Consider the following 60,948-nt stretch of genomic DNA (forward strand, 5'->3'; position numbering starts at 1 on the left):
AGCAAAGATGCATTAATTAAAGAAATAGGTGGTGGGCTATGCCGGCCATACAATGAAAAGTAAAGACTTTTTTACATGATAAAAAAAGTAAAATAAAGCAGCAAACGTGGAGTCGGAGACTGATAGTTTGTTAATGCTGATCATGATTGTTGAGAGAGAGCTCCTCTATTTATAGATGATCCTAGCTCGGTGCCTAAGTCCCATAATTGCCACTTTCCTTAAATTTAGGAAGCACTTTCTCCATCATGTTCACTTATCATGGGTGATAGTCTTGACTTAATGGCTAAGACTTCATAAATATTCTTTTTTTTTCATATAATTATTTTAAAGCCAATTAAGTTAAGTTAGGTCAGGGCTTCCATATTCACAATTTGGGTGCGAACAATGCCCCCCACATATAAATTAGCCAGAGTCTTTGTAGGCCAATTTTGTATGGATATATCTTGAAGGACCGGCTCATTCTTGTTCTGATTAATGGTTGATCCAATACTTTTCTTGAAGGGCACCCTTGTGATTGAGGATTAAGGACCATATGATCTAGTTTAGGATCAAGTTTCTCAAAGTTTATGACCTCAAGAGCTGGTTTTAGAATTGGCCCTTTGAGTTTTGGACTTTAAGGACTGATTTTATAAATTTTAGCTATTGCAAGGCGCCTGTGAAGAGAGCCTTTATGGTTGCGGCCCTTGTGATGCTAGCCCCTTGGTTGCGGCCCCTATGACTTTGGCCCTAATGGTGCTGGCCTCGATAACTTCAGCTCTTATGACTCCAGCCCCTCGGGTGTTGGCTCCAATGGCTTCAGCCCCGATGGTGCTGTCCCGGATGACTTTGGCCCTTGTGACTTCGGCCCCTCTAGTGCTGGCCCAATGGCTCCGGCCTCGATAGTGCTGGCCTCGATGACTTCATCCCTTGTGGCTCCGGCCCCTTTAGTGCTGGATCCAATGGCTTCAGCCTCGATAGTGCTGGCCTCGATGACTTCGGCCCTTATGGCTCCAGCCCCTCTGGTGCTGACCCTAATGGCTTCGGCCCCGATGACTTCAGCCCTTATGGCTCCAATCCTTCTAGTATTGGCCTCAATGGCTTTGGCCTTCTTGACTTCAGCCCTTGTGACTCCGGCCCCTCTGGTGCTGGCCCTAATGGCTTCGGCCCCAATGGTGCTAGCTTCAATAACTTCAGCCCTAATGGCTCCGGCCCCTCTGATGCTGGCCCCAATGGCTTTAGCCTCAATGATTTCGGCCTTTGTGATCGAACGAGCCTGCTATTGAATTAGACCTACCATTTATCTTTTGAGGGATGTTATAGCAATCCTCGTTATTGATATTTTGGTCGAATGGCACTTTGGGAGACTGCCCCCTGAGTTCATCTGTTCTTTGAAGATGTTAGCCAATCGGAGCTTGCTCCCACGATGGTCTAGCTAGCATAGCAGAGACGTTCCTTAGGCCCTCCTTCAGAGTTTGCAACAAAGCTCTTTATCACTCATTGACTCATACTTCACGTTCTTCATGTGCAGCCACGTTCTCTGAGTTGTAAGATTCAGGTCTATTCTTTCCAACAACATATTGATCTTTATGTGTCCTAGGCATTTCTTTTACACGAGTCCCACTGGACGTGCCAAAAATTGTTTGTAAAAAACAAACAATTAAGGCGTAGTGTTGCGAGGCATGCCAGAGATGCTAGGTCTCAAAAGGATGGAAGAACTTGATTTCTAATCAAACACGAAAAACTCAGGCTCCCTTACCACAGTTCATCCGGATGTGAGAATGTAAAGTGAAGAACACTAATGGAGATGTAGAAAAGCAAAGATGCATTAATTAAAGAAATAGGTGGCGAGCTATGCCGATCGTATAACGAAAAGTAAAGACTAAACTACATGATAAAAAATTAAAATAAAGTAGCAAACACGGAATCTAAGACTGATAGTTTGTTGATGCTGATCATGATTATTGAGAGAGAGCTCCTCTATTTATAGATGATCTTGGCTTGGTGCCCAAGCCCCATGATCGCTATTTTCCTTAAATTTAGGAAGCACTTCCTTTATTATGTTCACTTATTATGGGTGATAATCTTGACTTAATGGCTAAGACTTCATAAATATTCTTTTTTTCATATAATTATTTTAATGTCAATTAAGTTGAGTTAGATCAGGGCCTCCATATTCACAATTTGGGTGCAAACACCGTATGTATCCTTGACTCATGATTATCTCACTATGAATTGCCTTCTATTTTGCTTTTTTTTTTTTTCCTTCTTGAAAAATGTGTGAGAACTCCAGGCTTTAGGGGCAACTTTTTTTTTTTAATAACCTCCAGCTACAAATTCAACTAATATGTTATATATTTATACTAAAGAAAAAATATTAAATATATATTATTTATATATATATATTTTTACATACATTAAATTATTAATATTAATATAATTTAAATTTACATAACAAATCAGATATTAAGTTGAATAGTATATTTTACTTGTTAAATAAAATCAAACAAATTTAATAATACATACAACTTTATTAATATTTTAATTTTTAAAAGAAATGTTCTTTATGGTATTTTATACATCTAAAATTAATTTTGATTAAATTATCTAAATATTTATAATTCTTTAAAATTAATTTTAAAAAAATAATATTCAAACATGATCATGTTATAACATACTCCAACTGAAATTTTTTATAATCAAAATAAATTATATTAATTAATTTTTTTATAATTAATTATATTAATTGAAATTTAAATGGGCACATAAATGTTGGTGAGAATCGAACTTCACGGTGCAATAGATAGCAAGTCTCTGTGTGTTTGTCGAGTACATGCATGTGGGGCACATGACAATTAAACTGTCACAATTTTTTGTGATGATTGGAAGGGCCTAACAATTCAATATGTTTACTATAACTTTTTGTAACTTTTGGAAAACCAAAAGTACAACTTTAATTATTATTTTCGGCCAACAAATTAATTTGGGTTACTGCTTCATTATACATAAAATACTAATTTATGTGTGTGAAGGACAATAGAATTTTTTTTTTGGGCCAAAAACCATAGAATAGTTTGCTTATTGGAAAGTGATCTTTTAATAGTTATTTTAAGTTACCCAAAATTTTGACTACGAAAAAATTCAGGTGAATTAGTCCTAAAAGTTCAACAAGATTATTAGTTATGCAAAATTTTATTAATTGAAGAAAATAGTGTTACTTTCTTTAAATAAAAAATAAAAAAAGATATTAAATAATACTTACTAAGAAGGTCTTACATTTCCTACATGGCTCAAAGTTCAAATTAGGTATAAAGTATAAACCACAAGCTTATTATATTATACTGCAAGTTTAATTCATTGTTCTTTGCTTTGGCTACAATATTCTCTTCCATTATTCTAATAATTTTAAGCCACTGCTTCATTACTATTATTGTTATTTTTGGTTTTGTTATTATTATTACTGCATTGATTATTGATTATTGCTGTTGAAAGAGTGATTATTATATAAAGTCTAAAACCCTAGATTCCTTCCCCATTGGACAAAGCAACAATCTAAAAAGCCTCATTAAGTGGAGCCAAAATCCCTTTGATTAAGGAAAGAGTCCCACTTTTCCTCTTTCCGCCAAAGGAGGAAAAAAAAAACACAAGACATTGTCCAAAATTTAAGATAAAAAGACTTAATGATGTTGTTAATGATTAAAATAACTTCATGAGTTCCAATGGTCCCAACTCCCGACAATAATATAATACAACCAAGCATTATCACAAATTTGGGGGTCAACTGCCAAGTTTGGTGGTGTCAATAGAAACTACTTGCAATTGAATATTTAGTTGGACTAGTGAGGAGATTATACCAATTTATGAGGAATAGCGAGCTTGAGCTTTGATAATGCAATATTATTGATGGAAGAGCTTCCACCCAAAAGAACATGCCCAAGATACTCATTGGGTTTTTTTTTTTTTTTGGTTGCCACAAAATACCAAATGCTTCGTTAAAAAACAAAGATAGAAACCTCTTCAACTAACTTGGTTTATATTTTGGTGGATGTGAAATAATATTTTTTTCAATGATTCAATCGTTTAATATACATAATTTTTAATTAAAACATTAATATATTATACAAAAATGAAATAAGTGGATAGTTATATTTTATTTTTTGGGTTAAGAGTCATTTTTATCTTTGAATTATATGCAAAAGTTCACAAATGATTCTAGATTCAACTAAGGGTCAATTTTATCCCTCAAACTCAGAATTTTGTTTCCTCCGTACCCCTCCTATTAATTATCCGTTAATGAGACCCATATGAATTTTTTAATAATATAAAATATAACAATGGGATTCGCTCTTTATATTTTTTTTTACCTCACTCCTCTCTCCTCCCTTGGTCTCTTCACTCCTCCGTCTTGTCTCCTTCTCTCTTCCCTCTCTCCTCCTCCACTCTCTTCTTCCTTTTTGTCATAGCCACAACTCTCTCAAGCTTCCTTACGTCCTCTTGCAACGCCACAGCTTACCCTCCATCATAAAGATGGTCCAAACCACCCTCTCCCTCAACCAATCTATCCATCCTCCCTCTCTCCCTCCCCCTCCTCTTTCTTCACATGAATGGCAAGTCAAGAACAATGCTACTACTGCAAGTATCGAGGAAGGCGTAGGGTTGGTTCTAAGAGAAAGATACCTACCAAGAACATGTCGTCTTTATTCGTGCCCTAAGTAGTGGAACATCAACAAGTCCCTTGCGTGCTTCGTTGTTGAGCTCACATCCTTGGCGAAGAAGTGAAGTATCTTGAGTTAGCAGTTGGTGTTCCCATAATCCTCAAAATCAAACATGTAGCAATGAACTATCGAGTACGACAGATGACATTCCCAAAATCTTCACCAATACCTAGAGTTGGGAATACGGGCGGGCCCGGCCCTTATGGGCTCGGCCCTTTAGGGCCTGAGTCCTAAAGCTTGGTTTTCCATTTTAACCCCCATTTTTCAAGCCCGGCCCTTATACTCAGGGCTCAGGGCCAGGCCCGTAAGCCCTTTTTTAAAAAATAAAAAAATTAAAATAAAATTAAACATTATAAATAAATTAAAAATTTTAAAATTAAAAAAAATAAAATCATCATAATTTTTTAGAAATTAAATAACATACATTAGAAGTCTAGTAATAAAATTTAAATCTTCATTTAAAAAATAGTTCATTTTTTTATAAAATACAAACATAATAATTATAGAAAAATAAAAAATATCGTAAATTTTATACTATACACTGATATTTATTAAATTATATTAAATTAATTTTAGAATAAATTAAAATTAATAATAATATAATGTGTGTAGGATCAGGTGAGCAGGTCATTGATTTCAAACACGTGTTTTACTAAAAAATAATAATAATAAAAAATAATATAACAGGGCTTGAAGGGCAGCCCGGGCCCGAGCCCTATTTTACAGAGCTTATCAGGGCCAAGCCCTCAAGCCTGATTACTTTAAAAAAAATTATTTTCAAAGCCCGAACCCTTATTTAAACAGGACTTTCAGGCCCGGCCCTCCAGGCCCGACCCTTATTCCCGGCTCTACTAATATCCTCTCCTTCTTGTTTCTCTCACCCTCTCCTCTCTTTCTCAAATCTTCAACCTTGTCAACATCATGACGATGAGGTTGGTATTAGAAGCGATGGATTGCTTTGCAACCTTGGCTATGGTAGCGTTGGCAGTGGTGATGATGGCTTTAAGGTAGGAAGCTCCGAGGAAGGCTGCATAAATTTATTCGCTTAATTCCATCGAGCATTCTTCGTCAAAACACCATCATTTACTTCAATCATAGTTGTTTTTTATTAGAGGGTCCTGTCACATTTAAATTTTTTAATATTTGTATTTATAAAATATGATATAAATAATTATAAAAATAGGCTTAAACGGGCGGCTCTCTAAATCCGATCCTTATTCTTGACTCTACATAACACCTGTACATAGATATATTTTTTATTTAATTATACATAAGATAATTTTGTTGACACTACTAGAACCAAAGCAATATCTTTTTATGTGATATTAAGGGACCTACTAATAGACTCACACCGTCATTATAAATTATAAATTAAGTAATTAACTGACTAGTATGTAAGAACGAAATGGAAATGTGACCTTTTGCTTACACTCAAATAAACTAAAAAAAAAAATAATAAATAATGATACCTCTGCAATGAAGCATTTATCAATTAAGGTCTGTTTGTTTAAGATTAAAAAGTAAGTAATTTTTAGGTAATTTAGAGATTTTATAAAAAGATTTTACGTTTGGTTGCAATAGTAATAAAAAAAGTGATTATTAATTAATTATTTTTAAATTTTATAATATTTTCTTGATTTTTATTTTACAAAAATAATTTATTATTATATTATTTTAAAATTTTATGACATCTTTACATACGCGGCTCTTCACACTTTCTCTCATTTATCATATTAGATTATTTTAAAAGGTTACTCAGAAATTTGCTTTTTTCAAATTTTGATTATTTTCAAAAATTTAAACACATATCATTTACAAAATAAAAAAAAAATAAATAATTTTTGATAAAATAAGTTAAAATAAATGGGTCAATTCACTCGCAAAAAGCCCCCAGACTCGTTAGGATTCAATTTAATATAATTTAAAGTTATTTTAATTTTACAGCTTTTTTCCCAGGCATTGTAATTTTTTAATTACATCTTACAGGATGTAAAAACTTAGTTCAAACGGTTGAGAGTCAACTTATCTTTCAGGTTTTTTAGGTTTTCTTTAAATATACCGTCACGTTAAATAACCGACCAAACGATTAAATAAAAAGATAAAATGTATAACTGCTACCAAAATTACTTTCAAGGTGATCTGAAGCCAGGGGCCATAAGCCCCTGAATTAAATAAACTAGCTAACTATTAACTAGATTTAAAAGCTGTGATTCAATGAATTGTTTAATTCTTGATAAATATTGAACTTGACATATATAAATATATATATATATATATATATATAAATATATACATACATACATACATATATATATATATATATATGTATGTATGTATATATGTATAGAGTCGGGAATAAGGGCCGGGCCTGGAGGGCCGGGCCTGAAAGCCCTGTTTAAATAAAGGTTCGAGTTTTGAAAATAATTTTTTTTAAAGTAATCGGGCTTGAGGGCTTGGCCCTGATAAGCCCTGTAAAATAGGGCTCGGGCCCGGGCTGCCCTTCAAGCCCTGTTATATTATTTTTATTATTATTATTTTTAGTAAAACACGTGTTTGAAATCAATGACCTGCTCACCTGATCCTACACACGTTATATTATTATTAATTTTAATTTATTTTAAAATTAATTTAATATAATTTAATAAATATCAGTGTATAGTATAAAATTTACGATATTTTTTATTTTTCTATAATTATTATGTTTGTATATTTATAAAAAATGAACTATTTTTTAAATGAAGATTTAAATTTTATTACTAGACTTTTAATGTATGTTATTTAATTTCTAAAAAATTATGATGATTTTAATTTTTTTAATTTTAAAATATTTTAATTTATTTATAATGTTTAATTTTATTTTAATTTTTTTATTTTTTAAAAAAAGGCTTACGGGCCTGGTCCTGAGCCCTGAGTATAAAGGCCGGGCTTGAAAAATGGGGGTTAAAATGAAAAATCGGGCTTTAGGGCTCAGGCCCTAAAGGGCCGAGCCCATAAGGGTCAAGCCCTTAAGGGTCGGGCCCGCCCGTATTCTCAGTTCTATATATGTATGTATATATCTCTAAATTAATATTGATAATTTTTTATTAAATAATATATTTTTTAATCTCAACACTGCCAAGGATTTTCAGCTTAGTCAATGATTAATATATTAAAATTATTAATTAATAATTAAATTTCTCAAAATAAAATATTTTTAAAATTGCATACAAAAACACTTTAAAATTTATAGAAATTTTGATTTAATACTTTAAGTCAAAATGAAAAAAATTGATTTAATAAGATGTTTACACTTTTATTAAATCATTATAAAAATTGTATACAGATAAAATTATTTAGGAGACATAACTTAATTGTATAAATTTTGAATTAATTCTAAAATTATACAATCTTTCAATGTAAATATAAATATTTTAATTTTATTTTTTAAAATAAAAATTCAAGTATTCTAACCTTCAATGATTACTATATTCAATTGATTAAAATTATAAGGTTTTAATAAAAACAAAATAAATTATAGATATCAAAGTTAAAATTAAGAAAAATTATAAAGACCTCCAAATTAATTTTCTCTTAAATTTTTATTAAAAAAACTATGCTAGTAATATCTGAATAAGGAAAACAATCCCCATATAAGAAAATCCTGAAAATAACCCCAACAGCGATGAGAGCTTCCCCAAATCATTATCCATAATTAAAGACTAAAATGATTGGGGAAAAAAAAAAAAAAGTGGAATTGTCAACTATAAACCCAAATGGAATTAAATGAAAAGCGGAACGGCAGAATTGCCAATAGATTTGTCCTCGCAGCGGATGTGCAGCCATCATGGCCGCGTGGAGCAAAAGCTAAGTGCGAGATCGGAGAGTATTATGCTTAAATACCCCATTTTTAATCAAAATATATCTTTGATCCAATAATTTTAAAGTAGTTTCATATAATCCTCTTTCTTCTTCTTTTTTAAACACTTCAAAAAACCACGATCAACCTTCACCCACCGACACACCCCTCTTTTATTATATGTTTACTGTCACCACTTTTAAAAAGTTTGACAAAAATAGAAAGCAAGAAGAAAGTAGTATGCCAGTTTTTTTAATATAAAGTTTTTGAGAAATTTTTAGATGAATTTAGTATATTTGTAACATTTCAAATTTTAATTCCCTAATTAATTAAGTTTAATTAGGATAATTAAGTACATTGTAGTGGTGTGTGGCCAGGGACGTCTAATGATCATATTTGATTGTGTTTTAAACCTAATTATGGGTCCGAAGTGAAGTTGGGCCACCGAGGTATGAAAAGGAGAAGAACATGAAGTTGTAGTATTGTTGTGCCACATACTCTGACACAAATCACATTCGCCATAGCATATAGACACAACAGATGCAAGAAGGGGGCTTCTCTGTGCCATGCACCGCGGTGCATTGTGCGTTTGCTACAGCATATAGCCCCTTTTTTGTAGAAATAAATCGCAATATTGAGATAGAAAATAAAGAGAAAGGAGAGAACAAGAACCAGCAATCAAGCTCGGCTAGGGTTCATATTGGAGAGTATTTGGGACGTTTTAGAACTTATAAACACCCACGATAAGTATCATGCCTCTTAATCTCTCATTTTTTCCACATTATGAGATTTTTGGTTAAGATTTGATAGTAGAAGATAATTTTCAATTTATATAGGTTATGAGTATAAGTTCATTAACTCAAATAGAGTTAATGGGAATAGATTTGAGTATCTAAAGATAGAGCTAATAAATTTTGGTATTTTTGGTTATCGGGCTTCATAAATATCCATGGTATTTATGAGAGTTGTTGGAAGAGTGTGATTAAGTAAATTGTAACATTTTGAATTTTAATCCCCTGATTAACTAACCTTAATTAGGATAATTAAGTAAATTGTAGTGGTGTGTGGCTAGGCAGACCCAATGATCATATTTGATTGTATTTTAGCCCTAGTTATGGGTCCAGAGTGAAGCCGAGCCATTGGGATATCGAAAGGAGAAGAACATGAAGATATAGTGTTGTTGAGCCACATGCCGTGATGCGAATCATGGCAGCTGCAGTGTACATACACAACTAATGTGAGAAAGAGGCCTCTCCGTGTCATGCGCTGCAGCATATTATGTGTTCGTCATGGTGTGTAGCTCCTTTTTTATAGAAATAAGCCGTGATACTAAAACAGAAAATATAGAAAAAGAAGGAAAGAATGAGAACTAGCAACCAAGCTTTGCTAAGGTTCATATTGGGAGAGTATTTGGGATATTTTGGAAGCTATAAACACCCAAGGTGAGCATTATGCCTCTTAATATCCTATTTTCTTTCACACTATGTGGTTTTTTTGTTAGGGTTTAATAGTGAAAGATAATTTTGAATCTATATAAGTTATGGGTCCGAATCTATTGACTCAAATAGAGTTAATGGGAATAGATTTGAGTGTCTAAAGCTATAGCTAATGAATTGTGGTATCTTTAATTGTTGAGTTTTATAAATATCCAAACATAATATTTATGAGGGTTGTTGGAAGACTGTAATACCATTAATGAGAATTTAATGACTCATTAATGTTATTGGGAACTAGAAAGAGTTAATAAACCCAATAGGTAGGCTTAAATTCATACAAAGTGGGCATTGAGCAATTTAGAAGTAGAGAAATGAGAGTTGAATGCTTGTGTTTGGCAATCTTAGTGGAGATTAACTTGGTTAATTGTAAATTAAACTCTTGGACACCAATTTTGGCTTCGAAATTCAAGCTTGAAAACTATAATATTGAGGAGTAAACCTTTAATCTCTTAAAGGCTTGAGGTAACTAAGGGAACTCTATTTTGAATAGTTATATGTAAATTGCTATATAATGTAATTTATGTGTTTAGTTTGTGAATTTTGACTTGTGATGAGTTTGACATGCAATGAAATCTTGTATTTGCATGATTGCTTAATGTGTATTAAGCATGCAAAGGCGATAGTGAAATGAGTTTTACAATATCATAAGTAATGTTCAAAATGAAAGTCACTTCATATTGTGTTTTAAATGAGTAGGTGGTGATGAACATGAGAAAGAGGAGTATAAGAGGTTAAAAATAATGTGTCTATGTGTTATGAGTAAAAATAAAACTTGATGTCCACTTGGGTAGCGAAGGATCATGAACCCAACGTGTGATTGTGATGATCAATAAATGAAAACGTGAAAATGAGTGAGTATCGTCTATGGCATGATTAGTAGGCAGGAGTTTACCTATAATATTTAAGTTATCCTCAAGTGCACGGGGGCATAGCCTCATCTCACAGTTTATCGAGAGACTATAACCTAGCTTTCTCCTCTAGTTTATTGAGGAGAATAGCCTAAGGAATGCGACACTCTAAAGATAGGGGGAGCCATGATCCGAAAGTAGGTCATGTGATTTTTGGCCGGGTTACACCTCACGATTAATGAGCTTTGATAGTCTAGTCACACAAACAGAGCCCTATTCAATGTTATAGCCCACAATTTTAGTTGGAGAAAAAAAGGAGGATATAAGATTGGTTGATCATTGCTTAAGTAAACTTATAACATGTTACATGATTGTGGTGTGGTAAGTTACGTGGATAACAGGTCACAGTCACAAATCTAAATGTATTGTGACAATGCACCTAATGTATGTGATATAGAAATAGGTTAAAGGTGTGATGATAAGTTTTGATATACGATTAATTATATTTTAAATACTTAGTTTCATATGCATGTATTTGATTGACAATTGATATATAATTACATAAGATAGGTTTTACCTTAGTTATTGAGTGGTTAGATTTACCCCTCTTTTTTAACACTTTACAGGTTTTAGCTCTAGTGTAAAGAGGGAGAAGGCTCAAGAGGTTAGGAATTAGTTATTCCTACTGTATGCCTATATAATTATGTTTGATTTTGTGTAATATAATATTTTTCCAATTATAGTTTGCATATTGTTGCACTTGCACTATTTTGTTGCAAATATTTGAATTGTATTTTGGGCCTTGAGTATTTGTATATGATGAGATGTATGTGTGTGTGTGTGTGTTATTAGGACCAAAATACTAGTGTAAGTGTAGAAATGATGTTTCAAACATGTCATCATTGATTTATGAGTTAATGCAATGAAATTACCTCCCCTTTATGTTTTTGGTGAAAAAAGGATTGTGGAATGATTTTGTGTTTTATTAGTAATTAAGTGCATGTGACATGTATCAATAATCCTAGATCCAATAGACATGGTTCAGGTGTTAGGAAATACTTTTGGTACTTGTTTTGGATTTTGGACCCCCTTTGTTTGTGAAAAGTTATGAAAAGTGGTAAAATTATATTTGGGTGTCTAACTTCCTGATATAACTTATTTTGAAAGTGAAACCTATACTATTAGTTAGTTCATGAGAAGAGCTTTTGATAGACACTTAAATCATGTTATTCGGATGTCGGACGGAGAATCAGGGTGTGTTAGAAGTTCCTTAATCCTGCTATCATTTGCGTGCAACATGCTGCGGTGTATAGGCACTTAAGCCGCATTGGATTGTGCACAAGTCGTGGCACCTTACCTTGTTTCACAACAAACACGTGTTTTTGAAGTATTTTTATTCTTTTTCACTCCTCTAAGGTATCTCATACTTTTGTAACTTATTTTCACTCTGATATACGAGTTGATGATTGATTTAAACTCATTTTGATTAAGAAAACTTGGGATCCCTTGATTTTGAATTAAAACTTGGTAATCTCCTTTATGAGTTAATCCTTTGATTACCATGAGTTTGTTTGGTTAATTGTGTTTAATAGTGAGGGATTTTACAGTACCCATTCATGAAAAATTCTTAAGATAAATTAGGTGACCCATGTCATTTGTGGGTCCGTTCAATAAAAATATGACGTTTATATGACATTAAATATAAATTAATTTTAATATTAATGATAACAAAGAGAGAAAATGTAAGAAATTAAATATATATTTTGTTATAAAAATAAAATAAATTAAAATAATATCATATAAGATTTTGGGAAAATAGCAATCAAGGGCCTCTGTATAAAATTTTTATCATTCAACAATTAGTTATTGTTAAAATTTGAATGGATATTCATCAATTCAAATTATTTTTTTATTAATAAGTATCCATTTAGGTTTTAACAATTTATTCTAAATTAACCATAGTCTATTTAGGCTTATTTTCCATTCGGGTTTTGACAACAACTAATCCTTAATTGATTTAAATTTCATATAAAGATCCTTAATTGCTATTTTTTCTAAGATTTTATTTAGATGACTTGAAACTTTCTAATTGGACAAACCATAAATGACATGTCTACCTAATAATTTCTCATCATCCATAGTTCATCTAACAAAATTGCGTCAATTCAATCAAATGAAATTTTATGTATAATTATTTTTAATGAATTTATTTATAATAGAATGCCCATTTAATTTTTTATATTTTTTTACTATTATTAATGTTATCTAAATATTATGTTTTTATTAGATGGATCATGGATGATATGGTATAGTAGGTTTATTCAAGTTTAGATAAGCTAGGTTTAAAAGTTGATAAGTATTGAAATTGAAGCAAATATGTAGATTTAAAGAGCATTTATAAATATTAACTAATTGCGTCATTAGCAAGTCCTTATATTAATAGTAATGTTTGAACCTATAATCTTATACATTATGAATCAAATTATTATTAATTGGATTAATCTTCATTAGCTAATAAATTTTTAATTTATACACGCATCACATTACATTCGGCCAAATTTTAAGCTTGTTGTATGGGTGGGGACAAAAATTTTTAAACATCACTAAATAATTTAAGGAAATAGAAGTTTTAACTTGTATTTATTCATTATGAATCAAATTTATAAAATTTTTATTTATAATCTATGAACACAGTGATCATCTAAGACTTCCCTTGAATCTGATCATCTAAGCTATAGTACCCAACTGACCACACCCCACACACACACACATATACCTAGCTGCCATTTTAGAAATTCAAATTAACTTTTGCAAAATCCAATTTTGATAATATTTTTTAGGTGACTTAAAAGTTAAAACTAATTTCTCCAAAATAAAATATTTAATTTTAAGAAATAAAAAAAACACCTATAAATTTTAAGATTACAAACGGAAAAATTAAAAAATTTGGGACCCAAGACGTAATACTTTCAAAAAGAAGACAGTGGGGACTGGGGAGAGCGTGTGTGTACTATGGATAAGGGTATCCTCTCACGGACTCACATTCGTGCATCTATATTCACGCTCGCACTCTCTCTAACTCTCTTTTTCTCTCTTTATTATGTTCTTAATTTTTTCAAGTTGCAATTATAAATAATGTTATTCTACGACGTGACGCGCTTCCTTCGTCCACGTGTCCTCCCAACCTCTCCGTCTTCGCTCTCAAGAACAGAATAGAAGCGACGCGAAGCACTCCTCAATGCCCACTGTGTCTGACAGGGAAAGACCACTACTGTTAGAGGGAGGGCGAGAGAGAGGCTAGAGAGAGAAAGCAAGGAGTCTTCCGTAACCCGGATGAATTTTTCTTCTGGGTTTTTGTGGGTGGGCGATTCTGGTGCGTGAGTGACATCATTTCTGCGCGATTCTTTTGATTTCTACCCCCGGGACTTCGTTGATTTTTGATTGGGAAAAAAAAAAATTTCCTGCTTTTCGGGTTTTCTGGGAGATGTACATAGCTTCCATGCGAAAATCTTTCAAGGACTCCTTGAAAGTGCTTGAAGCTGATATCCAGCATGCGAATACCCTGTAAGGATTTTGTTTTTATTTTTTTTAAAATTTTTTATCCTTGAGATTCATGTGATAACTTGTTTATCCTGTTTCGATGGTAAAGGTGATTAATATTCTTACAAGCTTATAAACGCTCGAAAATTCCCCCCATTTTTTTCAGTTGATGATCGATGATGATTGGCTGAGTAAGGTATTTTTTTGTGGGTTTTTTTCTGGGTGCTTGTATTTGCTTTTCCTTTCGGTCATCTGTAAGCATTCAGTACCAAAAAACAGAATATGCAATTTTAACTCTTCTGTCAGCTGTCTTTCTCTTACTGGTTGGAAAAATTCAATACTTGAGAATGCTAAAGCCAAACCCATTGTAAGCTCGTTCTGGAAGTTTCCTTTAGGAACCCCTGTTCAGGCTGTTTGATCATTACCTTGGCCTACTGGATCGTGAATATTATCGACCCAATCACTGACCTTTCGCTCCCTTGTGACTTGGTATTCCCACTTGTCAGAAGTGCCCTTTTGAAGATTCAAAGCCTGGAGCTCTTCGCCCATGGAGCCCCATCTTCTTTTGGGGCAATGGCTGTGGGTGAGGTCTTGGCATGTTTCCCCTCTCACCTTGCAGCGGTGAGGAGTGGAGGCCTGTAAACTAGATACTATGCCAATTGTTCCTTCTAATGGATTGTATGCTGTTTAATTGTGTCAGTGATCGTTCATCTATTTAGTGCACCACTGTTCTCATTGCTGATGGGATTGTGTGATTATGTCTTGAGACACTGTTTTCAATTGCATTATCTCAGAATTCTGCTTTGTAGTTTTTACTTTATTTTGTGTCACATTGTCTCCATTGCCGCGGGATGCATCGTTCTCTGAATAATTTAGCTGGCTTTACAAATGTAATCTTTGAAAGGTGTCTTCTAATTACGTGTAATCCTAGTCTTTCAAAGGCCTTTTCCCTTCCATCTCACAATATTTATATCAGCATAGAGATTATTGTTTGACCATGCAAATGGACGTGCAGGGCATCAGATTTTCCGAGGGAGTATGATGGTGCGTGCCTTCAGATGAGAATGTCATACAGTCCAGCTGCACACCTCTTTCTTTTTTTAGTGCAATGGACAGACTGTAATCTTGCAGGAGCTCTTGGGCTGCTAAGAATCCTAATTTACAAGGTACCTATTATTTGTTTTTTCATATTGAAACTAGAGGTTTGGAATTTGGACAATGTCGAAATTTTCTGTCACGCTGAAGGTTTACGTGGATGGCACAACCACCATGTCTACGCATGAAAGAAAAGCAAGTATCAGAGAATTCTATGGTATCTCTATCTCTTTCTATCGTGATCTGAAAACTTGTTTTCTTTTAGCCTCTTCTAGTTGCTGATCTGTGGAATTTCAACTTTGATCAGCGGTCATATATCCATCTTTATTGCAACTTCAGAAAGGTGTCACTGACACCGAGGATAAAAAACAAAAGGCTGTTTGCATGGAGCGGTATCGAAGGAGAGATGATGAGGAGCATAAGCAATCTTCAGATGTAGACATTGAAAGAGATGAAGAATGTGGTATATGCATGGAGATGAATAGTAAGATTGTGTTGCCCAACTGCAACCATGCCATGTGCTCGAAATGCTACCGTGAATGGTAACTCCCTCCTCCCTTTCTGTATGTATTTCTGTTTTTTCAAGTCATGACATCAAGAAATGAGAATTATGGTGCAAGTAAGATGTAATCTGCCCGGACAGTTTACAAGCATTATAATGTTAGAGTTCTTTGATAAGTAAACTGATTATGGATTCTGTGCATGGTTGTGGGTCATTATGTATACAAAGCTACGGGCAGTCCTTATTTATTTTACTCTGGTGATCACAGGTTTGTTCATTTTATAATGTTACGATGGCTGTGCGGACATACACGTAAAGATAAAATTCGAAATGAGCACGTACGCGAAAAAGTGAGGGTAACACCTATTGAGGAAAAAATGGTAGAAAATCGGTTGAGATGGTTTGGGCATGTACAAAGAAGACCAAGGGAGGCACCAGTGAGAAGAGTGGAGCATATAACTTTGAGTCCGACTAAGAGGGGTAGAGGAAGGCCTAAGAGAACACTTTTGATAGTTGTTGAACGCGATCTCTTAATTAATAATATTCCTAAAAGCTTGATAAATGATAGAGCACAATGGCGTCTTGCAATCCATGTAGCCGACCCCACCTAGTGGGATAAAGGCTTGTTGTTGTTGTTGTTGTTGTATAATTCCTCTTAGGCTCTTACTTCTGCTTGACTGTGAATTTTTTGAACAATAATAACTAGATAATGAGATTGAGGAAGTACTGCAGAAAGTGATCACGGCTGATAAGGACAACATAAGTAGTTGCATTACTTTTGTTTATTCTAAATGTATTCTGACTAATTAGCACATTAGTCCTGCATATTGTGATTTCAGTTGTTATGGCTAGCATTAATAATTGTAAAATGGGTGTTATCTGTATGTTTCAATATTATCCTCTTGGCTGATTGGCGCTTGAATAGAGTAAATTTTGAATCTAATAATGCTAATTATGAAGCTGAGGTCTTGAAGGTGGGATCAACAGGTGTTTTTTGAAGTAAAGCTTGGGCATGAAATCTGAGCAGTTAAGGGGCTTGAATTCAGTCTTTGGGGGAGGATGCATTTTGCATCTGCTAAATCTTCTTGGGGGTTTGGGGGGGGGGGGGGTGAAGTTTTAGTTGTTTATGGATGGTTGATTGATCTGTATTGTGACTTTTTCATGGCCTGATTGTGTTTTTTCCCTGGAGACCTTGGGTGACTTGCCCTGTCATCAGGCATTTAAACTTTTTTAATGCTCAAGGAAATCGATTAGATTCTCTGGATCAGGGATGTTTTCACATCCCATGTGTTTAGATTATTTGTTTTTAGAAAACTAGCCTAATGGTGATTATAGCTTTGCCTAGTATGAAATTTAGTGTTTTGGATGCATTGAAGGTACAATCATTTTTGGGGTTTCTTAACTTTCTGAAATGAATAAGGTTTTATCACTGCATTGTTGAAATAAATAGCAAGATTTTTTGCCCTATTCATGTTTGGAGCTATTGTGGTGTCTTCAATCCGATAATATTTGAATGGTTTCTTGACCAAAGAAACTAGAAGAGAAAACAGTGAAGTACAAGTTCCCTGAGCTTGGCTTATGCATAAAACTACTTCTTGGGCAACTTTTAGCCATTTCTATTGGATTCTGTGATCTTGTCAACTGTCAAGCAAGCATGCCCCATGCCGCATACTTTGGGTTGTAGGGTGTTGCTTCAATTGTAAGTATATGTGTGGACTAGATGACTATGCTAATGCCACAGTTTTTTTGGAGTTTTCTAAGTTCATCTTATAATATTAATTAATAATTTTGAAGGGATGATAATGAACAGTGTAATTGAGATTACTTGTTGCCAATTAGTCAAAGCATGGCTTGTGCGCCGAGACAAATGCATGTGGTGTTGGCCCCATTTTGACCCTTAACTGTTTCACATGTGAGCCATGCGTTTCTTGATAATTTTTTGTGCTTAAACTTGTGGAGTTTTCAGTGAGTCAACTGTTTATTACGCAGGCTATTGGTGATTCAGCTGTTATATTGCATGGGTTATTATACGCATCTTAACATATTATAAGAAACAGTTTTTTGTACATGTATCCTTGTTTGTGTTTGTGCGTATCCCAAATATGACTTGTAAGAGTCAGCTGTTATGTTGCATGGGTTATTATATGCATCGTACAGTATTACAGGAAACAGCATTTTCTACTTGTTTCTATGTATCCCGAATTTAATGCACAGATCTGAACATTATGTATATTAATGTGCTAAAACTCAATGAGAAATTTATCTCAATCTGTCTGAGATGAATGACTATGCTTCAGGGACTGCACTTATGTAACTGAGTCTCAATGCATGTGATTTTAACTTGGAAGTGGCTGAAAAATGTGAGCAATGTGGTATGGTTTTGCAGGAGAACAAGGTCACAGTCATGCCCCTTCTGCAGGGACAGCCTGAAGAGGGTGAACTCGTGCGATCTCTGGGTGTTCACCGACAGTAGAGACATTGTAGATATGGCGACGGTGATGAGGGAGAATCTTAGAAGGCTTTTCCTGTACATAGACAAGTTGCCTCTGGTTGTTCCAGACTCCCTTTTGACCCTTATGACTCTCACCTCAGATAAGTGACTGCAGCCAACACACGTTATTGCTCTGGATTAGTAGTAGTTTCCTACATGAAAGTCTGAAGTTGATCCAACTCCGGCTAAATTTAGTTTATATATATATATATATGATATGATATGATATAGAATTGCAGTACTACTTGCTTCCCGCCTCTACTATGAGAAGCACCTGGCCCGATTTGTTATTGGGGGTCGGTGGTGAAGTCTGAGAATGGTAAAATTGTATGTAGCTCATTTGTATATCCCTCTGTACAGACTGGACGAATCACTTGTTGATTTGAGATTGGCACATTCTCTGTTATGCTCAGTAAATTTAATTGTGAATCTCTTGACAAACACATCTGTTCCTCACACTTGACTGTCTTCAGCACCGCTAGCACATTTCCTTTAGTGTCTTTGGTTGGTTTGTGGACGGATCCTTTTGTTTTGTCCCCCTTAACCTTCTTTCTTTTGGGCCGGGGCCTGTGGGGTTTGAGGGGGGTGGGTTTACCTTCGTCAATGTTTTTCAGGCCTTGTCCGGGATGGAAAGAAAAAGGGGGGAGAGAATATTTGGAGAGAAAATTAGAGAAAAAAGCTATTTTTAGTGAAAATTAGAGATAAAAGATATTTTTGGTTCTTGTTTCTCTTTTAATTTTTCGAAAGAGAGGGGAAGATAAAGGGAAAAAAAAACTTTGTTAGAAAGGAAAAATATATTTTTTCCTTCTAATTTTTTTCTCTTATTCCAAATGGAGGGTTGGAGATGGGAAATGAGATTGGAGGATGTGGAATTTTGTTGAATTATGAAATTATATGTATACGTTGTTGTATAATATAAAAAGACAATTACAACTTGCAAAGTAGGAATAAGTGGAAGAAGAAATGGCAATAATAGAGGAAGTACATGAAGGTTCAAAATAATTGCATTTGCATGATATTAAGAAGTTAAAAAATTTGCATGCAACCCAAAATTTATAAATAAAAAGCAGCAACAAAGAATTAAAGTTTTTTAAATTAAATATTAACTTTTATTACTATTGATGATATTTTATAAAAAATCAAAAAATAGATTAAAAGGAAACCATATTCATGCTGGGACAAAGCTAGAACCCATCATTTAATTATGATGAAAGGTAATATTAAAAAATATATATACTACAAATTTAAATTTTAAAAAGTTAAAATACATACTCTCAACACTATAAATTCTAAGATAATTTTAAATGAATTTTATTTTTTAAAAAATATGAGGTAATATCTAGATGGATGAATTTGAATTTGTATTTTAGATTTAAAATTTTATTTTCAAATATCACGTTTGAAATTCATGTATTTAAAATATTTTCTTTGAATAGTTTAAAATATTTTAAATGAAGAAAGATTTGAAATGAAAAAGAAAAATTAAAAATAATGAGTTTGTTTTTATTTTTTAATCAATAAAAGATAGAAAAGTAGAGAGTTATAGATATATTAATAATAAAAAAAGAAAACAAAATATTTGAAGTAATTAAAAATTTTAAATGACTTAGATATAGAGAAAAATTTGACATTACAAAATAATTATAATTTAAAAAGAATTGGATTTGAATTATAATTCTAAATTCATAAATTTTATGTATCCAAATGATGGATTTAATTCAAATTTAAATCCTTATTAATTTAAACAAACTATAAGAGAATTGACAAAAATTATTGTTCAAGTGGAGAGAGAATTAAAATAATTATAATTTTAAAAGTATATCAATTGAAGGGTAATTTTAAAATTTTATATTTTTATTTTAAAAAAGTAAGTTTGTAAAGTGTCATTATTAAATTTTATTTATAATCGTTGACATCTTTTCAATTTAAATTATTTACAAATTAGGTATGAATAAAGTCAAAACTATATGCATTTTTATTTATAGCTGTTAACATCTTTTCGAAAATAAGGCCATTAAATCATATTATATGTGTGAAGGGTTCAAAAATAAAGTTAGCTTTTAATAAGGACTAGTATTTTAAATTTCTAAACTATTTTTAATGTTATGTTTATAACCGTCTAATTTTTTGAAAACTATTTTGATTTTTAACTTACTAGTAACTTAACTCCAATCTAACTAGGCTTAACTTTGAAAATGATTTTTTGGTCCAACTTGGTCTATATAAGATTTCTCTTACTAAATCACAATTCACTCTAAAATTGAGATAATCAAGAGACTAAACTCTCAAAATTACCCAGTTTGTAAAGATTACAAAAATGGAAAATTCTCAAATCAATTACAATGGGATCTCAAAAATCATTTAAAATATCTATCAAACACGTATTATGCTCAACTTAGAGTTTAAAAAAAAATGCGGAAGTTTGAAAATCACATGGAACCCAAAACGTTAAGTTTCTAAACTCAAAATTGTATTTGTGTTAAAAAAAAGTGTGTCATGTGTTGCAGCTCATCCTTCTCTGTGCCATGTACTGCAGCTTGAGGCACCCTGTGCCACTGTACATTGCGCGAATTTGACAGATATCAGTTGTCAAAATGACAGCATAGGGAGTGAACTTCAAAACGCATCTCAAATCTCTGTCGGACATTCGATTGAGGTGGTTTTAGTGTCTACATAAAACTTTCTCCTAACTCTAGCTAATGGCACAGGTTTCACACTCAATTCATTTTCTATAAAAAAGTTAAACCACCAAACTCATTTTATCACTTTTTCACACAAACACATCACATTGGTGTCCCAACTCAACCTTAAATGCCAAAAGCCTACACCAAGTTTCTGACCATACTCAATGAACTCTAGCGGATTTGTGTAATGCACTATACACAACCAAAAATACATATATCCCAAATTCACCACTTTATCCCATTTTCACAAAATAGAAGGGGGAGGAAATTCATGCACAAAAATTATTATTTCATTTCAAATCATGCAAAATATGCATTTTCTACTTATCCAAGTATTTTGACCCTATCTCGATGTTTACAATACACAAGTTGTATACTATAATAATAAAAGTAGTACAAAAATGAATCATGTGGAGCCTAGTTGGCAATTTAACAAAGTTTATACACATAAACAACAAATTGAGGTATACAAAAAGGATCACTTTATAATCCTATGCCTCAGCATGCTTTTCCCAATCCTTATCTGATGAAGTAGGCCCTAAAATATTGAAAATTGAAGGGTGAGTACAACTACTCAGTAATCAAGTTTTACTTAATTTATACAATTGTTATATCAATTGTAAACAGATGTAAAAAAGCAAAAAAATACACAAACACAACACATATGATGGCTAGGCTACGGTTTATAATGCTAACAACATGTAACCGGGCTCAAGGCATATATACATATCCATAAAATGTTAATGCATATCATGGGGTCACAATAATACCAACCACATGTCCTTACACATATTGGACCACATACTAACAACCATGTGGCCGAATTTATATGCATGATTAAATGCCAACTTTATACCCTCTTATTACCTTCGATATGAAATCAGTAGCTATTCAATGACTACGTCCTTCACGAACTAACCCAGCCTTTCACTTGTAACGAGCTACCGGGCTAGGGTTAACTCACTCATTTATATAATTTGATTTCTCTCAATATTAATAACTATGAGGTATTGTAACCTTAATCTAGCCTCCTTATAAACCAGTGGAAACTAATTAAATTTGAGTCTCTCACAGAACAAGTGGGACAGTTTCAGATCATCCATAGAATAAGGGCTACCTCCCTATTCTAATAGTCAGTGTCAAGGTGAGTTCCTTATTCTAATGGTCACTGCCAATATCACATGCATTTTTCAACTCCCTCTAATGCTCATGCTATGTACGTATATCATATATTTATGCATTCTAATCCACAATGCATCTCACATGAAATCACATGTCCAAACTCATAAGCTCAACATACTTCACAAGTCAAACATCACATTTTAATTGTTTTCACAACATACTAACAATCAAAAACCATCAATCGCAAATGGATGGCAAGCATAAGGTTTCCCTATTTTCAAAACCTTTTTCCAAAATCATCACATTATCAAATTGTATCAAAATTATACATACTAGTATCAAATCATAAGTTCAATAATTTTGAAATTAACATACAATTATATGGAATAAGTTTTTATCAATTACTTCAAACCTTGAAAGGTCCAAGGTTCACCCTTCACAATACTAACTTTCAAAGCTTCACACAAGTTTGAATGGTATCAACATAATTCACACTATAATTATAAGCAAGAATATCATCGTATTCTCGCTTTTTAGGGATTATATTAACAATAATTTCACATTTCTTTATTCTATCAATATCATAAATTTCTACTGATTCATACCTAATAGGTTTATTAGGTTTCATTAACGTACCTTATCATTAATAGATTTTTAAACCACCATTATGGACCATCAACACGCCCAACAACCCCATTTATTATAATTTTCACATATTAATGGCTCTTACCCAACAAACTCTTGATAAATCATCAATGTAAGTTTTATTTATCATAAACAACTCCTATTATATCTATTTTAACAAATAGAATCAGATCCATAACTCCTATGAACCAAAAATCAACCTTCCAGGTCAAACCCTAACTCAAATCTTCATAAACATGAGAAAGAAAGGAAGATGAGAGCATATATTACTTAATTTGGATGTTTGGGAACTTCAAACTATCACCAATGTGGTCTAATGTTATGCCCTAGTAGAGCCTTTAATGTGCTCTTCATGTTTCTCCTTCTCCTTCCTCCTCTCTGTTTTTCATATGTAAAGACGAACTGATTAAATCAAATTTTTAACCGTGTGCCGCAGTGCACGTAATCCTCTGCTGTGGTGCATGACACATAAAGGCTCGTTGCATTTAAATCTACCTCTCTATAATGGGGTGGATTGAGCACACGTGGCGACATGTGGCATAGAGAGTATTCCTTTACTTTTTTTTTCTTTTTTGTTAGAGTAGTCCACCATTGATTTGAATATATTTTTAGGATTGAAATCATAATTTAAGATTAAGGGGATGTTTGTATATGATACAAAGCTTAGGAGTGTTATGTGTAATTTAGCCAAAACAAAATTGTGAGGCAATTAGGCGACCATCTCCTCCATCCGTCCCTGGCTCCCTGCATGCATGAGTATGATAAGAAAGATGCAAAATGATACATGGTTAGGTCGTTGTCTATTGAAATATATCAAATCAATGACTTAATTTACCTATGAACGGTTCTTATGGCAATAATTATCATCTCATCTCACACACTTATCTTTTGACCCAATCACGTGATATGATGCTATGTTACAAAAAAAAAAAAAAACTCGTTATCATGTAGTAATTTCATTTTTTTTTTCATATGTTATACTCACTTTATTTAAAAATATAAGATTTTTTAAATAAATTTTACTCTAATAAAAGTAGTTATTTGTTTTCAAATTAACCATATCTTTTCATATTTACCCTTATTTAATATAATATTTCACTTTAAAATAAATATAAAGTGATTTATTCAATAAGGATACCTAAAAAAAAAAGAATAATGATTGCATTTTGAAAGACTGAAAATATCTTACATTTTTTAATATCTAACTCTTCAAAAAAATATTTTACATTTTCAAACAGAGAAAGTATATGATATAAAAAGTAAGTTGTGTTCTACATGATTCATAAACAACGCTGTTCATTATAAATTTCATAATGTGTTTTGATATAATGATAAAATTTATAATAAGCTATACTATAGTTTTTCAAGTATAGTTTTTCTTAAAATTTCATATGATGCACAAAAATATATTTAGTTAAACGATGATGAAAACTTGTCATCTTAGTTGGACTAAAATCGCCTTGGTTACAACAAATGGCCCGCTTTTAAACCATTTTGAATGTCACAATATTAATATAAATACTCCCTTGATTTTAAATTATAAGATAATATTAAAGATGTTTTTACTGTTTTAAAATATAAAATAATTCATAAAAATAATATTTTAATAATAATACTTTTTTAATACCATCTTTAATAGAGAGAGAATTAAAATGATTATAGATTTAAGATTATATTTAATAAAGGATGTTTTTAGATATTTATATTTTTATTTTTAAAAATTATAAAGTATCATTATTAAATTTTATTAATGTGTGTAATCTTTATATCAAATTATTTTATAATTTGAGAAGAAAAGGTGCTTAGCAAACGAACTATGCATTAAATCAAATATTGCACCTTAATGTAATCTTTATATCAAATTATTTTATAATTTGAGAAGAAAAGGTGCTTAGCAAACGAACTATGCATTAAATCAACACGTATTGATAAAAAAAAAATCACCCAAAAAAAGGGGGGGTTGCCAATACCTTGTCATTGGATTTTAGGGGTGCTAAAAATTTAAGGTGCTATTTTGTTATATATTCCCAAAACGTATCAAATTCTTATTCTAAATAGTGCTCTTAATTGTGATTCAATTTGTTTTCTTTTTTTGATACAAAGAATTTTCATGTAAATTGTCGCAAAAGTGGCATTGCTTTATTTTGAATTAAATAAAACCATATTGGAATTCATCAGATTCTCTTAAAAAAAGGGTAAAAAAAAAGAGTCACACCACCCAAAACACTGCCACCACACGTCCACGCCAACGCCGTTGGGAGTGCGTGTGAGTGACTGTTGATGAACGTGAGGAGCAATTTTGAACGCAGAGAAAGAGGAGGAGGAGGGAGAAGAAGCTGACCTTAGAATCTAAATTTAGATTTCTTATTTTTGTTTTTGTTTTGTTCCTTTTTGTGTGTTTAGAAAGTAGAGAGAGAGAGAGAGAGAGAGAGAGAGGGTAAGGCAGAGAAGGCAGAGAGTGGTGCACATGGGGATGGGCGAACGAAGAGAGGAGGAAGAAGGGGTCGTCATGTCCACCGACTTCTTCTGGTCCTACACCGACGAGCCCCATGCATCGCGGCGGCGGGAGATCCTCTCTAAGTACCCTCAGATCAAGGAGCTATTTGGCCCAGATCATTGGGCTTTCCACAAGGTTTGCTCTCTTCGAGTTGTTTCCGTTCGTTTATGCGTTTTTTAATGGCTGCTGTACCGAGCATGTCGTTAGTTAGAGATTTGGAGACAATGCAGAGGTTTTGAAGAATCGGATTTGAGTGGTTTATGGTTATATTTCAAATGTGAGTCCTTGTGGATTGTTGGTGTGCTGGATATTTGTGGTTTTTGGTACTGATTTGAATTTTGGGTATGGATTCTGATGTCAGTTTTATCCGTTATGGTCGTTTCTTTTTCTTTTTTGTGGGGTTTATTGGATTTGTTCGATGGATCTTGAGAGGTTAATGTGGTTTCTTTTACTGGATAAATGGATTTCTTCTTCCTATTCAATGTAAACTGGCTGAGATTTAGCTTTCTTATCTGTTTTCTTTTCCTTTTCCTTCCATTCGTTTATCTTTCTTTTCCGCATTAGATTTGAGTGGTTTATGATTGTATTTATTTCGATTTGTTTGCATTGAGTTGGTGTTTTCTTTTCTGGCCCCCTCCTCCCCTCTTTTGCCTGAAGAGTTGGTGTTTTCCAATATCACGTCCGGATTGGGACTTTTTGTTTGCTGTGAAAAATCAATGCATATTATTCTAGATTATTTGGGATTTGAAATGGATTGCTATTTATCTTGTTTAAATCTTACTTGTTGGATTCGGTCCCTGTTCTTTGTTCTTGGATTTCACATTCAGCGTATCTGCACATCTTGTATATCCTGAGCCTTTTCTTTGGTCTTTAAATTGCCTTCGTTGCAAAGATAAGTTTCTTTACAGTTCTTCTGTGCTGTCTAACTCAACATGTCGTTCGTTTGACTCAGTGAGAGAAAGAGAGAGGGGTTCGTTTGCTTAGTATTCCATTTTATTTCTTTACCAAAAATTCATGGATAAAATTGTGTCAAAAGGACAAGGTCAGGCTTATCTACTCTTTATTCCATTTTATTTCTTGATCAGCAATTCATGTTACCTTGCGTTGGGAGTGAGGCATTGATATGGCCACAATAAGTCTTTTCTTGTTTTCCTTGGATATCTCCCTAGAAATTTCAAGTTGCATAAATCTCTATCAAAATTATAATTGCCAAGTTTGAGTATTATTGAAGTCTTGCTTTCTTTAAACTGGCCCTTCATTGTATCGTCAAAAGTGGTTCAAGAAAATTCACAATTGATGCTGGCATGATATATTATGCTCATATTTATTGACCGGTGTTGCTTCAAATTTATGACGCTATGGCCAAATATTGGTATCAAGATAATGATTTGACACATGATTTATTTGGATGTATAACCTTTTAGCCTTTTAACAAACCTTTAATATTGTAGTTGTTGTTACAACGAGAATATTTCGTCATTTGCTTGAAATTGTGATTCTGCAGATTACAGTAGTAGTTTTGCTTCAGCTTGGTACTGCTGCCTTGCTACAAAATGCTGCCTGGCTGGAGATACTCCTGATATCCTACTTTTTTGGTTCATTTCTCAACCACAATCTCTTCTTGGCCATCCATGAGCTCAGCCACAATCTTGCCTTCTCAACTCCCGTGTACAACCGGTGGCTGGGAATTTTCGCTAACCTCCCTATTGGTGTGCCAATGTCTGTGACTTTCCAAAAGTATCACTTGGAGCACCATAGATTTCAAGGAGTAGACGGCATTGATATGGATGTCCCTAGCCTCATTGAAGGGCGTGTTGTGACCAATATTTTTGCAAAAGCCATATGGGTTATCTTGCAGCTCTTCTTTTATGCCCTTCGCCCTCTGTTTCTTAAACCAAAACCTCCTGGTTGCTGGGAGTTCATTAACTTTGCCGTTCAAATTGCCCTTGACGCCGCGATGGTTCATTATTTTGGCTGGAAATCATTTGCCTATCTTATCCTCTCAACGTTTGTTGGTGGCGGGATGCATCCAATGGCAGGGCACTTCATTTCCGAGCATTATGTCTTCAAACCTGACCAAGAGACATATTCTTACTATGGTCCTCTTAATTTTCTCACCTGGCATGTGGGCTACCACAATGAGCACCATGATTTCCCTAGGATTCCTGGGAACAAGCTTCACAAAGTGAAGGAGATAGCTCCAGAGTATTATGAGGGCTTAGCATCATATAAATCTTGGAGCCAGGTCATTTACATGTATATTATGGACAGATCAGTTGGACCTTTTAGCCGAATGAAGAGGAAGCTTCAGAAAACTGAATAGGTGCTCCTCCTATACACATTATCGTTCTTTTTATATCCTTACCTGTATCCCCTTCTTTTCTCTCTTGAATTTTTCAATGTAGACTGTGTTTTGATGGTGTGATAATTATATGTAACATTCTGAAGCCATCAGGCTGTACTCAGTTTTCAGCCTAATAGCAAGTCATTTTTTTCTCAATGCATTCCTCAATCCTTACCTGTTTTGAATTTCAATTTATTCTGAATTCTCTATCTCTCAAGATCATCTTTTAACTTCTGTTCTCAATGTAGATAGCATAACAGTTAAGTCCTGTTTGATTGCTAGAAAAAATGTAAGAAGAATGGATTAAATAAACAAAGGCAAAACCAAAATGATCAAAATGTAAAGGGATGATAGGTCAATCATATTCATGAGGAGGAAGGGTAATTTAATTCATAAGGTTAATAGTTATTATAGTTCATGAGGTTTGTGGAGTGTAGGGTGGTTTTCACATTTGTAGCATGTAATATTGGATTTTATCATTCTTATTAGAAGGGGAGGATAATTTAATTCATTTTTATTTCAATTTCTTTAATCTATTTTCTTATCATCCTTTATAGCAATTAAACTTCTCTTAAGTTTTGATTTTGTAACTTTTTTTGACTTATCATCATGCTGACCGGATTTTTGTTTGTTGCTTTCTGGACAAGTTTCTTATACTCAACATATATTATGCAATGTATTAATCACCCCCTAAATACCCCAAGTTTTTACTCTACAGTTCTTAACCCAAAACCTAAATTAAAATTGGATTGAGCCGGTTCAATTCCTCTGCATCTTTGTCATATTCCAGTAAGAAACTAGTCAATGTTCCCACGAATTATATGAATTTGGGGGGAAAAAAAGAAGTAAAGATTTTATGTTGATACTTGATACATGATATGAAAATAAGTGAAATAGAAAATGAAATGAAAAAGGTGGTTACGAAGATAAAATAGCTCTCACATAAGTCTTATTCCATTAAGTGAGGTCAGTTATATGAATTTTTTATGCTATTGTGATTTATGATATAACAAGCTTTTAAAAGTTAACTAAGAGATTTCAGTTAATAATTTTTAAAAGTGTTCTCTTTGACCTTCCCTTTACTTCTCTTAATAGAGTTCAAACTTATCCACTGCACTTTCCTCACTGGCACCTCTTGCCGTCTTCTTTATATATGGTCAAACTATTTTAAATGAATTTCTACCATTTTCCTCTCAATGGGCGCTACGTTCACTTTTTCACATATGCACTCATTTTGAATTTTATTTTTTTGTGTATGTTTGCACATCTATCTCAATATTCTCATTTCTGTTACTTTTCAACTTTATCTTTTTGTTGTCATATTAAAGGTCAACATTTACTGCCATATGATATAATTAGTCTTATAATGATTAATCATCATTATTACTTAGTAGTAGTGCATCATAAATAGGAAATATTCCAAAACATGTCCACAAACATTTTCACTTACAAAGATTGGGAATGTAGCTATAAAGAACCTTTTTTTGTACAAGGCTACTTTTTGCACTAAGAATAACTAATTTTTTTTTTAACTAGATAAATTTTAAACTATACTTCTCTGATCCTATTTATAAGTCACTTTTAGCATATTTCACCAATATCAAGGAAAATATTAAAACTTATTAACTGTCTTAAAATTTAATAAATTTTTAACTTTGCTCTTATTAAATATACATACTTCAATAATACATTTTCTCTCTCCAACATTCAATAAAAGATAAAAAAAGAAATTTGTGATGAAAACTTAATGGCATGACTTATATATAGGATTAAAAAAATTCTTCATTCTCTGCTTTATAAATAGGACTAGAGGGAGTATTTGTGTAGTCTATCTATTTTTTTCCCCTTAGAATAAGTGATGATAAAATCTGAAGACAAACCAGAAACACTAATAATAATTTAACGTGATCACTCTTTTCTAAATCTAATTGGCTCGTTGTTTCTGCAACTTAGCAACTAATAGGAATGCTTTATAAGTAACACACTTTGTATCCCTTCACACCAGTTTCCTGAAGTACCACTCATAGAATTCAGAATCTCTTGCTTTTGCCTACCAAGTGTTAAGATGGTATATTATGATTAGGAAAAAGAAGATGGGGAAAAAAATAGGTCTTTTAGAATAAGAAAAAAGTTATAAGTAATTAATTCCAGCTGTTTCTTTAGGTGGATGCAATCTGGGGTCTACCACAAACAGCATATTGTGGGGTCTGAGAAATTTGCTTCAACTTCAACAGGTGAAGCCTTGGCATAGTGTGGTCCAACATTAGGATTGGCGGTCCCAACAGGTCATGATTGGAGCATATTCATGCCATAAATATTAAACAATATTTAATATTGACCGTTCAGGGTTTAACATAATATGCTCCTTTTGTTTGGCTTGGGACCAACTATGAAAGAAATAAAGGTAGAGACATTGAATTAGCTGTTGATAGAACCTACGTGTGTGGCGGATTATTTAGTGTGTGATAAGGCTTGTTCTTCTCCTTCTTCTTGTTTTTTTATTTTCGCTGTTGACTGGAAGAGAAGAGGAGGTTTGTATGAAAGGAGATGAGAAAACACAAAGGTAACATGATTAAATAAAAATTAGATGTACATTTATCCTCTCACTTAATGTCCCAACATTTCATTTTTGCTTCAAAAGCTCCCCTCGAGCTCGTTGGCCCAATCCACTTGCTATTGCTTTTTTAATTTTATTTTATTTTTGAAAAGTTAGCTTGCACATTTGTAAAGTACCAAACAACATCTCACATCTGAAAAGGGAAAAAACAGTTTCCAAATACTAAAAGTGTCAAATTTAAACGGACCCTAAATCTTACATTGTTTACTCTTTTCTTTTTCTTTTTATCTCATATTTGATGGTTAGTGAGGAACATTAGCGTTGGAAAAGAGTAAAGTGAGATCATGTGCCCTTAGATAAGATGATCACTGGCCCTATCCACTGACAGATTTCCAAGTTTAAAATCATAAAATTTTTAAAGATATTATTTTAAAAGGGTTAAGTTTCAATTTTGTTCCTATATTTTTTTTAGGAGTGTTGGATATCTTATACTCTTAAGTGGAGTAAGTTTTCTTCTAAAGTATTTTTGAGGTCCAAAAATGCCCTTATGTTAACAGGCCATTAATTATGCCATTTTCTACTGACGTGACATGTGTATACGGCCTATAGATAATGGCAGGTAAGAAACTAACCATATCCTTTAGTGTTAATTTATCTCTAAATTCTTATTTAGGAGCATTGGGCACCATAAAATCTTTTTTTAAAAGCAATGGATATGTTGAAGTCTTATTAAAATAAATTTGAATAAATATTGCCAAAATATTAAATATTTTCATATTTAATAATTTAAATATTATTATGCATAAATATTCATTTAAAATTTATCAATTACTTTTTAAATTTTAACAATTCAAACTAACATTTTATAAATTTATATATGACTTCTTATTTTTTATATATCGATATTTGATTTTCTCTCTGAGGTAATTTTCAAATCGTTTACTTTTTTTGTGTGTTGGAATTTCTATGTCATTTTAAATTTTTACATCATTTTTTGTAATTTTTTTGACCAACTAACGATCGTCCTTTAAAATATTACACTATATAAATTTAATACTTTTTATACATTGTAATATTAGGAGTAAAATTAAAAACATATGACAAATCAAGACTAATAGTATGTCAACAAAAATATTTATTTAAAATATATCACTTATTCCATTAATGTGCTACTAAAAAAGTTACTTAACAAGAGAAAAATGAATAAATGAGAAGAAAAAAATCCCCCATTAATTTGGAGGTTCATTCCTTTCGTTTTTAATACCAAATTGCAACATATCAAAAATATTAAAATATTAAATTGAGTGGTGTAATATTTTAAATAATAATATTTAAATTATTAAATATTAAAATACTTAATATTTTAATAATATTTATTAAATTTTATTTTAACAAAATCTTAGAATACCTAGCACTCTTAGAAAAAGAATTTAGGGTGCTTAGCCACTTAAAAATATGGTTAAAGTTTTACATGTCACTATACGTGGACCTCAAGCATATGCCATGTTAATAAAAAATGAAAAAAAAAATTTAACGATTGACTAATAGAAGGAGTTTTTTGTTTCTTGAAAAAAATAATTTAAGGATAAAATTAATTACCTCACTTAAGAGTATAGAATATCTAACGCTCCTAAAAAATAAGTATGAGAGTAAAATTAGATCTTAATCCTTCTTAAAACATAAGGAGTTGGCAAACTTTATTGGAGTTTAAGGATTAATGTTCAAGGATTATGAAGTGCTCACAAATTGGCAAAATCAAAACAGATTTTGAATGTCAACTGTCATTGTAGCCACCAATTGAAGAAGCAAAACCATAGTCATCATCTACTTTCTTTGATTTAAGAACTGTCAGTTTAGAAGTTTATGATTAACTTGAAAGATTAGCAATTAGAGAATGGCAACCATCCATTCTTGAATATTAGGAATGGTTGAAGTAAAATAGCCTTGGAAGCAATCCTTGTTTATGATGCTTACTGCCAATTCACGATGATTGCAAAATCTTTTAATGTTGTGTTTTGAGTCACTTTGCCACAAAATTTAGGGGATACCATAAATGAAAGTATCTGTAATGGTTGGGTTCAATTTATGAATATGAGACTTATATGTCAAATAGTGAAACTAAATCTTGACCATCAAATAATCAATTTGTATGATTGTTTAATGAAATTATTTACATAGTATTAATTTAAAAATATGAATTGAAATAATCTCAGGTGCAATATCAGAATCTGTGACCAAGTAATTAGGTATTTGAATCCATGTAACTTATGCTTAACTACTTGAACTAAAGACCAAAGTCTGAAAAGCCATTCACATTTATCCTATCATAGAACTATTGGGCAATGAATTTCTGCAAGCTGGTGGAGCTTCCAACAACTTTAATCTAACCTTGATTAGTGATTGTTAAATAATTATCGACATCCGCGTTGCTGTGGTGTAGTGGTCATCACGTCAGTCTTACACACTGAAGGTCCCCAGTTCGATCCTGGGCAGCAACACATTGGTGAATTTTATTTGATTTTCTTTTCCTTTTTGTTTTTTGTTTTCCCTGAAATTAGTTTCAACTCTCAACTCAGAACGTGCCTTGATGTGTGTGGCCTTGACGTTACTGCAGTTTTATTATTATCGAGGATTCAACAAAAATACTATTCACTACGTATTTAAAGATAGTATAATGAATAGTTATTTAAAAAAAAAGGATAGCATAATGAATTTTGTTTAAAAAAAAAACAAAGAAAAAGTGAACTTGTACGTACATTTATATGTAACTTTTTGTCACTGTATGCTCCAATAAAAATTATCAGCATTTTAGCATACGATTAGTGCTTCGTAAGCTCTCCATTAAATCAACCATATCTCATTTTGTATTCATATTTCCATGACATTTTTCATTTTCCCCAGATCATCCTCCATTTGTCTTTATTCTCAGTCCCAGGATAGAACTTGAAAGATTCAAATTTGAAAATTGTCCTAGCAAAAACTTGATTCGAAATGATGCTATGCTTCAATGACATCAAAAAAGATTCGATTACACTTTTATCATTATTACTTTATTATCACGGGTTTTAAAAACCAAACCGAACCGGCCAGTTCAATCAGTTGAACCGAAAACCGGCTCTTGGTCCGATTCGGTTGACCCCTAAAACCGATCAGTAGAGAACTAATCAACAACCGGTTGAATCGGTCAAAAATCGGTAAAACCAAACAAATACCGGACCAGTTCTCATGAAAAAATCGGATAAAATTTAAAAAAATAAAAAAAATAAATTAAAATTAAAATTAAAATACATCTTTCTTGATATTTAAATGAAAAGCTTCACTTATAGTTAATATTAATTATATATTTATTAATAACAAATTATATTATCAAGCATCTATAATATATTTTTAAAAAATATGCATATTTAAATGTATTTTTTATTTAATTATGATACATAAATTAAAATATATTAATTTAATATCAACCGGTTCGACTCCGATTAGACCATAGTTCGACTAATGAACCGTGAACCAATGCCTTGTCCGGTTCAATGACCGATTCGATTTTAAAACCTTGATTATCACCCACAACTACATTTATCCTTTTGTTTTAATCAAGACTTAAAAAGTTTAAAATTTTCACTTCTACACAAGCACATGCATCTTTGGTTTTGTCCCTGTACATACGTTTTTCTTATCTACTATGTAAGTCTCACAGAGACAATAAAACAAACAATCATATAGTAAAAATGTCAAGCATTGCATCAACAATACAAGCCTTTAAAATTACAAGATCATTTCACACAATAAAAATAAATCAAAATCAATATTCAGCCTTCAATTTTTCTTTCTTTCTTTCTTTTTAACATCAAGAAGGATTGTACTTTTGATCATTTTGCCCAAACCTCATCTCATCTTTGCTACTTGAACTATCTCCACTGGTGCCATCAGCTGATTTTTCAGACTCCTTCGGGCTGGCCTTTTTTATCAGATTTTTTTTTTTCTGACCTCACCTTTTTAATCAGAATTGAAGCATTCTGATTACAATTGCTTCAATTCTAAGCGACCAACGAAGATTGGTCCGAGTAATAAACAGTTTGGTTTCACTTAAGTAAAGTCTTAGGTTTGAACTTTATGTATGTAGAAAACACCTGATGGGAGACTCATCCACCATAGCCAGGTGTGCACACGGGTCAAATCCAGATTGGTCAAGGTGAAGCTTTGGATACCAGGTGAGCAACTAAAAAAAAAAAAATTGAAGCAGCGACTAATTCATCAGTATCATGATTGAGTTGGGCATTTCAGTCAGTTTATTACTCGGTGGCGAACTAGAGCCTAAATTTATATGATGATACGTCTACTCAGAGTGAACAACTGCCGGCAAGTCCTGGTGTCCCTGGCCTATTTCAGACTCTCCCTTAAATATTTGATGAGGTTCTAGGGCTGATTTGTCAACATTCGTATAATTTCTAAGGCAACGATCATCAAAATTGCAATTCTTGAAATTTGGCAAAGCTTTTCAACCCCATCAATTTTCTCTTCTTCGTAATACTTCAGAAACGCACTTATAACTTCCGGTGAAGGACTCCATCCACCATCATCCTTTTCTTCTGAAAGAGCTGCCTCTAGGTGATGCACTGCAAGGTCTTCCTTTCGTTTCTCCAAGTAGAAGAGTACAAACCTTTCATGAGTCTTCCAAAAAGGTCCTTTGCCCTGCCTCCCCTCAATGGCCTCTTCAAACACTGACAAGGCTTCTTCACAGAGGCCCTGACTCAAATAGGCACTTATAACTGTACTCATTAATCTCATATCATAAGATCTACAACTTGATTTCCACTCCTTAAAGCATTTTGTTATACCTTCAATATCATTAAGCCTACGGAGGGATTGAAGCATTGTAAGATAGCTCACGTTGATCACTGGAGGGACTGATTTGATGCAATCCCATACCCTATATACTTCACCTTGATTACCAGTCCCTGCATAGAGAGTTAGTAGAAAATGGTAAGCTTCACGCTCCTTTGGTCTCGCTATCTTTTCTAACATCTTAAGTGCAGATTCAGCTTTCTCAAAATGTTTAGCCTTTACATAGATAGCAGCAAGATTGCTATAAGTCAGCCAACTGATGTTGTCTTCGCTTTCCCTTTTCATTTCCTCAAAGACTCTTTCTGCTCCTTCAATATCATTTAAGGAGGCATAGCTATTCATCCAGATATGATATATAGGACCATTCATTGGAATTTTCCTCTGCTTCATATTATCTATTATTGGAGGCACCTTCTCAGGTTTGCCCAGTCTCATATTTAAACACATGAGATTACTAAAGGGCAGATTTCCAGTGACATAACCGAGTTCATCCATCTTTTCAAAATGAGCCAATGCCTTGTCTTCCATTGATTGCCTGCAGTAGCAATTCAAAAGAGTTCCATATGTAACTTTGTTCTTTGCTCGAGGAGGAAGACCACTGAAATAGCTCTCAGCAGCAGCCACCCCCTTAGTTAGGGACACTAGATCTAAATATAGTGCAAAGTCTGTTATGGAGAAGTTAATTCCCCTAAATTCTATCCATTCCATTATCTGCATTGAAAGAACAAACAAAAGATTCATTATCTGCATATCCAAGATATACACAACAATCAATTCAGAGAAGGGGAAAATAATTTATCTTTGAACCCGGTTAGTTATGTTTCCATGAGATCTCATTTGCAATTATCAAAATTACATTTTTCGTTATTCATTCAGTGAGAGACATTTACTTTCAATTTTCAGGGTTCAATATGGTCAGGTCACAACCTCCTTCACTTCAACCTTGTCGTGAAACACTCAGTCTCACAGGTAAATACACAAGAATTCAGCTGAACATTTTTACAAGGGCTATCAGAGAGATGGGAAAAAAAAAAGGCAGAAGCAGAAACCTCGAGTGCATGCTGGAATTTACGATACTTTCGGAGCTCCTTAACACAAGTTTGGAGTTGGTCTTTCCTGAGGACTCTGCCCTCCATAATAAACTGGTTTAACGTCTGCGACACGGTCCTTCCTGTCATATCCAGTGACGATAATTTTCGATAAAGGGTAGCTCCAAACGCCGAATGCTTGGCCTCCGATTCGCTGGCTTCGTCGCGGCCGTACACATCTGCCTGAGCAGCCACCCTCCGCCGGAAATCAAACGGCCAAAATTCATCTTCAATGGAGTTAGTTAGGGTTTATCGTAGCTGTCCAAAAACTAAACCCCTCGGCTTGCAAAACCCTGCACGAAAAGCGGAATGACACTCCGCCACTTCTACGGTTCTACCCCATCACTCCCTTTTTTTTGTTTTTTGTTTGTGTACTCGCTCTGTTTTCATATATATATTACCAATTTGAGATGTTAAGTGGAAGTACTCGCTCTGTTTTCATTTATAATGTAAATTATAAGAATGATTAAAAAATAAAAAATATTTATTAAAATAAATAATTTTATTTATATAAAAAATAAATAAAAAGTAATAATTTTTTATAAATAAAAACCGATAGAGTAAATGGAGTGAAATCGTACATAACATTAGCTAAAACATACTTTAAATTTTTTAATTTTATATAAAATTTTAATTTAATCTGTTAAATTTATAAATTATTTTTTTAATTCTTTAATTTTAATATTATTAGTTTTAAATAATTATTTTTTATCAATTATTGTCATTTAAAAAAATTAAACTTAATATGTTAATATTTAAAAATGTTTTGTTAATTTTTAAAAATTAATATAAAAATTTATTAGGATACAACTAACAGTGTTAGGATTAAAAAATTAAAAATAATTTATAAAGTTAAAAAATTAAAATGAAACATTATGTAAAGTTAAAGAATTTAATATATACGTTAGTCATAAAACATTTTACTATTTAAAAATTTTATTAAAGAAATAAATAATTTTATTTAAGTATTATTTATAAATAAATATAAAATTAATAAATTTGAATTAGATATCATTATATTTTTTAGGTGAGTAGGAGTGAAAGAGTGGGGGGAGAGGGGTGAGAAGATGAAAGTTAAAAGAAATTTTTGGATAGATTCAATGCACCATACCATCTTTAGTCCATCTAATAAAAACAATGAAAATATGATACTTAAATAACCTTAATATAAATTAATTTTGACATTTATGATAATGGAGAGAGAAAGTGTAAAAAATAAACAAGAATTCTATTATAAAAAAATTTATTAAAAATAATGACACAAGATTTAATTGAATTGATGTAATTTTATTGGATGAATGTGATGCACTGCATCCACTTAAGAATTTCTTATGTTATTTATATCATATTATTTCATCATTAACTCCCAAATATGGGGTTAGGAAAAATGGGTTTAAGATGATAAAGGAAGATTTGGAACAGTGCTATGAAAACTAATCGACCATTGAAAAATCAAAGTACTGATTCACGATTTAATAGTATGACCAGTCTAAACTGTAGTCCAATAGATCATAAATAAATTAATATATTTTAAATATATTTTAAATATTATATGTTTAAAGTAGAAAGAAATAATCATATATAGTAAAAAATGAATATTTAAATTTAAAACAAAATAATATACAATAAAAAAGATAATATCCATTAATATTACATTATTTTCATCCAAAAATATATGTAATTATTTTATAATTTATAACTTTCAAATATATACATATATACATAATTCATTGATATTTCTTGCATTCTTTTTCATTTTATAATGTTTATTTTGTATAAATGTGTATAAATTATATTTTAGAAATATGAATTAAAAGCAAAAAAAATAAAAAAGTAATATGTTCGATTCAACTAGTTTTTCACCAATTTTATTGCTTTTGGCCAGTTCAACCAGCTCATGATTGGTTCATAAAATGAGCGATTTTTTATTGTAACTAGACCATACCTATGGCCGGTTCAACTGGTCGGTCGGTCGATCTGGTCCAGTTATGATAACAGTAATTTGAAAAGCTGTCCTAAGCTAGTCTACTTTCTTTTAAAATTTTTTTTTTCAAACAATACTATATAATTTCTAACCATCCCACCCCATTCCATTTCATCTTAAAAAAAAAAAAGAAAAAAAAAACTCTCAAATACTACCTAAGGCCTCACTTGGTTTGAGTTTTGGGAAGAATTTTATGTTGAGATGACCTATATTAGATCATCCGGACTTAATTTGGATGTCTTACAAAAAAAAAAATTGAATGGCTCATATTTATTAATTTTTTATTTTTTTAATAAATTATTTTTTTAATTTTATGATCATCATTCTGACATAAAAATAATTTTTTATATGAAAAATAACAGGTTAAAAAGTTTTAAATCTAAATTATCCAAAATTAATTTTGACTGACCCAAATTTCATCACAGTGGTGAGAAACAAAACCAAATGATTTTGACAGGCTTTAAGCATGACTTAAAAAGGGATGTATTTTGATAACTGCCATCGTGGGGTCTCATTTATAAGATATTTTTAAAGTTATTTGATGTTATATAATATAAAGTATTTTGAAAAAAAAAATGATTTGTCAATGAAGTTCATTATAAAATACTATTTGTATACTTAACTTCATATACATAAAATATTTGCTTTTAATCCAATCAATACATGTGAATCAGCATATGAGAACGTTGGAATCACAGGATCTGATATATTCTTATTATTAATATTATTAATATGTTAAAAACCAACTTGTTTTAATTTGATGGGAGAAAAATATATTAAATAGACAAGGCTAACTATTTAAGTCTTTATCTTCTAAAGTCATCCTTCATTTTTTCGCTGGTTGAATATTCTCTCTCCCCCTTATTAAATGAAAGACATTTTTTAAAATTTATATTTTTATAAGGAAATTAAAAACTATATTAAATTGATTTTATTCATATTCACAATTTTACCGGAAAAAACATCTTATAAAATAGAAAGGAATGAGTAAATGTATAAATGTAGTGCTGGCTTTCTTCGTGATATTAATGGGTCCCTGGATCTACGAAATTCGTGAGAATTCTTGCAGATGCAATTGGCATAGATGACGCTGTGAACCTTTTAATTTTGACAATGGGAATATTCTTATATTTGGTAGAGATTTAACATGATAAAAATGGAAAGACATAGTATTTAGCGACCACATTATTATCTTAACAAGCAATTTTTCTATAGGCAAATATGACTTTTCATTTCCTGTTCGTTCATGTTCAATGATATTCAATAAGCTTAGCAAAGGAATAGGCAGCACATGGACAAGGTCAATGAAAGAAGAAATCATAGAATGAATGAAATTTCATGCGAAGCAAACATATAAATCGAACCATGCATCGTCTTTAGTTTAATACTCTACCATACAAAAATATAAAATATTTTTTAAAAGTTGAATATTAAAAAATATAAAATATTTTTAATATTTAAAGTGCAATTATGGTCTTTTTTTCAAAAATGCCTACAAAAAATACATCACTTTATATTTATTTTAAAGTGAAGCATCTTATTAAAGAGAGGTAAATATAAAAATATAATATTAATTTAAAAATAAATAATTACTTTATTTTCATAAAAAAATATTTTATTAAGAGATGAAATACGATTAAAAATATTTTATATTTTTGAATTGAGAAAATATATATTACCAGGTTTTTGGATGAAATTCAACCTTTATTTGCTACAAAGCTGCTCTGAAATTGTTCTCTTACATCGAATTTGTAATTTTACTTAAATTAACACTGAAATCAACTTTTTGATTCACTATTCCCGGCAACATCAAGCCAACATCTCGTGAAACTGACTCAGTTGATCTCCTAAATGCTATCAAATCAACCTCATTCATTGGATGGAGACATTAATCTTGACCAAATCAGAAAATCCAATACCAGGATAAACTGCAGCAAACAAGTCTGATTATTACAAAACAACCCCTTCTGCCACAAAAAAGAGGTACTATTTTCCACATGTTGCTCTGCACACTGCTGCTTCGCCTCCGCATTGCCGGCTACTTTTGACGGCGTAAATAATCACGGACATAAGGATGTACCTCAGTCTTGACAACCATGTGCATCTTCTTTGAATCTTCCCACAACAAACCATTCCATTCTCGGGCACAGTCACAAGCACCTTCAAATACATCCTGCCCATAAATGATACAAAGTATAAGATTTGAAGGGACTATTAAATATACCAAACTCGAGAGGATGGATGCTAAATTTCTACCCTGGAAGGGAACTCATCATAGTAATATGCTTCAGTCATCTCAACTCTGTTCAGATCAGATTCCCAAAGCCTCATCTGTCATATACCACAGTATATTGTCAGAAAATAATGACTAGTATTGCTATAACTGTATCCATCCCACTAAAGAAAATCACAAAAAGAATCCATGAAAGATAGAAGTCATAGAACTAAGTTATTAATACTAAAACCAATCTCAACCTGATCCGTAACATTTTCTGGTACGGCTGGTATTCTCTCTGCAACTCGAGGATGAGCATTCTGCTGAAGAAAACTGATTATCTACCATAGAAAAACAAATGCAGGTTTATCAGCAAAGAGATTGATAAAACACCTGAAAGTCAACTGAAACCAACAGCAACTATTTGGGGAGTACGGGAAAGTAAGCAAAGCGGCTGTATAACCCCCCCCCCCCTACACACACACAAACATTTCCCCTCCATTCAATGCACTGCATTTTATGGGGCGGCAATAAGTTTTGAGGGCATGCCAATCCCCGCGTTAGTGGCTGTTAATATATGTGTCGCACAAAAAGAACAAGCTTCTCACAAATTTTACTATTTGACCCTGTATAAGAATTACCATGAAACTCTTTCACAATTTTAGCATGTTCCATATGAAATTCTAGAGTTTTCTTCTAGGAAAGGGTACAGTTAATTCAAGGAGTATACAAACTAATATTTTACAGGACATAAATGATACTCTGCTAAAAATGTCAAAAAATAAAGATATCTGCAAATCTAATAACTTTCTTCTTGGTACAAGGTATGCATGACTCCAGAAGCGCCAAAAAAGTGAAAAGGATTTGTTGGGCCAACGAAAGTGAAAAGGATTGTTCATCAATGAAGGCTCAATTAAGCTATTCGAGGTGCACAGAAAGGGTTGAGGTGGCAGATCAACACATGTCAAGACAAAAATGAATAGCATATTACGTTACCTTCCCAGAATTATGTGAAGGTTAACAAATTGAAACAGAAAGCAAAATATCCGTAGGCCAAAGGGGCATGTCGTAGTAAGAAAATATACCTTCTTATCCATGGTGAGGAAACAAGTTTAGTAATTTGATAGGTCCCAACCCACTACTGCCACCAAAACATATAGAAGACAAGGGGGAGTGGCAAAAGGGCAGAAAATGGGTTATTGGTCCTGAAGAAAAAAATTTTGGTTCAGAGAGCCAATCTCTTGAAAGTTGGCAAATTAAGTCTATGAGTTTATGGTTCTTCTTTGTTGTGCTGGAAGTGTGTGTTAATTTAGTAAGTATTTTAGTCCTTCAGTTCCTCCTGTTTGTTAGTGTTTTGAATCTGTAATCTGTGCTTCCTCTCTGTGTCATTTGTACTATTTGTATGGTTTAATATTCACTAGCAGAGGTATAACCATTCTGAGTTCGTTGCTGTACTTGTGGGTTTTCTGGGTGTAATTGGGGGTGCTGGTTTGTAAGTGGATATATTGTAAAAATGTGTCAGTGAAATAGCAATATTCAAGCTCCCCAGTCGGCTTAAATTTTGAAAATCAAGTTGTCCAACTGAATTTCTGTTTATGTTGTTTTGAATTTGTCAGTGGAGAACTTCACTAGTCTCTGACATGATTAAAAGGAGATATGACACAGTGAAATTTCTCTACTTGCCTGCTCTGCTGTAATGCCATTTTCAAAAGCATTATACAAGCTTTCTTTTGTAATGGCTCCAACAATAAGATTTGGAAGCTGATACTCTACACTGCAGCATCACAAAAGTATCTCAGTAACAGAACCACATGAAGAAAAGTAATAATACCTGTGATCAAGACCAATATAGAATAATCTAGGTTCTGCTACAGTGTATAGGTGAATGTATGATTTTTTTTTTCCATTTTCTTTTCTTTCTTTTCTTTTCCTTTATTTTACTTTTGGTGGGATTTTCCTTTATTTATTTATTTTAGACCCTTTACATATGCAGTGTCATGAAATAAATTATCTCAACTATTTAACAACGTCAAGGATATTACACAAACAACTTTTGGGAAAACTGAAGAGCAAGAGTAGCGTCAAAAAGCTATCATAAGGTCTGAGAGGAAGGATTAAGATTAAGAACGTTGGACAAAGGCTTAGGGGAAACTAAACCAGAAGAACATCTACAATTCAAGAGAAAGTCCATACGAAAGGTAAATGTCAATAGTTATGAGATTAAATGTTTCCATGTTTAAGAAACTTCATTAAATAAGAAAGCCCATGATTGATGAATTCTGGTTCTTACACGATACAACCCACTTAATCCTCATGTTTCAGCACACACAATTGCTAACGGCTATAGAAAAAACTAGACAACAGTTAGAAGAACAAATGATGGATAGAAACTAAAACTTGTTTGGTGGCATACCTTGAGAAAAGCCGTAATATTTCACAGTGCAATTTTGAAGTTGTGTAAGCATAAACCCGGAAATTGGTTTCCACCACCATAAAGCCCTGAAAGAGTGAAAAAAATAAAAATAAATAAGGTATGAAATCAGAATTTATTTTTCAAAATCTCCTTGTGTAATCAAATGAAGTGACCAAAACTTCCCTCACAGTACAATACAAATGAGTGAAAATTTGAAATTTCCTTCAGATCAGTAAAATTTTTATGTGAATGAAAGAATTAATACAAGGAAGATGAATAAGCAATCTGCCATAACAAGGCATAAAAAAGAAAACATGACAGTAACAAACTAGCTAACGTAAATAGATCTCCCTAATTCTCCATGTTAAAAGGACTTGCTAAAGGAAACCATGTATTCAAGCACGGCCATTTCAAGAATTTTCTATAAAGCAAATCCATATAATTAAACTAAATGAATTAAAAAGAAGCAACCTGCTTTCTAGATGATGAATCAGCCAAGCTCACTGAAAGATTGGTAGCCAATTTAGTAGGTATAAACCAACTTTCTTTCCTGCCCTATCCGAAACAATGGAAAAGGAAGATGGATTTACAAATAGATACATTGGTTAAAATCAGCATGAAACCCACCATCTACATCAAAATAAGCACAGAAATCTTATAACCTGTTGTAGTTTGACTAATCCAATATCTGCAAGGTCCTTAATCGTGTTCCTCTGGAAATCAGTCAGCGTGTTTATATTATATGCCTAACACATAGGAATCCACCAACAGTGTCAAATTCACTTGGCATTTAAATGTAAATATACTTTAGTAGGACATGAGTATTGAGAAGAAGAAAAAGAGAAGGTCTGATCAACACTGCAGCCAAAAAAGTTAAATGCACAACAGTGCAAGGTCTTATCCCCACACCAATGAGACTGTCTTACCTCTCCTATCACATGAAAACTAAGCTCCAGCAAAAATGAGATCAATTCAGCAGCATCAACACCTCGTGCCTTCATAGAATTGATGATATAGAGCCAATAGGAAACAAATGATATAAGCATCAGAACTATAAAACCAGAGTTCAAGAGCAATTCCTTGCCACCAATAGGAAGGTTTTTGAACCATCAAATTAACTCATTATTCAGTACCTCAGAATTAGAGATATATTCTCTGATGACGTACCAAAGCTGTGCATTTGTATCCATAAGCTGTAATTTACATGGATGACAAATGTCAATATGGAGAACGCATCTCATTAAGTATGAAAGGATTATGAATCATTTGACACATACCAAAAACTGAAATCCACTAGCAGTTAATCTCGGACCTTCTTTGTCTCTATATTGCACACAAAGACATAAAATAATGTTAGCACTACCCCTATAAATTTGCTGTAGTGTTCGAAATGAGAAATATATTGCTAAGTAAACAAAACCTTTGTTTCATAAGATGCCGCTGGAAAACTTTCATTAAAGAAGAGCCGATGTTGGAAGGCCTCTCAGCCTGATTTTGGCTTATAAGTTGCAACAAGAAACACTGATTTATCACAGAATCAAGATGATGAAGAGTTTGGTCTAATGTTAGTAAGATAAAATTAAGGGATAATGAAATTTTTGGTCCCCCAAGTTTGCTTTAGTTATTGATTTAGCCCTTGAAATTTAATCTTTATTAATCAAGTCCCTAAAGTTTCATAAACACACACAATTACACCATATGTGTGTCTAGGATTATATGTCTTCAACTTGAACGTTAAGGAATCAATCACAACTTGCTCACAAGCATCTTCCCTTCACACCCCTTCTTGTAACCCACCCTACATCTCCATCAAACCATAAGAATTAATTGTGCGTGATTATAAAATTTTAGGGGTTCGATTGATCAAAATTGAACTTTAGGGACCAAATCGATAATTGAGGCAAAAATGAGGGACCAAATGTTTCATTATCCTTTAAATCAAATAATCAAAGGCACAAAATTAATTGTATTCCATTATTTAATGACTATGGTCACAAAACAGTAACAAGAATGAATTTTTAAAAAGGTCAAAAAGATTAAACATTGCACCTCCCATTGTTCTAGAGCATAAGCCTCGAGATCTTCTAAGCTTGGGAGCCTCACAGTTATATTAGAAGGCATTGGTTCCCGTGGCAAAGTTCCACTGCCATATTAATCACAATTTCATATTCCCAGCTAAAGCAAATCTTGAATCAACAACATGACTGCAATTGCATACATATATACATATACACGTGTGTACATACGAATTACTTCCTTTCTTTAACATATTCAAGAGTGAAGGAGGGACCATAAACAGTCATTAAATTTCATGGAGACAACCTACCATCTATTTAAGTGAACTTATATAATACATAAAGAAGAATGGTTATATCCCATCACTTAATTTAATTATCCTATATGATATTATACATGTTAAGAGCGGCAAGAACACTAGTTAGGCTAACTCAGCATAGACAAGAAAACAACATAAATTGATGTGCAACTCACCCATTTATTAACAGAATCTGGAGACTTCTCTGAAATGTTGGATTGAGTTTGTAACTCTTTTCACTCTTCCTGCCAATAGCGGGAAGGAATAACCACAGTAAATGTGATTAGGCTAAGCTCCAAATTTATCATACAACATTCCTTAACTATGATGACATTTTAAAGCTTGATGACAGAGATATAAATATTTGAAGAATAATACAGGTGATCAAGAGAAATGGATTATAGACTGACATGAATTCATCTTAATAATGAAAATAAAATAATGAACAGGCGACATTAAGAAGTTATAGTTTTATACTATTCAGAAATAAGAAATCGGTAACTCAAGCAAGCAATTATTGCAGTAAAAAAGAAGAGGCCACGAATAACAAATTACATTCCAATTCCAGAGAGTGTGATCTAAGAAGTAAAACAAACTTCCATGGAACTTGTATTCTTCATCAGGATAAAAGCATAAAACAAACATCAATCCTAATATCACAGAGATCTTTAAATACAATTTTATGTACTTAAAGGATGTTCTTATTAAGGTACTGCATTCAGCCAATTAATCTCCTTGTGTCTCCATGACTATGAAATGCACCACTTTGAATCATGCAGAAACATGGACCTAAATATTCCAGTTCAAATTTGGAGAGTGGATAAATATGTACCTATCAACAGTTTCAATAAAAACCCTCAGTTGAACCAATCTATCTATGGCTACTCTATGTTTTGAAGTTCCATCCGGAAGCACCCACTCCTCCATTGATTTAGCTGTCACCTGAGCATCAATATATAGCATCTGCAAGATATATTTCCTGGCCAGAGGTGGTAGAGACCTGATATTTTAACAGATATCTTGGTAAAGACACGGTTAATAAATCCAAACAAATACCATCCAAGAAGCCTAGTTAATTGTGAGTATGTACAAACAACACAAAGTGAGTCCATAATTGAGGTACCATGAAATTAATGATAATTTGCATTCCAGAAAACAATCTCAAAAATCTAACACAGAATCTTGATAGGGAAAAATAGTAAGGCTTGTTGAATGTAAGTGCAATTTTTAAAAATTAGGATATCATGATTGATATAATATATGCTAGCAGTTACCCACAACATGGGCGATTGAAGTTTCCATTCCACTTAAAAAACTAGATAGAAACTGACCTGAGAATAGCTTCACAGATGAACCCATTTTCATAGAGCTTATCCAGCTTCATGGCTGGCATTGAAGCTACCATGTCCATAAAGTTCTTCGCAATGATCCTAACCTCTGGCATTCTGACACCAATCCCGTATTGTTTTCTTCTTCCTCTGCTTTTATTGGATTTTGATAAACGGTGTTCTCTCACACAGAGCCTAAAAATTCAAGATAAAAATCTGAGATTTCAGTTGGTGCATAATTGCAGAGCACCCACTCGCATGTGCGGACCTATACTACACTTCCCCCACTGAAATCTTTGAAATATGAACATTTGATATAATGCCCTTTCAAGTTTTGTTCCAGATACTTTGACACAACTCTAGCCAAGTCAGTTACAAGATCATATATCACAAATACCTTGAGAATTTCCAAAGTTGATGATAACGCAAAAAGATTAATAAACAGAACGCTAATACAAAACAAATCCAACATTGCAAAACAACAATATCCAAACCATTCAAGTCGCTTGTAATCAAAATGAAGACGGAAGAAGTATAATACCAATTACACACCATTCAAGCAAAAAACTGGTACAAGAAAATAAACTCAATATGTAAATATTCCCAAATTCAAAGGCGTCAATATTCAACGATTACACGACCAGATTCAAAGCCAAATTAAAATGAAAAATTTAAAATAAATCAAGAACAGCCAAGCGGGGAGCAAAATCAAATCTAGATTCAAAACCAGATTGAACAAATCAGTATCACCGGAAAAGCCCTAGGGTGAACCTTCTTCGCTGCTTGCCCGAGAACAACCACGCAGGGCTGATAACGGTGGACGGCGTCCGACGGAGTATGGGATGCTTGTTCGTCGGGGTCCGTCTTGGTAATCATGGTGACGAGCACCATCGGCATGATAAGATCTGAACCGTTCAGATTTTATTTTAATCTGAGCGGTTCAAATTTAAAAAGTTTTAGTTTTAGTTTGTCATCAACAATCTGCACAGATTTAATTCGATAATAAAATTTTTATAATTTTTATAAATTGAACATTTAATTTAAATTTAAATATATTATATATAGTGTAGATTTAAAGTTAAATTTTTTTATAATTTTTTAAAATTTTTATTATAATAAATATAATATTAAAAATAAAGATAATATACCAACTGAAACTTTTAAAAGATTATAAGTTAAAATCTTAAATATAAACTATTCAGAATAAACATGAATAGTGAATTTATAAAATTATAAAAAATTTAATATTAAATTTGAACAATTTAAATTAAATCTACATGAGTGAGTTAGTAATAAACAAATTTATTAATTTTTTTATATTTTTCATTTTAATAAATTAAAATTTAAAATAAAAAAATTAAAAATATAGACTATCAAAATTAAATTATTTGATTAGTTCAAATCTCATCAAGATGATGGGCATTGAGCGTCTGGTGAGCATTAAAGATAATTCCCCTATTCATCATCCATACATAAAATTGCACATACCATCAAGAATTAATTTAAATTTATAATAATCTAAATGACATGTTTTTATTTTATACTATTACTCCAAATTACAATATGTTTGGTTTTTTAAAAAAAAAATTAGTCTAAAATATAGGGTATTAGATAGAGGTGGGAATACATAGGACGCCTACCAGGGCCTATGCTCTAGCATACTTTAGGCCCAACTCAGTTTATTTACTAAATAGGCTTAGATCAGGTTTAAGCTTTTAATTAAATCTTCTTAATTAAATAGATCAAGCCTAGTTTTTCAAAACCTAGTCTATGAGCCCATCATATCGGTCTATTCAGACACACAAGCATATTATGTAATATGTTACATACACCTTGGTTTCATAATTTTATTTTTAATCAATCTATTTTTTTTTTGGGTTATGTTTTCAATTTGATTGGACTTATATATTTATTTTAATGTTATTACTTTATTATTGTATTGTATTGTAGTTGATAAGTCATTTTAATTATTATATATTATAATTGATAAATCATGTTATATGTTTATATTAGTAGTCATAAAATATATTTGAGACATTTAAAATTAAAATGTGAACTTATTTAAAATGTTTATTTTTAGTTATACTTTTAGGCCAAATTAAGCTTTAAGTAAACTCAGGCCTAGGTTTTAAAAAAAGCCTTATAAAGGCTTTGGGCCTTTGACTTATCATATTGGCTCAAGTTTATTTAGTCTAACCGATTTTCACCCCTACTATTGGATATGTGTTAAATATTTTTCAATTACACTCCTACTTTATTAAGTAATTAATGAGGGTGTTTTGAACAAATCAAATGTTATATTGTTCCCTCCCCAAATTATAAGACAATTTGAGAAAAGATTACACATACCAATAAAGATCAATAATAACAATTTATAAACTTACTTTTTCAAAATAAAAATACATACTTTCAAAAATATTCTTCATTTAATATAATTTTAAATATACAATCATTTCAATTATCTCTATTAATAAAACATTATTCTTTAATTGTCTTATGTTTTAAAATAATAAAATTCCTTCGATATTATTTTTATAAGTTAAGGTATAATTTTATTCCTAAACTTTTCCTTGATGAGCAATTTTCCGCCTATACTTATAAATGGGCCAATTTTACCTATAAACTATTTTTTTCAAGAAACAAAAAATCCCCTTCTCCAAAGTACCTAGTGCTCTTCAAAAAAATAATTCAGGAGTAAAATTGCCTTACTTATTAATACAAGGTAAAATTGCTCCTCAAGGAAAAGTTTAGAAGTAAAATTGTACTTTAACCCTTGTTTTATAATTTGAAATGGATTGAGTGTTTATTACATTGAAAGGTGCAATTGAAAATATGCAAAAAATTTTAAAAAATGAACATTTTAACTAATGTTTTTTAAAAACATAAATTAGTTAATAATATCTTATATTATCCAAATAATGTGGTGCACCAAAAAATTCCCTGCAATAATCAGTTTTATCAGGGTTATAATTAATTTTGGGAAGAATTTGGTATAGGTCCAAAATTAATTATTCAAATAGCAAAACTAATTACTCTACATAATAAATAAGAGAATTACAATTAGATCCTACACAAGAAAATTAATTAATGTAAGGTCATTAATGCAATTTAGTTCAGTTATTAATGGACCTTGTAATAATTAATTTTCCTGTGTGAGACTTCAATGTAATTCTCTCTAATAAAATTTCTTGGATATACTATTAAATATACCTTTTTTTCATTTTCATTTTTTCTAATTTTCTCATACTCATTTTTTCAAATAATTAAAAAGTATCTTGACCTTATACTAGAGGAGAGAAATGAAGTTAAAAAAAATGATAACAACATGCATTATCACCTAATTTTATACTAACACAAAATATACATGAATGGAGTTGATGGTGTAAAATTCTTGATATGAACAATTGTGTTGTGAAAAATGTGTTATTGGAGATAAATATTGTTTTGGAAAGTTTTTTTTGTTGCCAGGTGGGTTTAAATTATGTTAGAATGGATTTTGGAATATGTTTGCATACTTGAAAGCATGATTTATAGTTTTTTTGAACATGGATATATGGAAATGTGTTTCAAATTGCATTACTAGTGTTGTAAGGTTAGGAGTATTATATGTTGGACTAAATTACCTCATGATATGCTCTCATTAAGCTTAATGAGTGGCACGTGTAGCTTGAACTAGCTTACCTTAACCTGGTGAGTTAAAGTTATATGCATGGCATAAGGTGGTGATTAGAGCCAGTAATTCAGGCAACTTGGGCTTATTTGAGTTGGACCAACTAGGCTCAAAAATTAAAAAAATTATTTTTTCGAGCTCGACCCTAAATTTTTTAAGCAGGTTCAGGTCAACCTGTCAAGCTTGCCCAAATTACCAGCTTTAATAGTGATAAGGTGGTGTTATCATGCATTATAATTGTGCTTTTGTGATTTAAAATATCTTGTGATGTTTTAGAAATGTGTTCACTTACTCACTTAACAATCTGTATTGTTAATTGCATGTTCATGTATCATGGCATTTTAGTTTGGTTATTGGGACCTTTATGTAAAGTAAGAATGTGACTCTTATTTTGACACAAACTCATGTATGCTAACCATAAGAATGTTTTTTGACTCGCATGGTATTTATTTAGAATGTTTTGGAAATGTGATGATTAGGAGATGACATATTAATGCATTAGGATATAAAGTTATTTTTAGATCATCATTAACTGTGTTGAGTGGTTGTAACCTAACTATGAATAATTGCCCGTGCTTGGGTAAATTATTACTTATATGTGTTATTTTGCATATATATGATGTGGTTAAGTATCTTATACTTTAATTAATGGTTTTCAAAGTGATTTGGAAGTGTTAGTGTTATGGTTTTAATTTTTAAATAGTGTATCCTACGCTTGACATCGACCTACGCTTGACATTGAGTATTTTACTGTGTTCTTCTAAATTATCATGGTAGGCTAATTTTAAGAAGTTGAACTATTTTATTATCATGGTAGAACCTTATCTACCATAGTAATTGACTATTGTATACGCATGTATTGTAAGAAAAATCGTTGTATACCATAGCAAGCTTTCATTAAATGCTTGGATCTTTGTTTACCATGGTAGAAAAAAGACTATCATGGTAAGATTTTGAAATGGTAATTTGTGTTTTTTCTACCATGGTAAGTCCTTTTATTTATCATGATAGTATTTTAAAAACATACATCACTTCTAATTACTATGCTAGACACTTTTTTACCACAGTAAGAATTTTAAATCATTTATATGTTATATTAAAATGTATCTATATGGGATAATTACAATGTATGAATAAGGATGTTTCAATTTGGGACTACTAGATATCCTAGAAGGGTTAGAATAAGGTTTAAAGGGGTTTTTAGGCTGTCTTAGGCCCAAATTATAGGGCTTTAGTGATGTTACCTGTTTTGGGCCATCCGTTACGTAGTTCGCTATGGTGAACATGATGAAACTTTAAAGTCTGATATGCTCTTTGAAAATGCAAAAATAGAGAGTTTTGACAGAGACTTAAGAGAGAGAGAGGCGATGGAGCACTGTTAAGGTTTCATTAAGGAATATATTTGGAGCATTTTAGAGCCTCTAGATCTTCAGGTAAGTCTTAAATGCTCTTTTCCTACCTTTATTAGCGTGTTTTCTATAATTTTTAAGGCTAAGGAGTTACTATCTAAATATGTAGTTAAGCTATAGCCCTTCCTATGACTTAAATGGAGTCCATAGATGCTATTTTATGTTCCTATCATTAGATCTTGGTCGGTACCAACTTTAAATGTCATTAATAAGAGGTTTAAAGTTAACCATAAAGCTAAATAGTTAAATCTAGGCTAATTGGAATAGTTAACTATGTTTCTTAGCCTTAAAGGAAGTTAAATAAACTAATGAATATTAGTTCTAGGACTAATCATGCTTAATGAAGGGTTTAGGCCTTAATCATGATTAAGGGTTAATTAATAATGATTAGTAATTAATGTTATTTTATGGCACTTATGTGTGGACCATAATGTTTCAAAACTTACATTGATGGGAAGCTGCCTAAAAAATTCAAAGTTTCACTTTTAGGGTGATAAACCTAAGAGTCAAGATAATTAAAAATTTAATTATAATATATCTTATATCTACAATAGTACTGTATGCACTATTATTGATGGTGGCTTGAATGGTACATTATGAGTTTATTGATGAATCGGTTGACTTTAAGTTAATGTATGAGTTGTGAAATATGCCTTATTGTGATGAAATGATTGATAATCATGTATGTATAATCTTCATGCAATGTTGTGATTTTGAGTTATGGGCTTAGATTGGCCATGCTTAGTTGATATGAGTTGTTGTTGTTGTTATATGAGCAAAGTTAATCATACAAGTTCTTGAGATTATGAGAATGTTAAATAATTGTGATATACATATGAATATGTGAATTCATTGTTAAATGAACTTGCATGATCATAATGGGTGGACGTTCACCTTATAATATTAGAGGGTATGATTTTGAAAAAATGGAATTTGCACACAGTGATAGGTATATTTAATTACTAAATGCAATTAGTATTGCCAATAACTTGCCAGTGAGGCATGGATTAGGCACTGATGACACCCTGAACTTTGAGTAAGGGAAACCCATAGTTTGAAAGTGAGTGTAGAAGCCTTTGGCTGGGTGACCCCTCACAATTGGAGAATAGAACTAGTCTTATCTATTAGACTAATTAGACCTATATGAGTTAATAGCTCATGGGTTCGGTAAGAAGATATAAGGATAGATATAAGGAAGATGCATTAAGCATGTGGCATTTGGCTTTATAATTAATTGTGATTAAAGTGACTTTTTTATTTTGACCAAAATTGCCTACTTATTTGTGACTACCACACTTTAATATGTTAGATTAGATTTCTTGGTTACTTATTATTTAATCTCACTCTCGTTACTTAATGATTTTCTAGGAGATAATAAGGTAAAAAGCAAAGAGGAAGCTTGCCAAGCACTAAAGACCCTATTTATATTATCATTGTAATTTGTCAACTTTAACATCGGAAATTTTAATTCATAGATCAAGTTAAATTAACTAAGGGAAATTAGGAGTATTAGATAAAGCAAGAATTGAATAGGAGTAATGTGAAGCAAGATTTGGGATTTAAGAGTAAATGAGTTTCTATCCATAACTGTCCGAGGATGTGACCTAACAGAATACTACCATCTATGGTCGAGCATCCCTAAAAGATGAATATGATCTCTGTTCACAATTGTCTGGGGTTAAGCCTTTTGCTAGAGATAACTATTCATGGTTGTGGACCGAGAGAAAGCAAATATGAATAAGTGTCTTCGATTGTGGCTAGTCATGATTATAATAGCACAATTGTCCTCAATCAAAACATCAAAAATGCTTTTTAAGTGCTCGAAAATGTAGAAAAAATAGAGAAAGAGATAGAAGGTTGGAAGAGCAGCGTAAATGTCTGCTAAGGCAAGATAATTTTGGCATTTTTGAGCTTGTAATCACTAGAGGTAAGTTTCCCATCCTTCCTTTTTTTCTTTTAACTTCAATTAAGGTTAAGGTTTCTAAGTTTTTCTTTAATCTAGTCTTTTGGTTGATTTCTAAGTTATAGGATGGTTGTGGCCAAATTAATGGGGTTAAATGAACTTGTTAGAAATTAGGTTTTGCTTTTAAAATAATAGGTGCCAGTGTTTTGGTCATTAGATATGAATTTATGTGCTTTAGACCCTAGTCCTCTAAAGGATGATTTTGGAGTTTTAGGTGTTATATTGTCTATTATTTAAGCCATTAGGAGATAAATTAAGTTATTAAGAGTTAGTAAACTGGTTGGATGTGAGATTTAGCTTATAGTTAGAAAATTTGGTTAACAAGTGTGAGTTTAGGAGATTGAAATATGGAATTTATATTGTTGTTAGTGATGATGTCTAATGTTAATTGTAGATTAATCGCATGAAATATTGAAAAGCTTGAGTTTAGCTTGAAAGCAAGTTGATTCTTAGGGTAACCTTTAAGTCCTCAAAGGTTTGAGGTAATCAAGAAATTCTATTGCATGATATTGCTTGTTGATTTAATTATAAGTATTTGTGAACTTCGAAACTATATTTTCATATAGATATCCTTATGTATATATGTTTTAGCTTTAAAAATTATGCAAGTATGGCTTGAATTACATAACTAGAATAATGAGATTATAAAGGATAATTGATTGTTTACTGGTGATTGAAATTCCTTTGAATTTACTAAATATTAATGAAATTGAGCATGATGATGTTATAAAATGTGCTGTGTCAATTAGTATTAGATATTGGCATAATCCTATTAATGACAAAAGTTTACCTAGTGGAGTAATGTTTTGTGTCTATATGGATCGCACCAATACCATTAAGTTTTGGTGTTTGGCTCTTGATTATACCCTTAAGCCCCACCCAATGAAGGTGAAATAGGGTCAACCCTCAAACCCTAATTAGTAAAGTTAGTAATAAGGTCTTGTGACACTTCTGTGTTTGAGATGGGAGAATCTATGGGTCGTGATTAAGTATAGGACCTTGGCTTGATCATCTATCATGATTGGAAAGCTTCAACCAACCTACTCACATATGTTTAGTTCTTGTCTATTGTATAGTCCATGAATTCAGCTAGTAGTGATGGAGGATTGGTAGAGTTATTGATCATGCATTGCATTAAAGTGTGTTTAATGTTGTTATTTCATAAATTCCCACTTTGTATGCCTATTATTATTTGACTTGCATGAGCATGTTGTAGATAACCATGGTTATTGAGTGGTTGTACTCGCCCCTCATTTTCTATGTTACATATTCTAGCTCTAATCTGGATAAAGGAAAGACATATGAGCTTTAGGAATTCTGCTTCCTACTGTATATCATTGTATTCATATTGTTTTACATGTAAATATCATGATAATGCTAACTAGAAGCTTATATTTTGATTACTTACACCATTGCATATATTTTAGTTGATTTATCAGTATATTGTGCTCTAGGATATGTTGTATGACTTGTTGATTTGTTCGAGGCTAAAATACTAGTGCAAGTATATTTTTGGTTTATTGTAATGATTGTAAATGATTATCAATAATTTAAATGTTAATTTACATCCCCCTTAATTTTTGATTGAAATTGGGGTTGAGGAGTAAAAGTTGTGATATATGTGGTATTTGTTTTGAGTTAGTGCATTACACAAGTGAGACTTGTCGTTGCTCATGGATTGGTTGGCCATGGTGGATGTCTCAAAATGTTCAAATGTTTTCAAGTTAAATTGGTTTCCTATGCTTTTGAGCAATCTATAAGTCTAATATATATCTATTTTGGTTTTAATTCTTTTAGTGTCCAAATTAAAAACTTGGGATTCCATTTTTGAATAAAAGAATATCTGTTTACCATAGTAGACTTATATGGTTATCACTTAATTACCATGGTAAGTGTATTGAGGACAGGTTAAGTTCAAGTTGAACTTGGAGATTTTACATTAACTGTAAGTCATTTGCATGTAAGCCTGATTGTTGACTTGGATATTTTGATTTGGTGTCCTTGTGTTTTAGGAAAGGCCTGACATGCAAATGTGTGATGTAATTGAATGTTATTACTTTGGTGTAACATCCTTAATTTTAACTATGGGAATTTTCAGTATTTGTAAGGGTATTTTAGTCAAATTAAATGAGTTTTTGATTAGTAATGTTTTTGGAAGACTAATATAGCTAATGGATCCTTAGATAGCGTTAGAAAAGAGCTAGATCAGAGTATGAGTAGGCCATGGTACGGAGAGAGATTCAATACATGTGTGGAGTTCTTTGTGTCATGAACTGTGGTGGATGAGCCATGTGTCGCAGCGTGTGTACACATATTTATGTATATCAAATACATAATTAGACAGAAAACTTGAGAAAGAAAGAGAGATATTGAGAGAGCATCGGAGGAGACTCTTGGGCCTATTAAGGCTCAACCTTTAGACTACATTAAAAGCATTTGGAGCAAGATTTAGCTTTGGGTAAGTTTTCTCTACTTCTCCTTCTCCTTATATTCAAACTTTCCGATGATTTAGGTATTGTGGGGCTTTAATTTTGTATTTTCTTAGGTAATGGCTAAGCCCATTTCCTTAATTAAAGCCTTGGAGAGTTAAATCAAGTCTCTAAACCTAGATTTATGGATTATATAGTGATTTGGAATTGTTGGTTAGGATTTGAACAAACCTGAAGTACAAATTGGATGATTAAGAGCAATGTAGATAATGTAATGGTGCTAATTATGTGTTGGGGTGTTAAATAGGGATTATGTAATGTGTTGGAAAGATTGTTGAGGTTAAAGTGAGGTTTTGAGCATAATAGGTACCCTTAATTGTATTATAAAATGGAGTAATTAGTGTGGAGATTTGACAATTAAAGGTTTAATTGTGTAAATTAACCTTTGATCAAGTATTATGCTGCTAGTGGACACGTGTGGAGCCGTTAGTTGACCCCGGTAACCTTTTTAGTGATAAAAGTATTGAGGTAACTAGATTGTCTAATCTCCCTTTTTGTGTGTTTAGATGGTAGTGTGTTAGATTTAAAAGTAATGTTTTGGTTTGATACTAGCCTAGTAATAGTATGAAATTATGATTGTGAAGTTATGTGAAGTGAAATGAAAAATTATTTTAATATTTTTGTATTTGGAAAGCTAAATGTTATTTTTATGTATAATTATTTGTGAAATTATATGGTTTATGTGAAATTGAGAAATTGTGATAATTTATGTTATGACTATGTGTTGGATGTATTAAGCATGTTTGGCATGATCATTGTAAGAGGGTGGGAGTTCATCCTAGTGTGTTGTTGGGACATTGTATGAAAATTTATATGTTACACTGGTACCATGGAGGCCCTAGTGCCGAGTATTATATTATTTGAAAATTCCAGTACTATAAGTGGTAGATTGGGCATCGACACTCCTAGTATTTTTGGACAGGGAGAATCTATGATTCATAGTGGGTGAAGGCACCCTTAGCCCCTACTAATGGTGTTCTTGGGTCACTCTAATCACATGAAATTTGTCCTATTAAATTGTCAACCCACAAATTCAGTCGGAAGACATAAGGAGGGTATAAGGTGGTGTGTTATTAATACATATCATACTATAACCATATGTGTGGATTTATGAGACATGTTATATGATTTACTATACCACTTCACATACGCACAAACTATTTTCACTTGCAAGTAGTTGATTAGACTATTTGATTACTGAGTCATCAACTCATCCTGTGGTTACATTTTACAGGTGAAGGCTACGATAGGGGAAAGAGAAAGAAAGGTGCAACCGAGCATCAAGGGAACTAGCTCTCAGTTGTATAGTCCTTTCACTTACTTTAGTTTGTAATGAATGGTTGCATGCATATTGACGCATGTAGTTTTGTGATATTTGGATGAATTATTTTAAAACTTATAGTTATCTTGACTTGAGCTTGTTGTATATGTGTTGTAATGGTTGTAAGAGGTCAAAATACTAGGGCAGGTGTTAGTTTTGTATTGATTTATGTGATAAATTGGCCATTGGATTATTTATGAGAAATTGTTACCCTCGATAAAATTTTCATTGAAATTAGGGTTTTGGTAGCCAAATCTCTTTTGGATTGTTGTAGTTGTGGTTTGAATGCTTGAATAAGTTGTTTATGGTCCATTTGAGTTGATCAAAGTGGTTCCATGGTTATTGGCATTTGGTTTGGGGCTTTGGGCACCTTGGTTGAAATTTTTAAAAGAAAGGAAGCCATTTTAAGTTTAGATGTCTAAATCTCATTTGGCTCAGTGTTCAAATAGCTCTAAGAGTTACATGTAGACACTTAAATCGCTTAAATCTAACGTTGGATAGCAAAATGGCGTGCTTCAAAAGTTGGCTTGAAAAGCTATCATGACAACAATTTGCTGTCATGACAATGGTCGCACGCCACAATGTATTGTCCATTGCACTGCAGCACAAGGCACAAAGAGGGGGCATTTTCCTCTGTGTAGTCTGCTATGGTAGATGATGCACTGCACTGCACTGCAGTGCACTGTACCTATGTAGCTAAAAATATTTTATTGCTTATTATTTTTGTGGCATGATAAATTTCCTATATTTTCATTATCTAATTTAATTGGTTTCAAACTATATTTTGAGCTTAAACAATCTTTTAAAAAGGGTTTTTTTGGGATCCTGTTTTGCTTGAATGTTTTTAACCCTTGGGTTTTGATAACTAATTATGGGATTAATGTAATCTTAGTTATCATAACATTGTTTCGTGTGTTTGGTAATGTCAAAAATGATGTTACATTTGGCATATAGATTAACATCATGGCATGTTTATGCATGAGAAGTTTATATTTGTGGAATGGTAAAGTTAATGGCTCTTGAGGGAGACACTTAGTGGGGGTCTTTGGATTAAGACTTGATTTGCGCTAAGTGTTCTAGGATCCTCATTTGGTATCGTACTAAATTATAACTAATGCCATTAGATAGATGTTTTATTTTTTGCATATGATGGCTTGGATTGCCTTAATCAAAGGTTCGAGTGATTAATTAGGTGCACTTAAAATCTAATTTTTGTATGTTGTAATTTTATGTTGGTAAGGGAGTTTCCACCACAGTAGACACATGTTTGGTTGCGACAGATGGGTTGATTTCTAGTAGGCCATAGTGAACATGACCTTTAGTTGTGATGAAGTGGTCTTTGTACCATATGCTATGGTAGATTGTGGATAAGCTGCAGCTAGCGAATTTTGTAACTTTGGCTATAGCGGATGAGCTTTCAATAGTAGCAAACACTTATAGTTTTTGTAGAAATGACATTTCAACCCTTGGAGAATCCCTTTCTCAATAAAAAAGCTTAATTTCCATGTTTCTGCAACTTTTTCTTACTCTAATTTCAAATTGTTCTAGTGTTATGACTTTAAATATTTTGGAATCTTTTTATTATTTCCAAATCTATTCAAGGGCTTGTTTATTTATTGGTAGCTATGGTTGATCTGTAAGTTAAGTATTGAGTTCTATTGGGTTAATAATGGAAGTCATTATGTCATGCATGTGGCTTTATTTTCTTCACCCCAATTATTGTCTTCATGAATTTGACTTTAGAGCACACAAAATCTTGAACAAGGACTCCATATGGTGCTTCTTCATTTTAATCAAGGGATTGATTCTAAGAATATGAACTTAAAGGGTTTAGTCAGGCTGCTTCTTCGTCTTCTTCCAATTCCAAATTTTGAATTTTTTAAACAAACAAAATTTTTTTATTTTGGTTTTCCTCCTGTCATTTTTCATCTTCTCTATTTTTGTTTGTTGTTTATGTTCTTCTTTCACCATATTCTTCTTTCTTCTCTCTACTCGAATGTGACATATTGGACATAATGGCTTGTGACATTATATTTAGTTTAAGTTTTAATGATGACAAATATAGTGTATGTTTAATTTTCAATTTGCCAAAAGTCAATTTGATAAAAATTCATTTAGCAAAAGTAAGTTCGGTAAAAGTCAGTTGTTGTAATGAAATTTGTGTGTGGATACATTTTTTCGAAAGTCAGTTTGATAAACTGAAAGTTGTTTGGATTAATAAAAATTTATGCTTTTAAAATGTACTTTTGAATATGTGATGACCAAAAAGGACATTAATTTATGACAATTTGTAATTTTTATTTCACAAATATAATATATTAAAAATGTTTAAAAAAGAAACCAAACTGGAGGAAGGAAAAAAATGGAGCATTGGGTACTAAAGTCAAGAAACAAATATATTGGATTTTCAAAATTTTTATCTTTATTTTAAATTAATTTAATATTTTTTAGGTTAAGATTCAATTTTATTGTTGTACTTATTTTGTAGGAGTGCTAGGTACCCTATACTCTTGAGTGGGGCAATTTTTCCCTTGAAATATTCTTTCAAGGTTCAAAAATGTCCTTCTGTTAGGAGACTATTAACTTTGCCTTTTTCGATTGACGTGGCATGTGCATGGTGCCCACGCACAGTGACAGGTATGACTCTAATCATGTCTTTTAGTGCTATTTTATCCTAAATTCTTTTTTTAAAAGCGCTGGGCACTAATGAATCACATATTTTGTACACTTTTATTTTTATATTTTAACCATATTTTAGTGGTTCAGACCCTTATATGCATGGTTTTGCCATTGAATTTTTTTATTGGCTCATTTGCATTGAATTTTCGCATTAAGGATATTTTGATCATTTGGCACATTTTATTGGAATTAAATGTTTTTAATTTGGAATTTCAATTTCTTGGCACATTTTATTACATGGGCAATTTTTATTCTCATTGTTAAAACTTTAGTTGGTTCAATTGCATTAGATTAATTTAGCTTTAGTTACTTTGTGTTTTCAAAAAATTGGAGGGCTAATTTGTCAATTTGCTCATTTTTATTTTAAATTAGATTTTTGACTTTTCAAAGGGAGGGAATGGAGAACTGAAAAATGAAGGAAAAAGAAAAAGAAGAGAAAAGAATGTAGATGAAGGGATATCATCTCACATGAAAATCGCTCATCTTAATCACTTTCTCTTAGTCAGAGTTTGGTCCCACAGGTTCGTTGTGGAGGATCTACCATATCTACCTGAGTTCACGTAGACGGCGACAGTCTACTATGATGAGCTTCTTTGAAATGGTAGGCGATAAAGCTCAGAGGTCGATAAAACAAGAAACCAAACTTAAGGAAGGAAGAAATAGAGGGATTTGAGTCCAATCTATGACCAGACGATGAAGGAGATGAGGACGAGAGACAGTGGAGAGACAAACGAGATGAGTGAGCTTGAAATTTTCCTTACTAAACCATATTAAACTTCATACTTAAGGTAATCAAGGGATTAACCCTCAAAGGATTACCGAAGTTGTAAGATTACATAAAAGTAGAATTTTCAAATCATATATAATGGGATCCAAACTTTAA

General features: G+C 32.1%; 4 protein-coding genes and 1 non-coding gene across 8 annotated transcripts; 3 read left to right on the forward strand and 2 right to left on the reverse strand.

Annotated features, from left to right (window-relative positions):
• Positions 1-13,933: 13,933 nt before the first annotated feature.
• LOC129305786 (E3 ubiquitin-protein ligase AIRP2-like) lies at positions 13,934-18,941 on the forward strand. Of its 3 annotated transcripts, XM_054945873.1 has the most exons (6): positions 13,934-14,434; positions 14,520-14,606; positions 15,426-15,576; positions 15,656-15,722; positions 15,813-16,047; positions 16,276-18,386. In XM_054945873.1, exons 3-6 carry the CDS (start codon positions 15,469-15,471, stop codon positions 16,616-16,618), a joined length of 753 nt encoding a protein of 250 aa, XP_054801848.1. In that variant the 5' UTR covers positions 13,934-14,434; positions 14,520-14,606; positions 15,426-15,468; the 3' UTR covers positions 16,619-18,386. The 3 variants fall into 3 exon arrangements, with proteins under 3 accessions (XP_054801848.1, XP_054801847.1, XP_054801849.1); XM_054945872.1 differs by lacking the exon at positions 14,520-14,606 and having other exon boundaries at positions 13,939-14,434; XM_054945874.1 differs by lacking the exons at positions 14,520-14,606; positions 16,276-18,386 and adding an exon at positions 18,394-18,941 and having other exon boundaries at positions 13,962-14,434.
• Positions 18,942-25,204: 6,263 nt separating this feature from the next.
• LOC129305785 (sphingolipid delta(4)-desaturase DES1-like) lies at positions 25,205-27,946 on the forward strand. The gene is made up of 2 exons (XM_054945871.1): positions 25,205-25,581; positions 26,951-27,946. Exons 1-2 carry the CDS (start codon positions 25,417-25,419, stop codon positions 27,767-27,769), a joined length of 984 nt encoding a protein of 327 aa, XP_054801846.1. The 5' UTR covers positions 25,205-25,416; the 3' UTR covers positions 27,770-27,946.
• A 4,826-nt stretch (positions 27,947-32,772) lies between these two features.
• TRNAV-UAC (transfer RNA valine (anticodon UAC)) lies at positions 32,773-32,845 on the forward strand. The gene has a single exon. It is a non-coding gene; the product is annotated as a tRNA-Val (tRNA).
• A 1,200-nt stretch (positions 32,846-34,045) lies between these two features.
• On the reverse strand, positions 34,046-36,631 carry LOC129306356 (pentatricopeptide repeat-containing protein At1g02370, mitochondrial-like). Its single transcript, XM_054946910.1, is given in 4 exon segments — positions 34,046-34,832; positions 34,835-35,903; positions 36,242-36,397; positions 36,400-36,631. Coding segments are annotated over 4 exon segments (1,482 nt in total). The 5' UTR covers positions 36,508-36,631; the 3' UTR covers positions 34,046-34,683.
• Positions 36,632-40,012: 3,381 nt separating this feature from the next.
• Positions 40,013-47,444, reverse strand: LOC129306888 (general transcription and DNA repair factor IIH subunit TFB2). 2 transcript variants are annotated; one of them, XM_054947667.1, is made up of 16 exons: positions 47,306-47,444; positions 46,538-46,729; positions 46,039-46,206; positions 45,383-45,451; positions 44,942-45,035; positions 44,313-44,413; positions 44,170-44,215; positions 44,026-44,085; positions 43,819-43,887; positions 43,555-43,638; positions 43,364-43,447; positions 42,893-42,978; positions 42,163-42,253; positions 40,740-40,820; positions 40,521-40,595; positions 40,013-40,437 (listed from the first exon to the last, which is right to left on the reverse strand). In XM_054947667.1, exons 2-16 carry the CDS (start codon positions 46,648-46,650, stop codon positions 40,303-40,305), a joined length of 1,356 nt encoding a protein of 451 aa, XP_054803642.1. In that variant the 5' UTR covers positions 46,651-46,729; positions 47,306-47,444; the 3' UTR covers positions 40,013-40,302. The 2 variants fall into 2 exon arrangements, with proteins under 2 accessions (XP_054803642.1, XP_054803641.1); XM_054947666.1 differs by having other exon boundaries at positions 47,285-47,421.
• Between the last annotated feature and the right edge of the window lie 13,504 nt (positions 47,445-60,948).

This window comes from Prosopis cineraria, unplaced genomic scaffold (assembly GCF_029017545.1).
Source record: "Prosopis cineraria cultivar Desert tree isolate PC_DT_omini unplaced genomic scaffold, ASM2901754v1 PC3, whole genome shotgun sequence".
In the NCBI taxonomy this organism is placed as follows: Eukaryota; Viridiplantae; Streptophyta; class Magnoliopsida; order Fabales; family Fabaceae; genus Prosopis; species Prosopis cineraria.

Excerpts from the sequence above, each read along its gene's own strand:
- LOC129305786 (XM_054945872.1), top strand. The coding sequence starts at position 14,355 with ATGTACATAGCTTCCATGCGAAAATCTTTCAAGGACTCCTTGAAAGTG. Across the intron at positions 15,723-15,812 it reads AAGTATCAGAGAATTCTATG|CGGTCATATATCCATCTTTA; the intron begins GTATCTCTATCT and ends AACTTTGATCAG. Across the intron at positions 16,048-16,275 it reads TCGAAATGCTACCGTGAATG|GTTTGTTCATTTTATAATGT; the intron begins GTAACTCCCTCC and ends TGGTGATCACAG.
- LOC129305785 (XM_054945871.1), top strand. The coding sequence starts at position 25,417 with ATGGGGATGGGCGAACGAAGAGAGGAGGAAGAAGGGGTCGTCATGTCC. Across the intron at positions 25,582-26,950 it reads ATCATTGGGCTTTCCACAAG|ATTACAGTAGTAGTTTTGCT; the intron begins GTTTGCTCTCTT and ends GTGATTCTGCAG.
- LOC129306888 (XM_054947667.1), bottom strand. The coding sequence starts at position 46,650 with ATGCCAGAGGTTAGGATCATTGCGAAGAACTTTATGGACATGGTAGCT. Across the intron at positions 46,207-46,537 it reads ATCTGTGAAGCTATTCTCAG|GTCTCTACCACCTCTGGCCA; the intron begins GTCAGTTTCTAT and ends TTAAAATATCAG. Across the intron at positions 40,438-40,520 it reads ATGATGAGTTCCCTTCCAGG|GATGTATTTGAAGGTGCTTG; the intron begins GTAGAAATTTAG and ends ATTTATGGGCAG.